General features: G+C 44.1%; 4 protein-coding genes across 6 annotated transcripts in view; 2 read left to right on the top strand and 2 right to left on the bottom strand.

The window, feature by feature from the left end:
• prdm15 (PR domain containing 15) overlaps positions 1 to 3,222 on the top strand; it is a gene marked incomplete at both ends in the record, with an annotated part of 35,083 nt that extends 31,861 nt beyond the window's left edge. The window contains 2 exons of the mRNA XM_083644909.1: positions 1 to 14; positions 2,689 to 3,222. The exon at positions 1 to 14 is cut by the window's left edge and continues 208 nt beyond it. Coding sequence (XP_083501035.1) covers positions 1 to 14; positions 2,689 to 3,222 — 548 coding nt within the window. The remainder of the gene's footprint in view (positions 15 to 2,688) is intronic.
• Positions 3,223 to 6,242: 3,020 nt separating this feature from the next.
• ghdc (GH3 domain containing) lies at positions 6,243 to 23,397 on the bottom strand. 2 transcript variants are annotated; one of them, XM_083634712.1, is made up of 11 exons: positions 23,175 to 23,397; positions 20,841 to 21,134; positions 19,845 to 20,041; positions 15,815 to 16,024; positions 15,520 to 15,639; positions 13,652 to 13,949; positions 11,044 to 11,233; positions 8,388 to 8,459; positions 8,172 to 8,305; positions 7,760 to 7,848; positions 6,243 to 7,593 (listed from the first exon to the last, which is right to left on the bottom strand). In XM_083634712.1, exons 1-11 carry the CDS (start codon positions 23,257 to 23,259, stop codon positions 7,372 to 7,374), a joined length of 1,911 nt encoding a protein of 636 aa, XP_083490838.1. In that variant the 5' UTR covers positions 23,260 to 23,397; the 3' UTR covers positions 6,243 to 7,371. The 2 variants fall into 2 exon arrangements, with proteins under 2 accessions (XP_083490838.1, XP_083490839.1); XM_083634713.1 differs by lacking the exon at positions 20,841 to 21,134.
• An 11,855-nt stretch (positions 23,398 to 35,252) lies between these two features.
• ripk4 (receptor-interacting serine-threonine kinase 4) lies at positions 35,253 to 57,633 on the top strand. The gene is made up of 8 exons (XM_083640280.1): positions 35,253 to 35,531; positions 39,582 to 39,873; positions 43,246 to 43,394; positions 44,240 to 44,289; positions 45,154 to 45,312; positions 47,095 to 47,198; positions 47,845 to 48,085; positions 53,325 to 57,633. The coding sequence occupies exons 1-8, from the start codon at positions 35,350 to 35,352 to the stop codon at positions 54,578 to 54,580; spliced, it is 2,433 nt and encodes an 810-aa protein (XP_083496406.1). The 5' UTR covers positions 35,253 to 35,349; the 3' UTR covers positions 54,581 to 57,633.
• Positions 57,634 to 67,126: 9,493 nt separating this feature from the next.
• The window catches only part of ncor1 (nuclear receptor corepressor 1), an 82,808-nt gene continuing 78,217 nt past the window's right edge, over positions 67,127 to 71,717 (bottom strand). For both annotated transcript variants that reach the window (XM_083645340.1, XM_083645341.1), the window contains exons 31-33: positions 70,690 to 70,884; positions 70,426 to 70,596; positions 67,127 to 69,507 (exon numbers count right to left, since the gene is read on the bottom strand). In XM_083645340.1, the coding sequence (XP_083501466.1) occupies positions 69,323 to 69,507; positions 70,426 to 70,596; positions 70,690 to 70,884 (551 nt within the window). In that variant the 3' untranslated portion in view covers positions 67,127 to 69,322. The remainder of the gene's footprint in view (positions 69,508 to 70,425; positions 70,597 to 70,689; positions 70,885 to 71,717) is intronic.

Here is a 71,717-nt window from a genome sequence, read left to right as displayed (position 1 = left end):
AGAGTATTCAGCAGGTACACGTGCACATTTGTCTTGTAGGGGTTGCATGAACTAGTCCATTGGTTCCAAAACTGTGGTCTGGTGGTCCACGGGGCTCCGCCTGGTGGTCCACCAGAGATTTTTTTTTTTTTTTTAACAAACAGTTTTTACATTATACACATTAACCCTGAGGAGTAGCTGGATTGGGCCAATTTTCGGAAATATCGTGATATTTGGGAAATATCACAATTTTGAACATTTACTTTCAGAGGCTGCAGCAGGCTCAGTTTTAAAGCCAGAGTGAAGTTTCTGGTATCATATGAAACTAGAAGACCAAGACCTAAGGAATTGATTTCTAACCATGTCATGCTAGTTTGTCAGGAAGGTAGCTAAATAACACTCCAAAGTTAGGCAAAAGTTTGGCGAGGATTTTTTTTTTCATGTTTCATGTGTGTGTGTGTGTGTGTCCGTTTTGAACCACCTTGTAGCCTTATATTGTAATTTAGCCTTTCTGCTGCTATTGCATGGTTAAATCAGCAAAAAAAAAATGGGGGGGGGGGGGTGTATACGCAGTGGAAGTGGTCCCTGGGAACTTTCATTTGGTACGTAGTGGTGCTTGGATGGAAAATTTTGGGAACCCCTGAACTAGTCGATGAATCGACGCATCGACAACACTACCACAAGTCAACGCCTCCCATCGATGAGTCGTCTCGTCACGGTTTGTGGCAAGCAGCCTGTTAAGAGCTTTATTTATTTATTTATTTTACCCACACTGCACCATGTGACGTCTGGTCGATGTAACGTTGACTTTATTGATAGGAACGTCATGCAGCCCTCGTCATGCTAACATGTCCGATATGTTTCATTTGAGGACCCCATGAAATGGAAGCACAGTACATGACAAGTGGCACTGAGTTAATAAGGGAAATATAGGCAGAAGCGTTGCGAACTGAAGAGTGGGATACGTATCATGTTGATGACAGTGCTCAACAGTAATTCAATTTTCGATTAAACTAAAATAAATAAAAATCCACAGAAGCGGTGATGAAATACAGTTGTAGTAAAATCATTTGATCACCAAACTGGCTCTCTCTTACTCAGAGCAGCATTTCCTTTTTGTTGTTGGTTTGTTATCTGTGTAACATGGAGCAATTATCTAACAGCTGCCAGATATTGTAATTACTTGTCAAAATGTAATAAAATTACCCACTCTAAAACGTAATAAAACCTGTCAATGTACTAAACCAGACCGGGCAGTATACGGCCCGGGGGCAGAACCGGCCCTCATGATGGTTCTGTCTAAGACAAACCACACTATTTTACTTAAAAAAAAGATTATTACCTAAATTGGCTGTTTAGATGGTTTTCAAAGTGTGAGACGTGCCTCCTGTTGGGGGGTGCGAGCCAACTTCAGGGGAGGCGCGATCTGATGCAGAAAAATCAGAGAGAAGAAATGACACAATGGCTGCGCAGCGTCCACCGCGCGAATCAGCCGGAGGCGGAGCGCCCACAGTCTGGCTGCCTCTGTTGAGGTGAGCTCAGGCTGTCAGAGGAGAAACCAGGGAGAAGGAAATTGCAATTTCTTTTAAATGCGTGTTTCACAAATCCGATCGCGGCAGTTCTTTGTATGTATGTACATCAAACACATTATGCTCATGTTTTTGTATCTGTTGGGGAGCTATTTCCAACAAATTGTATACGAATTATGGGGCTGGGGAACTGTCAATACTCAATACACTGCACGGGGCAGGTATCCCGCTAGTTATAATAAAGGTGTTAAAGGAAAACGATTAAAATTCCTTTTGAGTGGATAAAGATGTTTAAAATGTTTAAAAGAAGATATTTGAAAAAAGGATAAAGAAGTTTTAAAATCTTATAGGATAAAGCTGTTTACAACATTTTTGGAACTCGTTGTTATGCCCGAGTGGGTCTCTTCTCTGAGGGGAGGCTCAGTCTCCCACACTTTGAAAATCCCTGCTAGACTTTATTCTAGTGATCAAAATAGAGGTTGCGGCATGACACCATTTTCTTGGCCCCCGGGGACAATCTGGGTTTCTCATGTGGCTCCCCAGGATAAATAATTGTACTAAACTGATAATGTCATAAAATTGCATTATTACATTAACCTGGAATTATGACTTCATTAGGGATATTAAACAGATGATTTTCAGTTATTTTCAACCAATTATGTAATAATAATGATCATGATGAACATGTTTTGCAGTGCACTGAAAAAGTAAACTTCACTGGGAATTTAATCATTATTTTAACTAGAAATACAAAAATACAAATAGAACAATATAACTTGAGTTAAGAAAAAGGATCAAATATACACAACATGCTGTATAACTTAAAAATAATAATAATCCGATACTGATATATATCAGTGCTAGGCCAATATCGGCCGACACATATATCGGCTGGGCTCCAATTATGATAATATTGAATAATGTAATCTTTTAATTATAAGATATAATATATAAGATAATAACTCAAGTTATTCCCTCATTGGTCTGGTCAGTATTATTACATCATCAGTAAAAATGTACCCTTATGAGGTTCATAATCTCCGGGTAATAATGTGATATGAATTACATTGGCATGTTTTTTTTAACCTATATAGAGGGAAACTTTATTTCATTTTGACAAGCTATTACATTATTCATCAGTTATACATAATCAGAGAGCAAATTTACGTTGTCGTTTCAGGTGGTGGTCTTGGCCGACCCCAGCGCTCCCTCGTCGTCCTCCCCGAACAGCTCCGTGGGGCTGACCAACATCACGGTGACGCCCATCAGCAGCCACGGCTCGGCACAGTTCACCAGCCTGCAGCCCGTGGCCGTAGGCCAGCTAACGGCCGGCGAGCGGCCGCTCACCCTGGACAACTCCATCCTCACCGTCACCTTCGACGCCGTCAGCGGCTCGGCCATGCTGCACAACCGGCCGGCCGACCTGGTCCCGGAGACGGTGGGGTCCGGCGGAGGGGTGGGACCGCAGTCGGTGGCCCACTTCATCAACCTCACCACCTTCGTCAACCCCATGGGCCACCAGCTGGAGGCCCCCACCCTGGCCTGGAGGCCTGTCCCGCCGGCCGAGAGTGCCCAGGCGGCCCCCGTGGTGGAGGGCATTCAGGGGGAGAGCCAGGAGGGCCAGAGCCAGGGGGCCGAGCCGGGACATCAGAACCAGCCACCAGCCCCGCAGCAGCAGCAGACCACCTCTGCACAGCAGATGTTCAGCTACTAGAAGCACAGACTGGAGGTGCTGGTCACCTCACCACTACAGACGCTGTTAGATAGTACAGTAGATTTTTATCAAAGTTTATACAACTTTGAACACTGTCACCCAGATGCCTATCCAGCTTCATGGAAGTGAATGGAATTGAAATTAAATTTTTTTTTTGTTTTCCATCATCACAACATTTTTATGCTTACTGTATATAAAAATTAAATACTAAAGTTAAAACAGAAAGGGTACATTGGTACTAATACTATTGAAGATTTACATCTGAAACCAAAGCAAAATGTTAAATATTTTATCAGTTTTTCAGTCAAATTTGGTTGTTGTCATCAATTTAGACAGCAGAAATGTGTGTCAGGATATGAAAGACAATAAACGATCATGTTGAATTATCGCCCAGTCCTATTACCAGCCTTTTTAAAACATGTATATTTTCAAGGTGAATATAGATTTGCTGCGTGAGAAATTAAATACAAAAATGACAAATCTGAAAAAAGATTTTTGCTTCAGTCGACAAAGAATTAATTTATGTTCTAGTAAGTTGTTTCCAAGAATTTAGCTGTCATCAAGCCTGTTATGCCCAGACCCTTTGCTGGGAGAGTCTGGCAAGCGAGACTATGTAATAAGTGATGGTTTCAACATTGAAAAAGTGATGTGCCTTCTGAGTTAGGAGCATTTTTTTTGTGATGATTCATCCTATACCAAAGAACATACATTGGAACAGTTTATGATGTTGTATATGGTGTCATTGTCATTTCTTTTTTTTTCAGATTTCCCCCATTTTCTTTCCAATTGTACTTTGCCAATTTCCTCCTGCTGCCCCGGTCGCTGCACCCCCTCTGCTGGACTGGGGAGAGTCGTAGACTAGCATCATGCTTCCTCCGACACATGCGAAGTTGCCAGCCGCTTCTTTTCGACAGCGGGGAGCTTCACCGGCAGGACGTAGCACGTGGGAGGATCACGCTATTCCCACCAGTTCCCTTCTGCCCCGACCGACCAGAGGAGGCGCTAGTGCAGCGACCAGGACACATACCCCTAATCCGGCTTCCCACCCGCAAACACAGCCAATTGTGCCTGTATGGACGCCTAACCAAGCCAGAGGTAACCCAGGGGTAGGGCTGCACGATTAATCGTATTTTCATCGTCATCGTGATATGAAAATGCGCGATGAACACATCGCAAAAGTCACGTGTTATTGCAATAAAACGTTTTTTTTTTTTTTTTTTTTTTTACAGTGCACCTGAACGCAACATGCAAGATACCGGCTGAATAAGTGTCCAAATGTTCATGTCATTCTGGCCAATACTCCACTTCTGTTATAACATTTCAGTCTGGAATATGGAATATCTTTCAATAATCGTTATGAGTTATCTCATGTGTAAGAAATGACTGTTCTACATTGAAGTAAAAATGTAAATAATTAACTTGTTGGTTTTGGATTTTTTTTTTTGCTTCAAGAGTGCATTTTTGTTCGTACAACCCTCAACACAGGCTTTGAGAATCCCGTGCCACTTACTGATACGTATGCTTAAATTTTTTTTTTTTTCCCCCCCCCGATTTTTTTATCCCATTTTTCATCCCCCATTAGTGCTCATTTGATTTCTCAATCCTGGTTGCTACTCCATCCTATGCCGATCTGGGGAGAGCCGAAACTGTCTCCATGCTTCCTCCGAGACATGGGCAGTCGGTCAGCCGCTTCTTTTCACCTGAGAGAGGAAGCTTCACCGGTAGGACATAGCACGCTATTCCAACCAGTTCCCCTCCCTCTGAACAGGCGCCCTTAACGACCAGAGGAGGAACCACACTAGCAACCAGGATATTGCATGTTTTTGTGAAGGGGATTCCTATATGAAGGAAACCCCCGGGAGGCACGGGGAGAACATGCAAACTCCACACAGAAAGGTCCTTTTGCCGACCCCACCTGGGCGGTGGGCACTCGAGGACATGCGGACGGGCACGCATTCCTTCAGCGTTCACCTCGTCCCCAGGTGGGAATCAAACCCACGACCTTCGAGCTGTGAGGCGATGGTGCTTACCACTGCACCACCGTACCTCCCCACGTATGCTTAAATTAACACACTCATATTGCAAAATGAATTTAGGCCCTCACCGTAATACTTCAGAAGTTGAATTTGAAATTCAGCATTAATACATTTGTCATTTTTTGTCTTAGATTTACCTTTGTGTGTTATTGCAATATAAAACTACATAAATGAGAATCGATTCTAGATTCGATTCTGGAATAGGATCGTGACCCCAGGAATCGGATCTGATCGTGGCTTAGCCGGATCGGAGCACCCCTACCCATTAATATTTTTGTTTATAGCATTTTTTAATTTATCGCAGGTCATATCGTCATCGCAATATTGAACAGTGTTATCGCACATCGCAGCTTTTCCTCATATCGTGCAGCCCTACTCAGGGGCGCGAACCTGTGACCCTCATGTTGATAGGCAGGGAATCTACCGCTACACTACCCAGACGCCAATACTTTGGATTGCTTCAAAATCATCTTGTTGAGCCCATTTGTCTCTGGGTCACTCACAATGTAGTTGAAGAGCGTGGTGCAGGTAATTTTTTTTTTTACAGTTAGGACTCAAGATTCTTATGAAAATACCCCCAAAAAACAAAATTAAAACATGACCCCAGGGCAGAAATACGATAATTATTGTATTTGTACGATAATTTACCACCAAAACCAATAGCATTAGTTTCAGTAGTCAAACGTAACTAAGTAGTAAAACTAGTTGACTCCCAATATGCAATCGGTTTTTTACAAAATAACGCCTATTTGGAAATATAATTTGGGGATCAACCATCTCAGCTCGTGTAACCCGCCTGCAGAATGGTTTCAGGCGGATACGTTTATCATCAGAGACGGATGCAAGTGTCTCTCGCTGGAGCTCATGAGAAGAGGATTTTTAGCTCCAGAGGGGAGGAGTTTTAGCTGCAGAGTGGAGGTGATGGACTGCAGTGAGCGGTCTCTCGACGGACGGACAGACCAGGACAGACAGTCGGTGTACGGAGGTAATGATCCGAGGGAAGGTTTATTGATTATTGTGTATTAAAATCATCACAGGTGTTATTGCTAGATTTGTGGGTTTTTATGTGCGCGTGCCAGATGCTTAACAAAAAACAGTCTAGATGCAGCTATGTGTGGGGGGAAATAAAAAAAACAAAAGAGAATCCTAATTGCTACATCAAAGTCCCACATATTAATGCAAAGTGGTGTCTAACCTGCATCATGCTCTTTAACACTTGCTTACATGGATGGATTACTGGTTGTGTGTCTCCTCTGACATCGTGTAGCTATGCACAAGTTGCACATTTTTAAAATGTTTATGGGAAATGGTGCCTCATGAATTTGAGAGCAAATAAAACAAAGTAATCCCTTAAAGTAAACTATTTTTAAAGACATAACTGTATTCAGATTATACCACAAATTTAAACTAACTGTAATGGAATACAGTTACTCATATTTTGTATTTCAAATACTGTATTTTAAATACATGTACCGGAATTCTGTTACTCACCAACCCTGATTAACCCTGACAATACGGCGAATGTAAAGAGTAGAACAATATGAAATATGACCGTAGCAGCAACTTCTCTTAAAAGAGAGACACAAAGATTTGCTTCACAGTCTCCTCCACATTGACACAGCTATGCACAGAGCTTTTATGCACTTGGAATGCCTTTCTTGTAGCAACAAGGTTCAAGGATGGACTGGCTTGCCTGTGGAGGAGTTGACCACAATGGACTCCAATCGCTTGGGTCCATCCAACCCCAGTCTGTTGGAGATGGCATATTTGGTGCCACCTCAAGTGTGTGTCCCCAACAGTGTCCTCCTTGGTACAGTACACTTCTCTTTACTAAGCTCTGGTTTGTCATTGCGAACTCAGCCCAAACAAACCAATGTACCATTTTAAGTGTTGCGGTGGTGGCGTTGAAGTGTGTGGGAAAACCCTAGACAACGAGGCCAAATTAATGATAATAGTAGATGAGATAAACACATTCAAACCGCGCTGTAATAGTACCCACGTCATCATGAGTAGCTTGTAAAAAATACTTGGAGTGTGTCTTGTTACAGTCAGTCAGCGCTCATCACAGTGCACAAGCATCATCTCTTTTCCCACAAAGCCTTTCATCTGGGTTTCAGGAAACGGTTTTTCCCAATAGGAAGTCAGCGTATTCTCTCCTGCGCAGCACGCGGTGCATCTTGAAGGTGTTGGCTGAGGTGCCGGAGAAAGCCATCATTTGTTTGCAAAGTTCCTTGAAGGCACCCTCCGCCACCAGCTGCACCCTCATCGGTCCGATGCTGCCTTTGACACGGAAAGACTTGTAGACAGCAGAGTCCTGCTGGAGACAAACGTCCAGCTGGAGGGGAGGAAGGGGAGAGGGCAGACAAACAGGTTCAAAACCATTTTCTCATTCATTACACGGCTGCAAATGGTCACTTTCTACAAGACACAATCCCAGCCTTTGTGGAGTGATCGAGTATGTACTGTATAAAGTATGTTGGTGCTTGCTAGGTTTCTCTTACCTTATATCGTTGCTCCTCTGTGAGGTTCCTCACTCCTTTCAGCTCCACAAACACCTGGTAGTGAGGGTCGGAGCCCCCTATCGAATCGCCTGCAATACCACGGTAAGTTAAGATTCATTATGGCACAAAATGAACCCTACCAACCATTCAGACATGAGTCACGCAGCATCCGAGTGAAAATATTTTCTCACTCGGCTCTGCGAGGTCAATCTGTCACAGGCAAAAATTCCAAAAATCTGCCGTGAGTGACTAAGGACTTATGAGAGAAACAAAGAGGATTCCCGCACACTGCCAATTACTTGCAACAAACTTTAATCAACGTTTCGGTCTATCGACCTTCATCAGGTTAAAAGTGACTAAGGACTATAAGCTGTAAACCTCGGACAAATTGAAGTTAAGAGAGAGCCCGTACCCAGGACGCCGCTCTCGGCACAGCAGTAGTCTACCAGGTGAGCTCCGGGCCACTGGGCAACGGCTTTCCTCAGAGCCTCGAGGAACAGCATCTCAGACACTTTCTCCCCTCGAACACTCAAAATCTGGCCCCGCCTGGGAGGAGAGATGGCTTTGACATTCACATGGGCGGACAGGAACGCAAGCAGATATAGATGAGGTGTGTGTCATACTGTACCTGTACTGAAACTCTACAATTGGACACTGATTGTGGAAGCCGACTACTTTCACAATATCTCCAATTCGGTATCTGCAACACAATAAACACAAGTTGTCATTTATGCAATTGTCCAATATAACTGACAAAGTACCTGGAGTTTGAAAAGCGATGTCTGCTGTGCACCACTCTCTGCTTAAACCCCCTGCAGGCTGTGCAGTTCTGATTGTCTTTTATGTTTTGTCATTGGCTGTGTGTTTTGATGACACTCTAACCATGCCCCACCAATGAGAGACTGGTTTTATCCTGGTGGGAGTATTTAACCAGTCATCTACACCATGTCTCTGTTTGACTCTGAAGAAGACACTTTGTGTGTCGAAACGTTAGTCTGCTTGCACTTATTAAATTGCCTTAACTTTGACCGTGTGATCCAGATTGTTTCTTTCTCATGTGTCTTTTATGTTTATTGCATATCAGATAGCGTGAAGGAACCCAAGCGCAAATCTTGATGTGAGTGTTGTCAAACTGTTCCGCTCGTTCTGTCTCGACAGTGTGGAACTTGAAGAAGAGGCACTAAATCAAATAAGATTGTGACCATCATTGCCACAAGCAAAGAATTTGCCTCTGCTACCATGCTTTTTTTTTTTTTATTGAAGTTTTCAAGTTGAAAATAAAAAGACAAAAACAAAAGCAAACAGACAAGACATTAGGTGGTGTACAGCGGTTGTTTTAGTCAACATCATTGCACTCGTTGTGGGTTACTTGTTACTCAAACAAGGGAACACTTCCCATTGTGTATACAACCCACTTTGTCCATTTTGTTATATACTGTTCATATCTCATTCGCAAAAAGGTCAGTCTCTCCATAGAGTGGACCTCGCCGACAACCGAGATCCAGTCATCCGTTGATGGCCGAGTCGGCTGGAGCCATTTTCGAGTGATAGCCTTCTTGGCTGCAACCAGAAGTATTTTGAACATGTATTCGTCCTGTGCCCGAATACCCTCCGGAATTCTGCCAAGGTATAATGAGAGAAACAAGCATTCCAACTCAGTCCCAAAGATGACCCCCAGTTCTCTGGCAATCTCTTCCCAGAAGCTTTGGATCACAGGGCATCCCCAGAATATATGAAAGTGGCCCGCCATAGATTTACCACACTTCCTCCAACATACATCTTGTCCCCGAGAGCCCCCCCATTTAAATTTAAATTTAGGAGTCACAAAGTAACATATTATATTCTTCCAGGAAAATTCCCGCCAGATTCCTGAACTAGTAGTCCTGGCCTGATCCTCCTAAATGCCATTCCAATCCTCAGTAGATATCTCCAGGCCTGACTCCATTTCCCACCTCTGTTTGACCTTAATTGTAGAGATGTTATTAGCATTTTGCAGTCTGTTATATATTTGTGAAATAAGATGTTTGTTGTTATTGAATCTATATGCATCAGTAAATATATTAATCAGATTCGGCTCATTGGTTTCTTGTTTGATTTCTTTGTTATAGTAGTCTCTAACCTGGAGATATCTGAAAAAATCTTTTTTCTCAAGACTGTAGGCATTTGCAAGATGTTCAAATGAATCCAGACCACCAGCCTTAGTTATGGTGCAATATGCTGTTACCCCATTCTCTGCCCAATGCTTAAATTGTTTATCTAGTCTCAAAGGTCGTATGCCACCCATCTAAGTATTCTTGTATACTTTTCCAGATGTAACTTTCTACAGGTCTTATGCCATACATCAAGGGCTACTTTGGTCCACTGGTTTGCTTTATCTAGATAGGCAACCTGATGTTTACAATTACCTAGTATAGATTGTGCAGGAGTTTTGAATTGTTTCAATTCCAAGTCTTTCCACTTGGCTGAATAATTTGAGTTGCACCAGCAAACCAGTGGCCTGCTACCATGCTTTTGTAATAACTCAATGTGATTTCCACCTTGTAATTGTTGTCTATTTGTGTTTGTCTGATGTAGGGTCGAGCCCTGAACATCACACCATCGTGATGGCACCTCCACGTCCAAATCGCCATTCGAATGTTTTGTTCTCTCTCTCTCTCTCATGGCGCAGCTGAGGGCAGAGGTCATGTATTGATCATGCACAGTGTAGCTTCATCAGATAGAGACTGTAGTTTCTTGGCTGGGCGATGCTTGGACCTTTGGGCCAATCACGTGATTTAACACAGCACAGTAACTCCACACTACCGGGGTGCACCGGGTGAGAAACAAACGCACCTTCAAACGAAACACACAGTTTACTCTGAGCCTCACCGAGCTGCAGTGCTGAGAGGTTGTTGTGAAAAAGAAAGAAAGAAAGAAACTACACATTCTTTCCTATTTTCAACCCAATGTGAGTGCAGGTTTGTTTCTATGAAGTAGCTTTGTATGAGTGAATGCCGCTAGGCTGCTGTGGTTGCCTGCTGCAGCAGCCTGTCTGTCCACTGCTTGATGATGTCCAAGCCACACACAGCCTGGGCCGCCCCCGCCACAGTACACCTTCCCCAAGACCCTCCCACCCCCCATGATGCCATCGTCACATCATCCATACGACGATGAAACAGGATGACATTTAACTGTGGAAACATGGCGATGCCTATTTGGTTGACATCGCCCAACCCTAGATGGTTATGTTACTGCTGGCTGTACAGTACTACAAAATAAATATAACCTTGAAGTTTGAGTCAGACCTGCAGAGTCCTGAGGCGTTGGTGATGACCAGCTCATAGCTGTGTCCCTCCTTCACCTCCCCCATGAGCAGAGTGTGTGGCTGCTCCTCATCCAGGCTGCTTTCAGGCACGAACTCACAGAACATGGAGCGGGGACACAGCAGGTAGCGTCTGGAAGGCTCCTCAGGCCACAGGTTCACCCCAATCAGACCTGCAGGGGCCCGTACGCACTGTTCAATCAAATGTTGCCAAGAATTATAGCACAGTGGTTCCAGGAACCTCCAGGGGGCCTTGAGGGGGTCCCCAGAAACATCAAATCTAGTTTGATGGAACTCCGGCCCGGTACAACACACACACACACACACAACAACCGGTTGTTGTGTTTTGTGTAATGTCAGTGTGTGTTTTGGGATTTTATTTTGAAGGCCTGTGTGAGTTTTGGGCTTTTATGTTGAAGGTCTGTGTGTATTTTGGGATTTTATTTAGAAGGTTTTGGGATCTTATTTCAAAGCTTCTGGGTTTTTATTTTGAAGGTTTCTGGCTTTTATTTTGAAGGTTCTGGGCTTTTATTTTTAAGGTCTGTGTTTTGGGCTTTTATTTTGAAGGGCTGTGTATGCGTTGTGGTGTGTGTGTTGTGTTGTGTGGTATGGTATGGTATGGTATGGTTGGCGCGGCCGTCACGTGACTCACATCACATGCGTGACTCACACACAGACGCTGTCCACCTAGCCAATTTGATTATAAATTAGACGACTATCCTAATAGTGGAAGAGATGCTCTCGGTCTCCCTTCCTTTTTCTTTTTTCTTTTTTTTTTGTGTGTTTTTTGTGTTAGCATAACAGTATGGATTTTTTTTTTTTTTTTTATACATTTTTTAATGATCGGTCTCCCTTCAGTAACTACTTTCAAGACAGGCTTGTGCAAAGCATTGTGCAAAAAAATTATTATTATTATTAAAGCAATTCACTTCATCAGGCCACAAATACAGATCTGATATGGATGGAGAATGGAGATTGTACAGATATGCATCCACATGAAATAAGAGGGCTTCCTATTTATAGAGCACCCTACTGGTCCATCTGATGGATATTTCTTACATTCGTGTGGCTGCCGTTTCGACATTTCTGACCCAAATGGTCTGAAATTGAGGCCAGGTATTTTTTGGGGGGGTGTTTTACAAAAGTCATCACTAGAGGGAGACATCCTACCATCCAAAAACCCTGTGGTGAAATTCATCCTCTTGTTACCGTTAAGTCCATCAGATGGACCGCAAATTTTACATTAACTTACATTATAACACACTTTATTGTTACTTTAAGTGATGCATTTTTTTTCTGCTCTCATCCTGGATGAAATACCTTGAAATCTGACCTTGAAAAGAGATTTTGGTTACATGGCCTCAAAGTCCATTGCATAGTTTTCCCAATGTTCATTTTGCACAAAAACAACATTTTCTTTTGACTCCCAGCTAATTTTCCAAAAAAATCATTATTTCACTGATGTTACACATCTCACCTTGACTCAAGGGGTCAAAGTTGTAGTTTCTACTGTGTTTGGCTATTTCCTCCTATTCCCCCAGTTTTGGCATAGCAATCAATTCCATGCAGTTTACATGAAATATACAGGAAATTGATCCCAATGCCAAACATAGGAAAATTTGAAAACTGAATTTTACGGTGTACACTACTGATTTGAAGCCTTTAGAGCAGGATGGATGCTGGACTAAAGCTAATTTGTGTTTTGGGGGGAAATGGCTGGTAGTCGAAAAGCGCTTTTTTGCTTTTTGGCTCAAAATATGAAAAATCCTGATGTCACAATGTCTATGACATCATCAGTGATGTCATCAGTGACATCATTATTGACCAAAATCCTCTTATGACATCACTGATTATGTCATAGGCTAGTGATGTCATAGGTATTGTGACATCATTCTAAGATGGATCCTGCCAATCTTTGACACTAGGCATCTTGCGCACTAGTGGGAACTTTCGTAAAACACCCCAAAAAATGACCTGCCCATAATATCAGACCCAAATCCAGTTTGCCTTTATGGGAAGGAAAATAATAAACTTTTTGTGTTTTTTACTATACAGTACTGTACTGTACACTGGCATTTGAGGGGTGTACATTTCTCGAAAAACTTAAGATGGATCAGAATCAATGTTGACAATCTTTGACATATCCCAAGCTATGATAATCCCCCCAGGAGAAATCCAGATTGACTTTATGGGAAGGTAAATAATTCACTTTTTGTGTTTTTACTGAACTTTTTTATTTTTTTCCTGTACTTACTGTACACTGGCATTTAATAACTCAAGCAATGTTTTTTTTTGTTTTTTTTTACTATCTTTCTGATAGTCTGGTGCACTCAATTTTCACATTAAAATGCTGATTCAGACCCAAATGTTTCCAAAGCAAATCTTCATCTGTATTTTGTATCCACATTTGGGCATACACACACACACACACACACACACACACACACACACACACACACACACACAGATACACAACCCGCTTTTATTTTCCCCACATCCTGTTTGAACATTTTTCATTTTATCAAAAATATTTTGAAATAGTTCCATTTAAGCCGAGGAAACTAAAGCCGATGTGACACGCAGGCTCCTACCTTCAGTAGCAGCGTACAAGGCAGAGTAGAAAGGCACTCCTTTGCAGTAGTTCTCCCTCAGCATTTCCCCATAGATCTGATTGGAGCCCGAGTCGATGGCCAGCACCAGGTGCAGGCAGGGCCACAGCCGCTTGGCGATGCCCCGGAAGCCCTCCTGGAAGTGGGTCCGGAGCTGGGCGGCCCTCCCCGGGTCTGGCTTCATCAGAGCCTCCAGCCTGACCCTCACCTCCCGCTCTAGATCCAGAGTGTCGCTTATCTTCCCTTGTTCGATATCCTCCACGAGCTCCTGCCAGCGCTCCTACAGGAGGGACAGCACATCAGATAGAGGGCGACAGGGTGGAAGACTTACTTTTCACATTCTTTGCTCACCGAGCAAGTTGACAAAGAAAGCACTCCTCTTCAGGGCTTTGTACAGTCAGGTCAGTCACTCAGTCATGGACGTTTTTAGTGAGTTTAGTGGTTACATGGCTCTAGCTAGGGATTGGAAGGTGGTAGAGAGTCAGGATTCGAGGGGTGGGTAGGATTAGTGGCTAGGGGGATATGGGTGGTGTTGGGGGGAGGGCCCATAGGGATAGGAAGGTGCTAGAGAGTTGGGATTTGAGGGGTGGGTAGAATTGGGGGGGGGTGCATTTCCCCCCCTGTCTTTCCTGATCACATACTTCATAAATGCATAATGCAAATATTTCAAGAGACTAGAAAAAAATAATTAATTCAAACCACCAAAATTCTACCAGATGAGATGCAGTCAATGTTTATTAGTATCTCCGGCCAGGAGATCATGCGTTCGGTTGTTTGTATGTGAGTGTGTCCGTGTGCGACTGTGTGTGTTCCCCTGACTCCTTGCTTGGTTGCTCACTTGGTTGCATTGTTGCCAGATTGCCAGAAATGTGTGTTTCAACAATCCGATCCAGCGGTTCTTTGTATCTTTGTAACTGTTATTGAAATGTGACCAGTGACCACCACATTTGTCTGGTAAAACAAATTATTTCTCGACATCGGACCAGGGTGGGAATTTCGTCATTTTAGGGGCGTGGCCATCTGGCTTTCGGCATCACAATTTTTTTAGGGCACAAGGTCGCATGCCAGCGCACAAAGGCCATTGCCCTATTGACATGAAGAGTGATTTTTCTGAAATGTGTGTTAAAATGAGCCAATGACACATCCTTTGCATAGAGCAGACTACATTAAACTGAGACCACTGATGCTTTTAAAGCAACTAACAGTAGCAGGCTGGTAGCAGGGCACTGCCAAGGTGGCCTTAGGGATCTCAGGGCATCACGGCCAGAAGGAGGGGCAACACAGGCCATGGCCTGATGGCCTCCGTGTAATTCCCACCCTGCATTGGACCCAGCAAAAACCCTGTGACGTTAACGGTACATCTCCCCATTATAAAGCAACCCAATTGCCAGAATAAAATGTTGGCATTTCACACTAATGAAAACCAGGATATATCAACGTAAATTTGAATATCGTACCTATAGCCTACAATGTTATTATTAGGTATTGCCTACAATGTTATTATTAGGTATTGCCTATAATGTTATTGAATCTTTTGGGGGGCTGCAGTCTGTTGCTTTTTTCCCACCCTTTCTCCAACGTTAACTGAATCGAACAAGCTTTTAAATCTTTATTGCATACGATATATAGGCTACTGTAAGACAGGATATAAGCACGATGTGTGCCGTTCACTCTTGGGCATAGGCCAAACTCAATTAAACAATGTGGCAGTTTAATGTTGCGTTGTTATTAACAAGCGGTTCCCTTTGCAGTTGGGTTTCGGTTTGGCCATGGCTAGGTGTAGCGGTGCCTGTCTACTGAGTGCACGTTTCTAGTTTTATATTCTAATTAAGAAGTAAGCTGTGTTGTACCTGTAAGGTGCTGAAGGCATAGAAGACCATGGAGGCAAAGTTGCCCCACAGCATTCCCACACTGGGATCTTTCAGAGCAAAGAGGAGATGCAGGTAGAGTGTGTCCTTCTCACTGGGAACCTGAAGGGACACGAGACATTAAAATCACTTGCAAATCATTTGGAAATGGAAAAATAAATATTTTTTAAATGCATGGGGCGGAACAGTTAACACATCGCAGTGGGCTTATATTCAGACGTTCAAAGATACAAAGTGGTGAGTGACACACACTCACCAATCACCTTGTTAGCTGTACCTGGAAGGCGGGTGCTGGGGTGGTGTAGAGGTTGGTGTAGAGGTTGAGTATGTGCTGGCCGGTGGAGGCTGGTGTATGGGCGTTTGTCCCGATGGAAATGCCAGCCTCTGACTGGCGGAAAGTAGGTGTGTAGAAGAACTTGGTGGCCCGCTGGAGACACTCGCTGGCAGGGAACGCCTGCCACATGGCATCGAAACACACAGCTACACCCTGAGGGAAACACACACACACACACACACACACAAAAGCTGCCATTTGTACATCTTACTCTCACCACTGCCTCTACACCCCCCCCCCCCCCCCCAAAACGAGTCCACTCATTAATGTTGAACTGTTGAGTGTCTGTTGTAGAATGGAATGTCACCACTCCTCATCCATATTTGTACCATAAGTGAGTACAGCAGACTTCGTGTTGAGATATTGGTGAGTAAATACTCACTTGTTTACTTTATAATTGTTGCAATGACACTTTAAGACAAGATGACTCGGGCACGGTGGCTCAGTGGTAGAGCTGTCGCCTCACAGTCAGAAGGTCCTGAGTTCGATTCTCGCCTGGGACACTGTGGGCGCTGTGGTTGTGTGTTCCCCCCATATCCGCAGTGCCTACTGCCCAGGTGGGGTATCTTGTCGTAAGGGCCCTTCTCTCTGTGTGGAGTTTGCATGTTCTCCCCGTGCTCCCCCAGGGGGTTCCTCCGTATATAACCCCCCCACTAAAAACATGCAGAAGATCAGATCGTCATCGTCATCCGACCAGTGACGACAACATCCGAAGTTGGTCCCCGGGCGCTGTACGAGAAAGCGACCACTGCTCCTGGCCTGCCCCCTGGAGGAAAGGACATGCCTGGATGGGTTAAATGCAGAGGACACTTTTCACCGGCCACCGTCAGCATGGGTGTGTTGTAGCCGCATGCATGTGTTGTGGTGTTCGTGTGACAATAAAAAACGGAGCTTGTCCCGTTACGAGAGTTTACGAGAGAGAGACTCCTGGTGGCTGTTTTATCTTTGGCCAAAATGGATGCTGCCGTTCATCCTATGACCTCTGCGGCCTGGGCAGAAGTGCCAGGAGGCAGTGGCCTTGCTGCTAGTACAGAGCAGTCAGTGCACACTGCATATACCCCGCGTACCTTTCGTTGTCATTGGGCCTGGAGGAGGAGCCATCTGTATAGAGGATTAAATCACAATTTTCAATTGGTGTTTGCATCAAATGTGGGCGTGGTGAAGTGCAAGTATCTACCACCAGTCATGTGTTACCAATTCATCTGTGTCATCACATAACGGCACAAATGTAGCTGGACTCACTGGTGGGACTCTCTTTATTTTCACATTTCTGCTTGCAAATATTTTTGCTTCACAACCCGACCGACGTGTAACCGACAGGTGTTGTGTTGCTGATGGAGGTTGCAGGTGGACGACTGGCATGCGGGGCTATACACTATACATACTATGCATTCATGGCCTAAAACAATTAGGGAGGATTTATCAATCATTGTGGCTACTAGACCAAATCAGCGGGGATGTTTACATTTACTTCCGGTTACCCCTGCAGGCCACACATCATAATGGCAGTGAACGGCACAAACTGACGTGTTTCGTCAGTTTGTGCCGTTCATTCGTGTTGTGTTGTTGTTTAATATCATTCATAACAACACTTTCACTAACATGATTTGGTCTTATAGACCAAATCATCAATCAATTATGTGTTTCTGATCTTAAACAAGAGGGCAGACCGCCTGCTACAGGACACAGTTTCACCGAGCTGTTAAGAGACATAGATCAGTCAGATACAGTAGCGCTGTTAGTACTAGTTTACAGTTAGTACTAGTTAGCACTGCTGAGATGTCCCAGTGTGATGTGAATGTGAAGCCTGTGCAGCAGATAGCACAGCACACCTGTGAGTGCTGCAAAGTAGAGGGGGAGGCATTGGTTTTTTCTCAACCGCGAGGAAGCGGTATTCTCAATTAAAAGTGATGTACACATGGTAAAATGGACACATTTCTTATATTTAAAAAAAGAATCCAACAGTGGGTTACTTTTTAAGATGTAGGCCTAGTGGAATGCTGAAAGGTGATCAGGGACAGACTTGATAAGCAGATATACTGAAACTCGCACAGACTGTAACCTGCCGCTAGAAAGCTCATTTTCATCATATCTGCGGTCGGCAAGCAACACCGAACCATGCCGCTGTACTGAACTGGTCAAATAAGCTGTTTCCAAATTGAGCCTGGATATAATGGCAGATTCCACGTGCTGCCCTGGGGTTTCCTCCATATACTGTATACCCCCCTGGAAAACAGATTCCACGTGCTGCCCTGGGGTTTCCTCCATATATACCCCCCTGGAAAACAGATTCCACGTGCTGCCCTGGGGTTTCCTCCATATATACCCCCCTGGAAAACAGATTCCACGTGCTGCCCTGGGGTTTCCTCCATATATACCCCCCTGGAAAACAGATTCCACGTGCTGCCCTGGGGTTTCCTCCATATATACCCCCCTGGAAAACAGATTCCACGTGCTGCCCTGGGGTTTCCTCCATATATACCCCCCTGGAAAACAGATTCCACGTGCTGCCCTGGGGTTTCCTCCATATATACCCCCCTGGAAAACAGATTCCACGTGCTGCCCTGGGGTTTCCTCCATATATACCCCCCTGGAAAACAGATTCCACGTGCTGCCCTGGGGTTTCCTCCATATATACCCCCCTGGAAAACAGATTCCACGTGCTGCCCTGGGGTTTCCTCCATATATACCCCCCTGGAAAACAGATTCCACGTGCTGCCCTGGGGTTTCCTCCATATATACCCCCCTGGAAAACAGATTCCACGTGCTGCCCTGGGGTTTCCTCCATATATACCCCCCTGGAAAACAGATTCCACGTGCTGCCCTGGGGTTTCCTCCATATATACCCCCCTGGAAAACAGATTCCACGTGCTGCCCTGGGCTTTCCTCCATATATACCCCCCTGGAAAACAGATTCCACGTGCTGCCCTGGGGTTTCTTCCATATATACCCCCCTGGAAAACAGATTCCACGTGCTGCCCTGGGGTTTCCTCCATATATACCCCCCTGGAAAACAGATTCCACGTGCTGCCCTGGGGTTTCCTCCATATATACCCCCCTGGAAAAAAGATTCCACGTGCTGCCCTGGGGTTTCCTCCATATATACCCCCCTGGAAAACAGATTCCACGTGCTGCCCTGGGGTTTCCTCCATATATACCCCCCTGGAAAACAGATTCCACGTGCTGCCCTGGGGTTTCCTCCATATATACCCCCCTGGAAAACAAGATTGTCTGACCTGCCAGCAGTTGGAAGAAGTCGGTCACCGGGCGCTCCACTGCAGCTGCCCACCACTCCTGTCCTGACCATTGAGGACGAGCCAGGGTGGGATAAATGCGACAAATTTCACTGCGCCTCTGCATTGACTTGACTGTCCAATTGTATAAAATATTGATGATTTCACACTAAAAGGTAACCTTGTCTTGCCCCTTGGCACACTTGGCCCTCTCCAATTTACCATTTATGTTAATAATTTAGGCCAAAGTATGTCTACTACAAATATTGACCTGTATGCTAATGACATCTTATAATATGTAGCCTACTACTGATTAGATGCAACCTGCCATCCCTTCAGGACCTCCACACCGCCAGGACACTGAAGCGGTCTGGAAAAGTCATGGCCGACTCCTCTCTCCCCCCTAAGAAATAAACTCTTTAAAATGCTCCCCCTCGGCAAGAGGCTGAGAGCAAAACCTCTCGCCACAAGAAGAGCTTCTTCCCAACTGAGATCGGCCTCATCAACAAGACTCGAAAGACCCCAGTCCATATCCCTGACCACAGCCGGCCTCAACAACAGGCCAGAAACCTCCCACTGACATGGAACCAAGTGCCCCCAGAAAGCACTTGCATCCTCCACCTCAAACTTTGTGGTCTGGTCAAAACAATTAAAACTGGCAAACATCCAGTCACTCACAAATCTGTGTTTCTACCCTAGAGGCTACAACCAGGCAGCCTGGCCAACACATCATTCTTTACCTGTAGAAATAACTCGTTCTTGACATCCTTGGTGCTGAGCAGCATGACGCTCGCCCCCGACGTCCCAGAGGTCAAGACTAAGAACAAGGGCTTCTCTGCGATGATCACCTTCTCCTCTCCAGCTGCAATGCGTGTGACGAGCTCACGGTAGTGCTCGTATGTAGTGACAGGGTGACGCGTCCGGAATCCGGCGCTGTCTGAAACAGTTTCAATGTGGAAGTTTACACCTGCTTTTCAGGTTTATGTATTGAAGCAGTCTTTATGGTGTTTTAACTACTTCTGAGTCCAGATATAATCCTCCTGACCAATCTCAAGTACAGGATGAAGACCAAATCTGCCTCTTTAAAATCACATCTTTAAATCACATTTCTACAGCCTTTTATACAAATTGTTTTTACATATTTTATTCCAGTCCCCCCCCCCCTTATTCTTCTGTTTTAACCCAGGTTTTAATTGTCTTGTATTTTTGTTTTTGTTTATCCAAATGTTTTACTTTAACAATTGATTTGTTCTCTGTGAAACAATTAATAACAATTTGAATAGTAAGACAAAGTTTATACTGCTAATATTCAACAGATGATTTTAAGTGTTTTCTTTCTTCCTGTTGTCCTAATGAGTATTCATGAGTTCCCACCACCTGATGGCTGCCACTATTGTTCTAGTATACTATCTAGTATAGAACAAACGAGCATTGCCCACATTGTCCTTATTATAGATAGATAGATAGATATATAGATAGATAGATAGATAGATAGATAGATAGATAGATAGATAGCAAAAGTACCATAAGGAAACTGCAAACTCACTAACGTTACCGAGTACCACAAAAACAAGTCCTAATAACCAGAACTAATATTACTAAGGTTACATCATTTTTGGGGGTCACATGAATGCTGATTTTAAAATACACAAGGGTCATTTCACTGCAGTAGAGTTCAACTTGGGGCTAACGTTAGAAAAATAATTTATCATGGTTTGATGATTTCTTCGCCTTACCTTTGATTGAACTGAAGTCATACTGTCTTCCATAACATGTGTTTGCGTTTTTGCGCAGGCGCCCCATCAGAGTCTCCTCTTGCACCTGCTTTACATTGAGCGTGTCGGCTTCAAGTTTCGCTCTCAGCCGTCTGCCCAACCAGCCGACCACCTTAAGCACTAAATAGTGGCTTAGCAAGCTGATCAGTGTCCGCTTTTCTCTTTTCACCCTCAAGCTTATTTTCCACCAAATGAGAGCCACCCCGGCCACAGAAACCACACCGAGGGCGGTCAAGAAAGGTGGCAGCGGTATCCCTGTCAGAAAGAAAGACAGTTACACTGCTGCTGAGCCAGTAGAGGGCGCTGTTGGTCAACATGCAAACCAATTGTGCATTTTATGAGGGTTGTCAAACTCAATTTCATCCCGGGCCACATCAGCATTATGGTTGCCACAATATAAATGTATCTAGCCTAATTGTTATCATATTACATAATTGCCTCTGATTTTATTGGTTTTTAGTAGCTCTAAAAGCAGAATTATAGGAAAAATAGCCTACAACTATTAGAACAAATTATTGCGCAAATTGTATTCTTTGCTAGCTCTTGCGGGCCACATTAAGTGAGGTGCCGGGCCGGATTTGGCACCCAGGCCTTGAGTTTGACACGTGGAGTAAAGCATAAAGGTTTCAGCATATCATCTAAATACCTACCCCAAGTTTCAATTTCAGATGTGGAGGCACGTTGTATCTGACCTCCGGCAACCTTGAGAGGTCATTGACCTCAGCATTGCATTTTTCCAGTTTTTACCCCATTACTCTGCATTATAATCATGTATGTCTTTGCCAAAAGGGCATTTTTGTTCTAATAAAGATGTGTATTTGCTGCCAGCTGCCTCAGCCATGGCCCCCGTAACACATTGGTTCTCAAAGTGGGGTCCGGGGACCCCCAGGGGTCCTTGAGGGGGGTTCCAGGAGGTCCCCAGCAAAAAAGTGGAATAATTTATTCTTGAGGTACTGTTGGGATGGTACTTTAGATTAGCCTGGGTAAACCCAGCCTCCACGTGACCTGCTCTCAGACCTGCTCTGTAGTGACTGAGAGCAGGTCTGAGAGCAGGTCACGTGGAGGCTGGGTTTACCCAGGCTAACTTTAGATATTGCTAAAGGCATAGATGAGTTCACACAAAATACTTAACTAACAACTACTGTAACTACATGAAGGAATTGTAGGTAGCTGGTAGCATTAATATAAGTGTTTAAAAAATTATATAAAACTATGAACACACTAATCACAACCACAGTGCACTGGTTTTCAAAGTGGGTTCCAGTGGTTTACCCCACAAGGACCCAGGGGTCCTTGAGGGGATTCCAGGGACCCCCCAGCAAAAAGGGGAATATTTTCAATATAATTCCATCCATAACTAAGTAACACAATGACAATGACTATTTTGGTCATGGTTTCATTAACAGGGATGCAAACTCATGGAGAGTGAAAAAGGTGACAGATACCAGGGCAGATACAAAACTAGGCTACTCAAAATCATTCAGTTAAGTGTCCTATTTTGGGATCAAAAAGGTGACTGACTAGTTTGCATCCCTGCATTCGCCTTAACGAAGAATGAAGGCTGAATCTCGCGTTGAGGCTAGAGTTTCATATAACGCTACTTTTCTGGTCATAAAATGCACAATAGGGCGAATCAGCGTGACGTGACGTCACTTGCCACCCAGAAATGCGGAACCCCGCAGCAGTTAATAGTATGAGTTGTGCCAAACAAACGTTCATATCTCAAAAAACTATAGGCTACATCACATCGCTTATATTTTGACATTCTGAGTGAGAGCAGAAGTAGCTCAAGAGTTTGATGTATAATATATGCATGTCGTGTTAAAGTTGTGTGAACTGTCGCAGTTTTTAAAATGTAAACAGAGTTAGACAGCTAAAGTCAGACAGGCTCCATAGGGTTCCATTGCCCGTTGCCACCCAGTGACACGGTTTGTTTACCAAAATGCTGCTCGGCTGATCCCTAGTATAGCTTCCAATACGAGCTTATCTGCTCCACTATAATTTGTTATTCAGTCCAGGCTCGTTCCTTTACGTTACAGATAGAAAAGTCCCGACATCTCCATTCACTCCAATGGACCAGTGTTTTACTCTCAAGAGTTCCAGGAAGTAAGGTCCTGGATTAAGCAGCACTGTCGAGTTGCTGCAAAATAGACAGTTTGTGTTGTACTCTGAAAGGGTGTGTTTCCCCCCTTGAATCAAATTGTACATTATCAGCTTTATTTTAGCATGCAACAGTATTCACGAGACCCTCTAGTTACAGTGTGACGTTTGAGATTGCCTGTTTAGGTCACCTACCATGAAGTTGTCCAATGATGGCAATAGCGATGGATAAAACCGCAAAGCTCAGCGGCAATGCAACTCGAATCCATAAGGAAGTCATCGAACTAGTAGCCTATAACAAACGAGGATGTGCCTAATGATGGGTTTACAGTTATTGTTTACAACTGTTTATATGGATAATAACGCAGTTTAAGCTGTAACGGTGACTTCACTTTGCGCAGTTGATTGTGCTTCTTCCGTGTTGTTGTTGTTGTACCGAATAGAACCAAAGAACTTTTATGGAAAGAACTGAAAGCTCCATATTGCCCCATTGCAACATCAGCGCCCAGCAGCCTCCGCCATTTTTTATTTTTGGAAGCGTGACAGCGCCAAAAGAACCTCGCACAGGCTCGCAGTGGTCAGCTGCGGTAGCACGGGCCCCAATAATCAGCCTCTCTAAACAGTAACTCAACGGGAGAACACTCTAAACTTTGGGGATTCACATCTTTTCCGGGCGTACTGCAAATCTTGATTGAAGTGGTGTAGTGCAGGGATGTAAAACAACAACCATATTGTGGAAACTAAGCAAAATTTTTCGTTTTCTTTGTTTAGTTTTTTCAAGATAAATAGCTAATGCGGCTGTCGTCCACTCCGTCAGAAGTGCGTTGCCGTGGTTTTAACCTCGGGTCCTTTGCATTTACTATTTATCTTGAAAAAACTAAAAGAAAAAAAAGAAAAATTTTGCTTAGTTTCCACAATATGGTTGTTGTTTTACATCCCTGCACTACACCACTTCAATCAAGATTTACAGTACGCCCAGAAAAGATGTGAATCCACGAAATTTAGAGTGTTCTCCCGTTGAGTTACTGTTTAGAGAGGCTGATTATAGGGGCCCGCGCTACCGCAGCTGACCACTGCGAGGCGCATTCTGTTTCCAAAAATGGCCGGAGTTTCGTCTCTTTCCTTCCATGCTCTTTGATAGAACTGCGTCGCGTCTTCAAGTGTCCAGCTCCAAGGCCGCGCCCCTTTTTAGGGGAAACCCACCATAGTAAACGACGGTACAAGAAGCCGAAACCACTTCAAACAAACTATTTAAAACGGTTTAATTTGATAGAGATATGCCGAAGAGTTGCTGTGTTGTTATAGTTTCACTAACAATAAAAAAAACAAAAAACTGGTCTGCGATAGGGTAGGCGTGACACCGTCAATGTGGACGATGCATGTAACCTGGTGGAAACTGGATACAGCATTCATATAAGGCAAGTACCTCGTGTCGATGTATCTTGCGCATTCTATGGCCGGCCGAGTTGAAATATATTGTCATGTCATGGTGTCTTTGGGTCATTTATAAAGGGAATTAATTCTGTTATTTTTCTATAGATGTTTTGGGTACTGCTATTTTACATTGAAGTCAACGCGAGTGGCTTGTGTTATCCCCTAAAAAGGGGCGCGGCCTTCAAGTTTTGCAAATTACCCGGATGTGCTGGTCTGGTCATGCGCGTGTTTGACTTGGACAGACGCCAAAGACGGGCTAGCTGGATAGCTAGAACTGATTCTAGCTGGCAAGAGATACAGATGCTTTCAGAGGTTTAACGCTAATTTACAAACATCATCACGAATCGATTAACGTTATATAAACTGGAACCGGGGCTCCGTTTAACTCCAACTGTGGAAGAAGAAGAAGAAGAAGCTGCTCTCTCAGTCGGGACAGATGGTTTGTTAGCTGTGAAGCTAACGTTAGCGTCTTCAGCTGTGAAGCTTTGTCAGTAGCTAACGCTAAATGGTTTAGGATAAAACGTCCCTGTCACTGTGTGAAAATGTCTAAAGTCCAGAAGCTGAGAGCGTTGGTGAAGCAGCGAGTAACTGCGGCTGTTGAAGAGATATTTTGGCTGTTTGAAAGAACGATAGCAGAGTACGAGGAGGAAGCTACCCGTTCAAAAGAGGATATTGGCCGACAACGAAAACTGCTGGACGCCGTGTGGTTACACAGAGAAGCATTGCCTCCAGACCTCCAGCAGCTGCTGTTGGTCATTAAAGAAGATTCCGCTGAGCAGCAGGAGTGGAGCCCCAGTCTGGACCAGGAGGGCCCAGAGCCCCCACACATCAAAGAGGAACAGGAGGAACTCTGTATCAGTCAGGAGGGAGAGCAGCTTCCAAGGCTGGAGGAGGCTCATATCACCAAGTTCTCGTGCATTGCTGTTCCTTTGAAGAGTGAATATGAGGGAGAGAAACCTCAGTCCTCACAGCTTCATCAAAGCCAAACTGAGGAGAACAGAGAGGCAGAGCCTCTAGCCAGCAGCTCAACTGAACAGATGAAAACGGAAGCTGATGGAGAGGACTGTGGAGTATCAGAAGAACCATCAAGGAACTTATATCTAGCTAGTCATTTACAACCAACTAGTGATGGCAAGACTTCAGACCCTTCTGATCCTGAGACTGAAGACAGTGATGATGAATGGATGGAAACTAGTGAACCTGAGTCAGATTTAGAAACACAACAAAACAGTGAAGTTCTTGGGAAGAAACAATTTAGTTGCTCAGTTTGTGGGAAAATATTTGGTAATAAAGCGAACTTGAAGACACACATGGTAGTCCACACAGGAGAGAAACAATTTAATTGCTCAGTCTGTGGTCAAAGTTTTTGTCTTAAAGAAAACATGAAGAAACACATGGTAGTCCACACAGGAGATAAGCCATTTAAATGCTCAGTCTGTGGCAAAAGTTTCGCTTATAAAAGTGAATTGAAGAGACACATGGTAGTCCACACAGGAGATAAGCCATTTAAATGCTCAGTCTGTGGGAAAGGTTTTACTCGTAAATCAGACTTGAACAAACACATGATAATCCACACAGGTGAGAAACAATTTAATTGTTCAGTCTGTGGCAAATGTTTTAATCAAAAGGGAAGTTTGGACAGACACATGATAGTCCACAGAGGTGAGAAACTATTTAATTGCTCACTCTGTGGTAAAGGTTTTACTCGTAAAGAACACTTGCAGAGACACATGATAATCCACACAGGTGAGAAACATTTGAATAGAATAGTACCACAGGAATGAGTCCGGAAGACCTGACTTCCGGTTCCCTCGTCTAAAAGTCAATGGGAATTTTGTATGGGAATTTCAGTTAAATGCCTGAAATAAGGTCTGTGGTTTAAAGTTTATGAAACAGCAAACTTCATGTTCAGCAAGATACTCTCCAACAAATAAGGACCACTTTTATGGCTTTTCTGAAAATTGTGATTTAAAAAATACATTTATGCTATCAAAGTGGAGTTCAAAGTGCCGTCGTTTCCGTTGAAATAAACTGGTGGCTACATGTTGTTGGTGCTGAACTAAACCCTGTTTTATCACAGCAGATGTAAAAATATGTGGCAGAACACCTTCCCCTCCCACAGGAGCTAGCTATGGTCTTTATGCAAGACACTTAACAACTACTACGGCACAAGGCCTCACAAATTGGCCCTCTGTATTTAAATATGCAAGTTTTAATGATGTCTCTGTTAATCTCAACAATTGACCAGTTTTAGATTGAAATACCTCATATGTGGCATAGTAACTCTCGCATGAGTCCCACCCCCCCAATACTGTCACTCACACACACAAAATATTTTAACACAATATTGTCCAGTGTCTTACCAGGCGGTTGTGTTTTCAAATAATCATACTTTAGAGTGTTCATAGTTACTGTATATGTATATCATAGTTTCATTTAGAGAAACTTGTAGGCATGTATGCAGGGATGTAGTGGAGGAGGGTAAACCTTCCTGAACTCAATTTAACCACACAAACTGAGGATACGTCCCAGTTATGCATCCATGCAATGTTTTTTTTTCTTTATTAGTTAGCCTGGCCTAGCCAGTGACTCATAGGAATAGACTACGTGACAACCAGGAAAGACTAGTGACTTACTGGAGAGCCAGTTGACAGCCGGAACAGGGACGGCACCCGGGTAGCAGTATGGGTTAGCTCCCCAGCCTGCGTCTTCCGTGAGGAAGAATCCCAACAACCCACGAGAGGCCTTTTAGGAGGGCCATTCAAGCCGCAAGTGGAGACTGCAGTGCCACCAAGTACTGGTACTGCATGGTGTCCACTAAGATACCATCACCTCGGAATGAGATGTTTGGAGCGGGGGAGTCTGGTGCAGCGCACAGGTCGTAGACCTGGTGAGACGAGGGAGGAACCCGGCCGGGTGGCAACCCACAGAGCCCGGTCCCTCTACGTACCAGAGCCCTCCCCCGGTCCCGGCAGAGTAGTTCCGGAGCAGCGGATTGAGTGGCCCTGACCGCGTGACCACCTTCGACCCTCCCTATAGGGCTGACCGTGGGTAGCTACTGGGACGTAAGTTGGGGCTTGGCCAGCCCCGGCTGGGTCACCTGGGCGAGGGTGTATGATGTTGCGAGACCCGAAACATCCTATGACCCCAGGGTACATCACTGAGGATACGTCCCAGTTATGCATCCATGCGATGTTTTTTTTTCTTTATTGGCTATAGGCCCTATATATGTATATAGGGTCTCATCAGGAACAAGTAGAAAATTATACTTTTCTGATAATATAATTGATTTTTATTTATATTGGTAGCTGTTTGCTGCATGATCACCAAGTGGAAGCCATAGCGTATTCACCTTATTCACTTCTAACATGTACGATTTTTAAATGTTTTTAAATATCTGCATTTTTATAGCTATATATTAAAATGCTGCATTGCTTATAGATTTCGTCTTGTTTCATTATGAGCACACTGCTGGAGTGGTTGATTGTTTTGCAGCGTTTCCCCGCTAGAGGGACCTCCCGCACTCTGCGTTCACAGTAAATTTTGCAGTGTTAAAGTAACACTGAAAGAGTTAAATTTAGGCAGATGCTATTTGTACCTGGGTGTAAATAGCTCATGTGACTATTTACACCCTGAGGGCCGAAAATTTATTTTGCAAACCCACAGAGGGTTAAGTGTGTTTTTCTGGTATTTTGATTTGTCCTTCTCAGTGAAAATATATAATTTGGTGCACATATATGTTTCTCATAGGATGATTGCGGAATTGGATGTTATCTGGAGGGGAAAATGCAGAGGTGTAGTGCTATCTGGAGGAGTGGGGGAGCGCACCTATGAGGATGGAACCCTCATATACTGTGGTATACGCTAAATATACCACAGCTGTGATCAGATTACTTGATTTGAGAGAGCCGTTTTATATTTAAGCAATAGATCAAATTAGACCACATACCCCCATTTGATAAGAACAAGAGGGACACCTGACTCAGTCTGTTACATCCTGTCACAAGCTGAAACAAGAGGGACACCTGACTCAGTCTGAAGACACAAAACACCACCTGCTGATGTGTTGATTAGTGTATGATTAACTGACTGTCATTGACTATTGCTCATTTAGTCAGTCAATCAAGTTTATTTGTATAGCACATTTCATACACAAAGGCAATTCAAAGTGCTTCACATAAAATGGTTGACACAAGAAAATAAAGAGAATAAAATAGACATTTAAAAGCATCACAACAGAACTTTAAGAAAGAGCATAAAAAGTGCATTAAGCGACAGGTACAGCAGTTACAAAAAGAGCTCAAAACTGACAGAGGACTCATTGGGTTTGCATAATAGAATGAATCCATTTTTCTATATTAAATCCCCCGACGACATGATAAGAAACATGATTACACACACATGATTGGAAAAATGTCCATAACCTTTATAATAGTTGGACTCGAGCCTTTAGAGGCCACATATACAGTATCTCCTAAAACAGCTGTCAGCAGTTAAAAGCGACGGTAAACATAAAAGTCTTTAGTCTATTTTTAAAAGTGAGTAAAGTTGGGGCAGATCTGAGGCTTCAGGCAGTTTGTTCCAGCTAGCAGAAGCATAGTGGGTGAATGCGGCCTTCCCATGATTTGATTTGATCCTAGGGACAGTTAGTAAGCCGGACCCTGCTGACCTGAGAGAGGTCTAGAGGTCTAGACGGTTCGTAACGTGGGAGCAATTCAGCGATGTATTTTGGGCCTAGGCTGTTAAGTGACTTGTAGACTAGTAACAGTATTTTAAAATATATTCTACGACACACTGGCTTTAGCTCATTTAGCTCATTGTTGCTACTCTTCTTTATTGCCAAGTTTGTTTGTCACATATTCACATCAAACAGTTTGAAGCTCATTTGAATTCAAACAAAGCCCCAAATAAAACATGTCTCTCAGAAAGGGAAGTGGACCCCCCCCCCCCCCCCCCCCCCCCCCGTTTTTTAATCATCGGACAGTAGTGTAATACATAAATATAGAGCAGCTGATAATGAACCCGCAGTTGAAAGCTCCTCTTTCATTCTAGTGATCAAGAGGTGTGACATGGCCCCTAGACTAGAGGAAGGGGCCGGGGCCGGGCTCATATGCATGTGTGTGAATACATTTGCACTTGGCATGAGGTGTGGACTCTCACCTCAAAAGGCCCTCGTTCACACACCTGCCCCACCAGCCCACACCTTACACTGCTGTTAATGCGAAATGTGACGAGCGGAGCCTGTGGACCGTAGCCTCGGGGGTATGCCTGGACTGGAGTATGTCCTAAGCGTTACCACACCCCGATTTGGGGCCCTTTGGTGGTGAAAGCCAGTTGCAGAGAGGGAAGTGTGGCTCCTCGACCGATGTCATTGCTATTTCGACAGCCTCCTTGATTGCTATTCATCCAGCCTTTCTGGATGAAATCTGGAGAGCTGGGTGGAGGAGGGAGCATTCGCAGATCGTTTTATTGTCCACACCGGCAATGCAGTGCTCCAAATAAAAACAAGTAGGTAAACTATGGGCCCTATTCTCCCACAGGCCTTCGGCCGCTAAAACGGGCCTTAAACGCAAAAAAACGTGCCTTGCGCCTGCCTCGGGAAGATATCAACATGGCTTTACGCTGCCAAATGCGCTTTAGGCCGAATGGGCGTGGCGCAGTCCCAGAATGGGCCAGAATAGGCGTGTCGGCCTTAAATGATATCTTCCGACCTGGCGTAAATTTAGCGCTTTGCACTTTTGAAAACCAGGCCTATTCAGTGCGCCGGGGACAGGATAGTGAATGGAGAATAGAATATATAGAAAAAAATAGTTTAGAACACAATAGAATATAAGATTGGAAGATTACAGCATGCAGTGGCAACCCTTCTCAGGCTTTGGGTGAAGCTGCAATGCACAGTTTCATTTATTTAGTTTAGGCTATCATAATAATCCCCATTTATGTGCAGCATCCAGACAGCAGCAGAGTTATATCTGTCAGATCTTTTTCAAATGGGATAGCTGTCTAACTACACATATTTGATGTATAAAAAAAATCTTTTTGGAACATTTTGATTAGCAATATTAACGTTGTATTAATATAGCTCAACGTTTTATTACCCCCCCCCCCCCCGAAATTAGCTAGGCTTCTAATATTACTAATATTCCTAATTAATATGTATTATTATTTCATTCAGATAATTGACATTATAGGCATGTATATCGTTTAATGTGAGACAAAGGGAGAGAGAAAGAAAGAGAGAAAGAAACTGGAGAAACTTTTGTGTAGCGCTTCTTCAAACCCCGCTCTTCATTACAGCTATTCATTACAGAATTGTCTGTTGTATTTATATTTTCTGTGTGCAAAGCAGAGTAGTTAGAATTATTTCCAAATGTTTCCCCCGTCTGTGGCAGCGGAGCTGTCCGAGGTGCCGTGTAGCCTACATTAAGTGCAAGAAAGACTGGACACAAAACGATCTCAAGGGAGGGGGATATTTAATTAGGCTACAATTCTAAATAAAATATGAAAAACAATGACAAAGCAAAAGGGACAAAGCAAAATATTAAATTAATAGGGGCATCCTCTACGTTCTCCTCTCCCTGCACGGGGCCGTCCTCTCCTCCTCACAGGACGCCGGGCATCACGCAGGAGATGCGGGGAGCGGAGCCGTGCTGGTGCGCTATGAGGCGCTGGTGGTCGTGCAGGTGGGTCGTGCAACAGTGGAGCTGACTGACAAACAGATTGAGTGCTCATACAATTATTTTATTTACAGCAGTGGAAACCACTAAGCATAGGCCAAATAAATACAAATACTCAATAATAAAATCCAGTAAATAAAATAGAATAAAGTAATCAGATCCAGTAAAAGTGATAGGTGTCATTCAGAGGATGTTGCATCGTGCAGTGGGGAAGAAGAGAGAAAACGATATCATTCTGGCCAAACTTTCATCTAATCTCATGACATCCAGCCGGCTATATTTTTTTCTATCCGATGCGTTTAGAACATTATTTTCACTTTGATCTTGCTATAGTGTAGCGTATTTACATGCTTGCAGTATTTAAACTGCAGTTAGATTGGTTTGAGAAGCATCATAATATGGAATAATAGGCGATATATGGAGACAGACAGACGGATGAAGGGGGGGGGGGGGGGGGGGGGGGGGGGGGTGGGGGGGCGGAGCTGAGGCTTGGGTTTGTCTGGTTTTACTGGACCACTGGAATTGGAGCTTAAAAGGCAAGCTTGTGATTCGTTTATTGCACTATCCAATGAACTGACGGTGCATAATTTTACGCTTAAAAGGCGTGGTTGTAATGCGTTAGGCTGAGTGGAGCGCCAGCACCAATATATCAAGTGCGCTGGTCCACGCCCACTGATCAGCGCTGCGCCAGGCGCTCGGCCTAGAAACTACGCCGATGCAACGATAGGGGCCTATGACTTCAGAAAAAACATTGAGTGCTGTTTGTTTTTCCAATCGAAGACCCTCTCATCATATAACTTACATTATGTTTGATATTACCTAGTATGATGTAAATCAGGGATTCTCAGCTATTTTCAAATAAACGGACCCCTATTTCATGAGATTTTTAATAATTTACCAATTTACCAAAATCTGAGATTAATTTAATTGTCAGCTATAATTTTGTCCAGAGTTCCATATCTTTAATTAGAGAAAACAGTGAAACTGTGACCAATTCTCTCATTGTGTTAACTTCCTGTGTAAAATGGATTAAATTATGCTGAAGTTGAACAATTCATCACTATGCCTGGGACTCCCTGGATCTCCCTCAAGCACCCCTGGTGGTCCCCGGACCCCACGTTGAGAACCATTGATGTGTAGACTATAAAAATGTATGCCAGCCTAAAAGTAGCCTGAGTTTAGGTGGGTTTACCCTCCACTACGTCCTCATTTTATACATAATCATATACAATGAGTGGAATTTAATCCACTCTACGCACCAAGGTTCAAACCCCCTTGTCAGCATGCATCCACCTCTCTCCAACAACTCAACATTCAACTCAACACCTATCTCATTGAGCAAGACACTGAATCTAAACCAGCTCCAGGCTGTTCTGCTCTGTATCTGACCTCTGACCTCCCCGTGCAACCTGAGCTCTGCACATTCGATTTCACTCATCTGAGATGCATGTGTTCATGTGAGATGCATGTGTTCATGTGAGATGCATGTGTTCATGTGAGATGCATGTGTTCATGTGTTCATGTGAGATGCATGTGTTCATGTGTTCATGTGTTCATGTGGGATGCATGTGTTCATGTGAGATTCATGTGTTCATGTGAGATTCATGTGAGATGCATGTGTTCATGTGAGATTCATGTGTTCATGTGAGATTCATGTGTTCATGTGAGATGCATGTGTTCATGTGAGATTCATGTGTTCATGTGAGATGCATGTGTTCATGTGAGATTAATGTGTTCATGTGAGATGCATGTGTTCATGTGAGATGCATGTGTTCATCTGATATGCATGTGTTCATGTGTTCATGTGAGATTAATGTGTTCATGTGAGATGCATGTGTTCATGTGAGATGCATGTGTTCATGTGAGATTCATGTGTTCATCTGAGATGCATGTGTTCATGTGAGATGCATGTGTTCATGTGAGATTCATGTGTTCATGTGAGATGCATGTGTTCATGTGAGATGCATGTGTGCATGTGTTCATGTGAGATTCATGTGTTCATGTGAGATTCATGTGTTCATGTGAGATTCATGTGTTCATGTGAGATGCATGTGTTCATGTGAGATGCATGTGTTCATGTGAGATTCATGTGTTCATGTGAGATGCATGTGTTCATGTGAGATTCATGTGTTCATGTGAGATGCATGTGTTCATCTGAGATGCATGTGTTCATGTGAGATGCATGTGTTCATGTGAGATTCATGTGTTCATGTGAGATGCATGTGTTCATGTGAGATTCATGTGTTCATGTGTGCATGTGTTCATGTGAGATTCATGTGTTCATGTGTGCATGTGTTCATGTGAGATGCATGTGTTCATCTGAGATGCATGTGTTCATGTGTTCATGTGAGATTCATGTGTTCATGTGAGATTCATGTGTTCATCTGAGATGCATGTGTTCATGTGAGATTCATGTGTGCATGTGAGATGCATGTGTTCATGTGAGATTCATGTGTGCATGTGAGATTCATGTGTGCATGTGTTCATGTGAGATTCATGTGTTCATGTGAGATGCATGTGTTCATCTGAGATTCATGTGTTCATCTGAGATTCATGTGTTCATGTGAGATTCATGTGTGCATGTGAGATTCATGTGTGCATGTGAGATGCATGTGTTCATCTGAGATGCATCTGTTCATGTGAGATTCATGTGTGCATGTGAGATGCATGTGTTCATGTGAGATTCATGTGTGCATGTGAGATTCATGTGTGCATGTGAGATGCATGTGTTCATCTGAGATGCATGTGTTCATGTGAGATTCATGTGTGCATGTGAGATGCATGTGTTCATGTGAGATTCATGTGTGCATGTGAGATTCATGTGTGCATGTGTTCATGTGAGATTCATGTGTGCATGTGAGATGCATGTGTTCATGTGAGATTCATGTGTGCATGTGAGATTCATGTGTGCATGTGTTCATGTGAGATTCATGTGTTCATGTGAGATGCATGTGTTCATCTGAGATTCATGTGTTCATCTGAGATTCATGTGTGCATGTGAGATTCATGTGTGCATGTGTTCATGTGAGATGCATGTGTTCATGTGAGATTCATGTGTGCATGTGAGATGCATGTGTTCATCTGAGATTCATGTGTGCATGTGAGATTCATGTGTGCATGTGTTCATGTGTTCATGTGAGATGCATGTGTTCATGTGTTCATGTGAGATTCATGTGTTCATGTGAGATGCATGTGTTCATGTGTTCATGTGAGATTCATGTGTTCATGTGTTCATGTGAGATTCATGTGTTCATGTGAGATTCATGTGTGCATGTGAGATGCATGTGTTCATGTGTTCATGTGAGATGCATGTGTTCATGTGTTCATGTGAGATTCATGTGTTCATGTGAGATTCATGTGTGCATGTGAGATGCATGTGTTCATCTGAGATTCATGTGTTCATCTGAGATTCATGTGTTCATGTGAGATTCATGTGTTCATGTGAGATGCATGTGTTCATGTGAGATTCATGTGTTCATGTGAGATGGCAGTGAACGGCATTGTTTGATTGGAGACAAATGTCAGGAGGGGGTTTGCAAGTCTAAAATCCTTTCGAGCAAAATATTCTCTCTCTCTCTCTCTCCACACGCAGCTTTTGTTCCAACTTGTGTGTGTTGGATGCACCAGTTCTGCAAAGTCACTGACATATTTCACCGTTATGACAATCACCAGCTGCCCTTCCTGATGAATGGGTTTGTGCTAGGGAGATGAATCCACACATTCCCCAGCTCGTCCATCTGGCCAATATCACATAACCCAGCCATTGTTAAGGTATATTCCCCGTTCCTTCCTTAGGGGGCTTTAGCTGGATAATGCTCCACAGTGGGACAAAGGTGCGTTTATGCAATGACACATTCCTGGGTTCTTCAATTCAGCCTCATTACAAAGATGACTCTCTCTTATTCACGGAGGGGAAATGTGAGAAAGCTTGCGACTGGGGGGCTTGTGGTGGAGACGATGCTTTAAGAGCACAGCAGCACTCAGAAGCACCTTGTAAACGACTATGGCATGTCTCTTCCCTGTGTGTGGCAAGCACAGGAAGTGACGTCACGGCCATCAAGCCCATCCCCTCTTTTCACCTGAAGAGAGGGAGGGGCCACACCGAGTTAGGCAAGAGGGGGGAAACAAGGAAGCGCTATCTCAGTTGGGCAGGTTGGTGTGTGCGCTCACTTCCACAGATCTGTGTGTGGGAGACGAGCGAGAGAAGAGGAGTTTGCGCCTGCTGAAAGAAGGGTTTTTGCCCTCCCCAAAACTCGGATATGGACCTGGCAAACTTTCCCCGCGGGAATATGGGGCTATTGAGGACCTTTGACTCCTCTGAGTTTGGCAGCTGGGAAAAGATCGGCTCAGGTGGCTTTGGACAAGTATACAAAGTCCGGCATATACAGTGGAAAACATGGCTGGCTATCAAGTGCCCTCCTTGCCTTCATGTAGATGACAAGTAAGTGTTCCAGCTGTTGATCTGCACTTCAGCCATGGAGCTTATGGCCTTGTGTTTATATAGATAGTATGTCTTGTGTAAAATGGCTATACGATAGATGTGAACTCACTGAGAAAGTCAGGCATATAGTTCAAACACCTCAGTACTTCTGTATTTGGTGTTTTAGAAGTGGCATATATACAGTGATCCTCTCTCTCAGGCGGATCATTTACGTTGATGGTAAAACAGTAGACAGACAGATGTTTAGATTGGAGCATGACGATGCTTGTCAAATTTAATGTCAACTCTTTTGTGTGAAAAGTCATCCGCTGAGTTATTAAAAGGTGAATTACCAGAGAATGTGTGACTGAATCACTCCTCAGACTGAATCGTCAACTGATAAACTCAAGAACAGCCAAATCCACGACTGCAGTGTGGAGTGGGCGTGGGTCTGGAGCCAGGCTATTGCCGTTTTTCACTGTTCGATCCTATTATAGGGAGGACTGAGATGCCCATCCGTGCCACAGTGCACGGAAGGGAGTACATCCACATTGCTTAGGGCCACGACTGTGAACTTTTACATTCCAAAACAAACCCAAACAAGAGAGGTTCAAAGCAGCTTTCTCCAACCCACAGTGAAGTAATTATGCGCATGTCCCCCCCCCCCCCCCCAGGCGGGTCTGATTGGAATAAAGACCCATTTAAATGAAGGTCTTTTCCCCCAGGCACCGACATTACACAGCACTCTGGAATGCTGTGTATGAATCATATTTTGGTCCTGTCTGTATTTGACAAAATGGCGTAAAATAGCTGTGTTGTTGGTATTATGAGAACTGTGTGTGTGTGTGTGTGTGTGTGTGTGTGTGTGTGTGTGTGTGTGTGTGTGTGTGTGTGTGTGTGTGTGTGTGTGTGTGTGTGTGTCAGCTGTCCTGCTTTGCGGGGATAATATGCCAACAAGTGGAGGAAGCCCTGCCTGCCTACCTGCCCCAGCAGTAGTTCGTTCCTACAGCGGGCCTCAACCCTCTCCAGCATGGAAGTTTCCATCATCCTCAGCTGCTGTGTGTAAACACCGGGCCAATGAGGAAGTTCAGAGAGGAATAACACTTCTCATCTCATCAGATCATTTGAGTTTCTGCTTTTTTCATTTGTTTTTGTTTGTTCCAAATTGTAGTTACATGATCCCACCGTCTGATGAGTTGATGGTTCTCATTTTGTCCAACATGTGACTAAATGACGAGATTGTTGCCTAAGAAGGCTGCATTTTGTGGACCTGCGCTGATGAGAGAACTATCATTTTTGGGTGAACTATTCCTTTAATTTGGATGGCTCCTCCTACTGACCATCCTTGACGCTATTCCTTGTGAGTGTCTGACATCATAGCCCTCCTCCAGCTCCCATCAGCAAAACACTCCTAAACAAAGATGGCTGATAAAATACAGATGTTTCAGCGTTGCCCTAACGGAGGCATGGCATGAACCTGTGGCACGACTCCTAGCATCCGCTGAACCTGAACCCTGAAGATATTATCGTCTCCAAACATCTGCAAAGTACATCAACTGTAATTAGGCTGCAAAGCTGCACATGGACCCACACACACATCAACCTGCGGGACTCAAAGCCACCTTTGTCTGCCCGCTGTGTGGCAGAGACAATGAGAGAGGCTGTCAAACCGGTCTTACCGGGCCTCTCTGTTGAAGGAGGGGCATTGTTTGGTCCTGACGGGCTGCTGAGGAGCGCTTTGGGTTAAGCAGGGGCTTTCGCCAACAAGTGCCTGCTTTTATCCACATGTTGTGATGTCAGATTTCTTGACATGACGTGACTCATTAAGGTTGTATTGAAGAAGGAACAATATGTTGTCCCTCCTAAAGAATATGTAAGCTGGTACACTCACTGTTATGCATCTAAAACTACTGGTCTCTAGCTTGTTTTCATCCCTGGTGGACAACGTATACTTTCCAGTCCACTACTAGACTGAATTCTGCACTTGAACTACATTCTTATGATTATAATCATCGCTGATTTATCTTGCCCTCATATGCCCTCATTTGGGCTTTCAAAGCAACCTTTCCTTGAGCTGTCACCGCTGAGGTCATGTGACCCACACAGCTCTGTTGGAGGCACGTCAGCATGCAGGGCAGCAAGCAGACTGATAAGAGAAGTGTGCAAAGGTTGAGCAACAGGCCTGAGAACAAGAGATGTGTTCAGGCCTCATGCATTCTCCTGGCCTCATGCACTCTCCTGGCCTCGTGCACTCTCCTGGCCTCGTGCACTCTCCTGGCCTCGTGCATTCTCCTGGCCTCGTGCATTCTCCTGGCCTCATACACTCTCCTGGCCTCATGCACTCTCCTGGCCTCATACACTCTCCTGGCCTCGTGCACTCTCCTGGCCCCGTGCACTCTCCTGGCCTCGTGCACTCTCCTCACCTCATGCACTCTCCTGGCCTCATGCAATGTCCTGGCCTCATGCACTCTCCTGGCCTCATGCACTCTCCTGGCCTCATACACTCATGGCCTCATACACTCTCCTGGCCTCATGCACTCTCCTGACCTCATGCACTCTCCTGGCCTCATGCACTCTGCTGGTGCATTCCAGTGTTCAGGCCTCATACACTCTCCTGGCCTCATGCACTCTCCTGGCCTCATGCACTCTCCTGGCCTCATACACTCTCCTGGCCTCGTGCACTCTCCTGGCCCCGTGCACTCTCCTGGCCTCGTGCACTCTCCTCACCTCATGCACTCTCCTGGCCTCATGCAATGTCCTGGCCTCATGCACTCTCCTGGCCTCATACACTCATGGCCTCATACACTCTCCTGGCCTCATGCACTCTCCTGACCTCATGCACTCTCCAGGCCTCATGCACTCTGCTGGTGCATTCCAGTGTTCAGGCCTCATACACTCTCCTCACCTCATGCACTCTCCTGGCCTCATGCAATGTCCTGGCCTCATGCACTCTCCTGGCCTCATGCACTCTCCTGGCCTCATACACTCATGGCCTCATACACTCTCCTGGCCTCATGCACTCTCCTGGCCTCATACACTCTCCTGGCCTCATACTCTCCTGGCCTCGTGCACTCTCCTGGCCTCATGCACTATCCTGGCCTCATGCATTCTCCTGGCCTCGTGCACTCTCCTGGCCTCGTGCACTCTCCTGGCCTCGTGCACTGTCCTGGCCTCATGCACTCTCCTGGCCTCATGTATTCTCCTGGCCTCGTGCACTCTCCTGGCCTCGTGCACTCTCCTGGCCTCATGCACTCTCCTGGCCTCATGCACTCTCCTGGCCTCATGCATTCTCCTGGCCTCATGCACTCTCCTGGCCTCGTGCACTCTCCTGGCCTCATGCACTCTCCTGGCCTCATGCACTGTCCTGACCTCATGCACTCTCCTGGTGCATTCCAGGACCAGCTGGAATGCCATTATGGCTATAAGAGCACTGGCAGTTAAGAGCATGGCCCGCATACTTAGACAAACATCAGCCAATGAATTATTGATGTCTGCAGAGGTCACACATTTACTGCCTGTTAGTTAACGCTAGCAAACATTTAGCATAGCCGGCTGCTCGTTAAGGGTGATGTGTAATATGTTGGAATTTGGGTTAGCGCAGAAGTGATGCCAAATATGATTACAGCTCAGCAAACAACAGCACAGCCTCAAAACCAGCAGGTTAATATTTTGCCAGTAAGCAGAGCATCTTGAACTTTCTGTGAACTAACAGAGGCTCAGTGGTTAGCACTGTTGCCTCACAGCAAGAAGGTCCTGGGTTCGAACCCCGGTCTGGCCCAGGTCCTTTCTGTGTGGAGTTTGCATTTTCTCCCCGTGTTCATGTGGGTTTTCTCCAGGTGCTCTGGTTTCCTCCCACCATCAAAGACATGTATGTTAGGGTTAACACTCCTGTTAGTGCCCCTGATCAAGGCACTGGCAATTGAACTGGAGTTGGTCCCCGGGCGCTGCACTGCGGCTGCCCACTGGTCCTAGATCTAGGAAGGTTCCTAGTAGAGGATGGGTCAAATGCAGAGGATGAATTTCCCCACAGGGACGATAAAGGCTAACTTAACTTAACTTTCTCCATCACAGGGAGCGTGCAGAGCTGCTAGAGGAGGCCAAGAAGATGGAAGCGGCCAAGTTCCGCTACATCCTGCCTGTGTACGGGATTTGCGGGGATCCTCAGGGCCTGGTGATGGAGTACATGGAGACAGGCTCCCTGGAGACCCTGCTGGCCACAGAGCCGCTGCCCTGGGAGCTACGTTTCCGCATCATCCACGAGACATCGGTGGGCATGAACTTCCTGCATTGCATGAGCCCGCCGCTGCTCCACCTGGACCTGAAGCCTGCCAACATCCTGCTGGACGCACACTATCACGTTAAGGTAAGAGTGGAGGTCAAAGCACTCGCCTGCTACCACCACGGAGACCCGGGTTCAGTTCCCGGCCGCGGTACTTCCGGTTTGGTCAGACGTTCCTACAGACACAATTGGCCGTGTCTGCGGGTGGGAAGCCAGTGGGGTATGAGTCCTGGTTGCTGCACTAGCACCTCCTCTGGTCGGCCGGGGGCCTGTTTGGGGGGAGGGGAACTGGGAGGAAATAGCGTGATTCTCTCACACGCTATGTCCTGCCGACTGCACATGTATCGGAGGAAGCATGTGCTTGTCTACAACTCTCCCCAGATCGGCAGAGGGGGTGGAGCAACAACCGGGACAGCAGGGAGAATTGGCCGAGTACAATTTGGGAGAAAAATCGGAAAATCAAACAAACAAACAAAAAATGATGGTGAGAGTTTAGTACAGAGTGGTGTGCTTGTCACCTCTCCATGGCCTCTTTTCTACCACCATTGGATCTCAAAGACAGGATCAGAAAGTGATGTGGGGACAAGCAGAGCAGATGATGCAGCCATGACTATTCATTCATGTTGTGAGGGAAGAGTTTACCCAAAAATGAAAATTCTGTCTTCATCCACTCACCCTCATGGCATTTGAAACTGTGACGAAAGGTGACGTTTGTCCTGAAGTCAATGGTGACTGCTTTACTCTCAGGTGATGTTTGTCCTGAAGTCAATGGTGACTGCTTTACTCTCAGGTGATGTTTGTCCTGAAGTCAATGGTGACTGCTTTACTCTCGAGTTTTGCTGGCAAACTTCACCTCTGTTTCAACTGGCATGAGGGCGAGTAGATGATGATTGAACATGATGATGAACATGTCCAAAATGGAAGCCATATCTCCCAAAGGATTTCAGACGTCAGGAGCGAGCCAAAGTAAAAAAAAAAAAAAAAAAGTGCGGGGGACCAATCAGGAGTAGACTATGCATATTATGCATAGGCTACACCTGATTGGTCTATGCTCTGAAGCTGCAAAGGGACACTTCGTGGGTCACATAGAGAAGTAGCTGCAGTTGAGGTATCACGGTGGTTACATATTCAGGAGCATGTGAGCCATAGTCATGCCATCATACTTTAATTTGAAAGGACTTTCCACTCTCTTTTTCCTTGGTTTCAATCATTTTGCTGAGTCCTGCTCTCGTTAGATAGCTATCTAGATAGCTAACACATGATGCCCTCCACATTATGGATTGCCAAGAAATGTCTTGTTAAAAAAAACGTCGAATCTCAGGTTTCCCTATGGCAGTAACAATATGTCAAGGAATTCATTCCAATTGTGTAAGTGAAAGAAAAGCTGCTTACTCATGCCTGGAAAAGCTTGTTCATATCTTGTTCCCAATCAGCAAACTGACAGCCACTTGACATGGCTCAGACAGCACTCATTTGGAGGAAGATCATAAATTGTATTAATGTAACTATAATGAAGAATAATACTGTTTTTTTTTTACGGTTTGAAACAATGATTTGACATGGAGTCACGCCACACGCTTAAAGCAAATTTATACTGACTGCGGAGTGTCCGGTGTCCACGGTGTTCACGGCAAGACCGTTCTCTCCGCAGAGGCACATCTTTTTATGGTAAATACGGTAGCAGTGCAGCGTCTGCAGAGAGCGGAGAATCCCCCTCCAGGCTCCCGTTGTGTTTTTAGCGAGAATGCAAATGTCACATCAGTTCTTCCGTGTGTGATCCTGATTTATATCGGCGAATAATCAATCCTAGTGCAATTGTAGGCTATTTTCAGTTTGTTTTTAGCAAGTAAGTTTGTTGTCTTCTTGTTTTTGTGCTTTGCATTTAATTTTTTCGATCTCAAATTGTTTTTATTGACGTAGTAAATTGTAGGCTATCCACTCTAAAATGGGCTCCCTCATGACTGTGAGAAAAGGATCATGTTGCTCCCTCACTCATGTGGCGATGCTCAAACCCGTTCATTTTGCACTGATTTCGCCGGTCACTTGGTCAGTTTGTGGAGGCTTCTTCCCTATACAAACCATAGCAAACATTAGCCAATCATAGCCTCGGAATTGACTGCACTAGCTCGCGGCGTGCTCTGCGGAGTTACATTTTTTGAGAGGAGCGCGGAGCTCCGTGCAGTCCCTCCGCACAGAGCCTCTGCTCCGCGAACACCGGACACTCCGCAGTTAGTATAAATTAAGCTTTAGGCTCACTGTTTTCGGGTTAGTTCAGAAGGAATTTAAGTTTGTCATCCATTTTTAAATGACAGCCATGTATATGCTCTGGGCAGACAGGTGTCTCTAGCCTCCATCCAACCTCTAAATGGCTAAACTGTAAGAAGAGCGATGGGTGGGAACCGTCTCCTCACTAGTTGAATATGTGGATGTAAACACCCGGGCCTGTTCTGACAGGTCTCTCTCTCTCTCTCTCTCTCTCTCTCTCTCTCTCTCTCTCTCTCTCTCTCTCTCTCTCTCTCTCTCTCTCTCTCTCTCTCTCTCTCTCTCTCTCTCTCTCTCTCTCTCTCTCTCTCTCTCTCTCTCTCTCTCTCTCTCTCTCTCTCTCTCTGGGCATGTCTATGTACGTACACGCAGGAGTGTGGGTGTGCACAAATGCAGAGGGCCTCTCCTACAGGCCAGGACATGGCTGGGTTGCCCTCATCATACCACTGAGTGCACATAATGAGGGCTTAGCTGCTACTCGCACAACTGGGCAAAGTTAGTCATCTTTGTCACAGGGTTCCTATGTAGGTCTGGAAAAGTATGGAAAATGTTCAGGTCTGATACACCTGTTAGCAGCATGCATTACATGTGTATTTACACACCCAAATCCAGTCCAGAACATAGGGTCTGTCTGGAAGAATATGGGATTTAAAAATGGAAAGCATGTAGGAACCCTGCCAATCATCTTATATTTGTCACTTTGGAGAACGGTGATCTCGTTAGCAGGGCCAAGATGTCTATCTGCATAAATCATATTGAACAACATTTTCGAAACAAATCAAGGTCTGGAAAAAAAAGTCTGGAATTTTTCATTTGAAAATGTGTAGGAAACCTATTGTCAGCGCGCTTATGGCGAAAAGTGACTGCCATCCAGGTTCATCTAACCCAGGGGTTCCCAACCTTTTTTCTGCCAAGGACCGGTAGATGCATGGAAAAAAAGTTGAGGACCGGTTGTCAATTTTAATGGTTTTAGTTACATATATATTTACTCACCAGGTGGCGACAAAGGGTAAATAACAGCCTTTTGTGTTGTACTGTATGTAGCCTATACAGTATTTATGTTTTTGTTTTAACTACAAACATAAATAAACGTCAACTTGAAACTATGTTTCAACTACCACATACAGCCTATAATATTATAGCCGGTGCCCGGTGGTTGGGGACCACTGATCTAACCTCTTGCCTCCATCCCAGATATCCGATTTTGGCCTGGCCCGGTGGAACGGCCTGTCGAGGGCCGAAGACATCAGCAGAGACGGCTTTTGTGGCACCATCGCCTACCTGCCGCCCGAGAGCATCATCGAGAAGGACAGGGTGTCCGACACCAAACACGACGTCTACAGGTTCGCTCTCCAAACCAGTCCAGAGGCCAGGCCTGAGTGTGGGCGTGTTTGTATTCGGAGAGGTCCGCCTAAGTGCCTGCTGTGCACTTAGTCATGTGACTCTGTTGTGCTGTGCACTTAGTCATGTGAGTCACAGTATATTCAAATGAACCAGATGGAAATGGAGTGCTATATTGTGCCTGGAAAATGGATTTGCGAATTAGTTACTTTTGTTACACTTTTGTAACACTATAAAGCAGTGGTTCTCAATGGGGAGCCCCAGGGGTCCGTGGCACTTTGCCGCAAAAAGTTTTCAGGAAAATAAAAATATATAATACTTTTTTTTTTTTTTTTTTTTTTGCAAAAGCTTCATAGTTAAACGAAAATATGCTTTAAATCTAAAATGGTTCATGGATTACATTCTAATCTGACAAACCTATCAATTTAAAAGTCAAGCACAAGCTTAGCCCAAAATCACAAATCAGAATGAGGGGGTCCCCGGTATATTTTCTATCTTGTAAGGGGTCCTTAGCTGGAAAACATTTGAGAACCTCTGCTATAAAGGCCTTGGGTGTGTAAGAAAAATCCAGCAAACTGTCAAATAGGGTAAATGTAGTCGGCGCTACTCTTCCTGTGCATGGTTTCTGAAACCAACAACACTATTTGTACAGTAAGTGAGCCTAGAAAAAGGATTGGAGGGGTTATTACATTATTATAATACATGAAAGCTGAGATATTTGAGTTCTAAAAGTTCAAACTGCCATCAGTCGACTGTAGCGTGGCCTCTCTCGTGTTAAATGAAAAATGCAAACCATCGTGGGTTTGTGTGTCTTGTACTGATATCTTTCATTTTCCTGATGTTCCAGCTTCTCCATTGTCATCTGGGGAATTCTCACGCAGAAGAAACCCTACCAAGGTGAGACATGTAGGACCTGCCTGCTTGCAGGCAGCTGGGATTTTCTTTCATGCTGATCACAAGCCATTTCCAGCAGCAAAACCAAGATGCACTGTTAGACACAGATGGTATCACACACACACACACACACACACACACACACACACACACACACACACACACACACACACACACACACACACACAACAGGAATATATCAATTAGAGGCTGGCTGTATGTGCCTTGAATAGCTGTTGGCAATATTAAGTTACGTGTGTGTGATTGTGTGTGTGCGCAGGTGTGTGTGTTTACCTGGTAAATGCCAGGGCAGCAGGTGGATAGCGTTAGACTGGCAGCGGAGTGTTATTTTTCCCAGGCCTATCGGGTAGCACCACAGCTAAAGGAATGTGGCTCCTTTTTGAAGAGCGCTCTACAGATGAGGGTAGCCAAGTAGGCATTGGCACCACCAGATGTCCATCCAGACGTCAAAAGTGAGAAAGGCCTTCATTACCATGCCTCTTGTGAAGGCTGCACAAGGAGGCCTCTGAATCATTGACTTAGCTGATCCCACAGTCAGATACGAAGAGGCCCACGCCAAGGAAGTCTGGAGAGCTTCTCTACTTCCGCTCCTGTGTGAAACAACAGCAGCACACACCCTTATCTGAGCACACATGGCCTAATTGACTGTCAATATTGGCACTGGAGCCTCCCAACACGATAGTTTATGTTGTCATATGTTGTGACGTGTTCAAAGAAGGGAATTCATTTATAGTTGCCCTCATCAGCTGAGGTGTCACAACAGATTCATTGTGTGCCTCCAATATGAATCAAAGGCAAATGTTGAATGTGTCAATCCTGACTCAAGTGTTCCGTGGTTTCTCCTAGGAGAGAATAACATCCTTCAGATCATGGTGAAGGTGGTGAAAGGGGTGCGTCCTGACCTGGGGGCGGTGTCCCGCTGCCGGCCGACGGCCTGCACAGGGTTCCTGGGCCTCATGCAGCGCTGCTGGGCCACCACACCTGAAGCCAGACCCAGCTTCCAGGGTAAGTACCACCTCCACATGATGATCCCAGCCCCCCCCCCCCCCCCCCCCCCCACGCCTCCTCTCCAGCATGAGAAGCTCTCTGTATGCAATGCATAATTATGCAACTTTTTAAGGGCCCTTCAAATGTAAACACGTTTTTTTTTTTTTTTTTTTTTTTTTTACATTTTAAACGATCTTTTCGCTCTGACAGAGCTCTTGATACAATATATCAATATATACAATATCAGTTTGTAAGAGCTCAAATGACTTTTAGATGTACTTGAAAGCCATAAACGGGTTGTTTACATTTGTATTGTTTGTAAACATTGGAATAAAACAGGCTTGTGTTTTGAGTTATGGTGCAATAATAACAATTAAAATGACACATTGTCCATCTGGAAGTCTTCAAGAATATGACTTTAAGATGTAAAAAATAAAAAGTTTGTTTACGTTTGAAGGGCCCTAAAAAACTTGCATAGTATACCTTTAACACACTGAACAATCTGAGTGTGCCTTTAACACTGAACAATCTGGGTGCAGTGCCTTTAACACACTGAACAATCTGAGTGTAGTGCCTTTAACACTGAACAATCTGAGTGTAGTGCCTTTAACACTGAACAATCTGAGTGTAGTGCCTTTAACACTGAACAATCTGAGTGTAGTGCCTTTAACACACTGAACAATCTGAGTGTAGTGCCTTAACACACTGAACAATCTGAGTGTAGTGCCTTTAACACTGAACAATCTGAGTGTAGTGCCTTTAACACTGAACAATCTGAGTGTAGTGCCTTTAACACACTGAACAATCTGAGTGTAGTGCTTTAACACACTGAACAATCTGTAGTGCCTTTAACACACTGAACAATCTGAGTGTAGTGCCTTTAACACACTGAACAATCTGAGTGTAGTGCCTTTAACACACTGAACAATCTGAGTGTAGTGCCTTTAACACACTGAACAATCTGAGTGTAGTGCCTTTAACACTGAACAATCTGAGTGCAGTGCCTTTAACACACTGAACAATCTGAGTGTAGTGCCTTTAACACTGAACAATCTGAGTGTAGTGCCTTAACACACTGAACAATCTGAGTGTAGTGCCTTTAACACTGAACAATCTGAATGTAGTGCCTTTAACACTGAACAATCTGAGTGCAGTGCATTTAACACTGAACAATCTGAGTGTAGTGCCTTTAACACTGAACAATCTGAGTGTAGTGCTTTAACACACTGAACAATCTGAGTGTAGTGCCTTAACACACTGAACAATCTGAGTGTAGTGCCTTTAATACTGAACAATCTGAGTGCAGTGCATTTAACACTGAACAATCTGAGTGTAGTGCCTTTAACACTGAACAATCTGAGTGTAGTGCTTTAACACACTGAACAATCTGAGTGTAGTGCCTTAACACACTGAACAATCTGAGTGTAGTGCCTTTAATACTGAACAATCTGAGTGTAGTGCCTTTAACACTGAACAATCTGAGTGTAGTGCCTTTAACACTGAACAATCTGAGTGCAGTGCCTTTAACACACTGAACAATCTGAGTGTAGTGCCTTTAACACACTGAACAATCTGAGTGTAGTGCCTTTAACACACTGAACAATCTGAGTGTAGTGCCTTTAACACACTGAACAATCTGAGTGTAGTGCCTTTAACACTGAACAATCTGAGTGCAGTGGGGTTTGAACAAGTGAAGGGTTTTACTCTCACATTTATTTATAAAGGGAGAGTAGAGTTTTTCCTCCTTTTTTGTGTTCCTTGATCACTGTGAAACCTGAGCCAGGCCTTTCTTCCTCACAGAGATCACATCTGAGGCGGAGGATCTCTGCTCTAAACCTCAAGAGGAGCCCAAGACTCCAACGCCAGAGACGGAGCCCACACCTTGTAATGGACTCACAGACCAGGTAAACATGACAACACCATGCTGCTGCTTATGATTGTCAATCAAAAGACTGGAATCTCCAAAGTGTTGGCTCTTTCGGAACCGAGAAAAGCGCTCTGGTTTTTGCTAATAGTGATCACCCACATATTTTTCCTCTTTACTTGACTCCGCCTTCCTCTTCATAGCTTTTAAGCAATGTGTTATTATATAAATATGCACCCAGACGATATTTTGGGAGGCCCGACTGCTGAACTTTAAGGTGGCCTAGTCGCGTTCTTGTTTTTATAAGGCATTTGTCAATGTTTGATCCTGACAAACAGTTGCATCAGAAAAGAGGAATGTAGACCAGTGGCATTTGTACTTTGCTTTGTCATTTCCTTGGTGTTTGTTGTGCGTGACTGACTGGAAACAGATGGGCATTATTCATCATCATAAGACATGACGGGTGTCTCCCGGGAAAGAGGAGAAGCCGTCGTTGAACTATAAGTGATTTGGAGTGGATCAAACTTCGCGTTGAGAAATGATTTATCACAATGTCAACATTCATACAATGTCACCTTGGGTGTAAGTGGCTCTGGATAATGGCCTCCCGCTAAATGTCATGGAATGTGCGGTATATCGTAGAACCGCTTGGCCAAATATCCTTATCGAACTTTGTGTTTCTACAGGTTAAAGACAACAGACCGGTGAGGCCGAAGTCGGCCATGTTGCCAGAAAAAGACTACAGTCTGTCAGAGCTGCTGAGCCAGGTGGATTCTGGGATCTCAAGGAGCTTTGACCGCGTGAAGGAGGACTGCTTCCACAGCAAGGACAACACCTGCAAGAGGCTCTCTGGCATCTCCTCTGTAGATTCAGCCTTCTCCTCTCAAGACTCCATCACTCTGTCCTTTGAGAAGGAAAACACATATGGTAAGGGCCGATTGTAGATCTCTAACTGGAATAATCACTGATATCAACCTGGAAATATTACACTGTGTACTGAATCCATCCTTAAAATATTTTGTTGTACATTAAAAAGGAGTTAGAACACGGCTCTCTCGAATACTCGATTCTGATTGGTCAATCAACAATATTCACCGGTCATTATTTCTCGACAACCGACCGCTGCTCTGCCACACCTGGATTAATCAGTTGGTAAGAGCATTTTGTCTGCAGACACTACTAATTAGGCCAACCAGTTGCAGCTGTGGTGTCTTGTGTGCCAATTACGAATGAAACCGCTTTGCCGTTGAAAACGCTATTAAAAAATCTATTTGAATAATTATTTTTGTCAGATTATTGAATGATTTAGTTGTAGGCCGTGTTCTAAGCGGGATAATGTATATTGAGGCGGTGATTACTGGGAAATAATGACCTTCAGGTGAATCATTAAGCCCTCCGCTGCACGTCGGGCTCAATCATCACCTGTCGGTCATTATTTCCCCCGTAATCACCGCCTCAATATACATTATCCCTTACTTATACTATGTAATGATGTACATATCTGTAGTTTTCTTATCTGGTAGATGTCCAAAAAGGAAATGGGGGGACTTAAAGGAATAGTTCACCCAAAACAGTTGGAGAAGGCTGCTATGGAGGTGTGCTGGCAACGTCCCTGTGTGTTATATGGACAAACCTCACCTGTGTTTACACTGGCATGAGGGGGAGTAGATGATGACAGGATTTTTGAGTGAACTATTCTTTTAAAAGGAAGAGTTGAAGACATTTCTTCAGGTCGTCTTCATTCAACTATTCATTTTAGGGTTCCCGCGCCGCGCGGGTCCTTAAAAGGTCTTAAATTAGAATCAGGGAAATTAGTAAGTAAGTAAAAGTTTATTTATATAGCACCTTTCAAGACCAGGGTCACAAAGTGCTGTACAATAGAAATACAACAAGATACAGTACAGTATGAGAAATTACAACAATATTACAACATAACAACAATTTAAAGTGTAGCTCAGTACATAGTGTAATCACACCATAGGCACAGTGTCTAAAAAAGCAGCAGAAGAAAGGTGAGTTTTTAGGTGCCTTTTAAAACTCTCCACTGAGGTGGAATTCCTGACGGCAGCCTGTTCCAGAGATTGCACCGCAGAGAAGGCAAGGTCACCTTTAGTTTTCAATTTTGTCCTAGGGACAGAAAGAAGCCCCAGGTTTGAAGATCTAAGGCAGTGATACCCGGGGGCCAGATGCGGCCCTCGATAGAGTGCAAAGTGGCCCCCCGACCATTTTCTAATTCACAATGAAAACTAACGTTAAATAAAGTCTGACTGGGCTCCAGCTGAATTGACAAATATCGCGGCCTGCTTGCCACCCACGACTTAATGTATATGTACTTAACTAACTTAACCCAACTAATGTAAGTATCCTGTTTGCACAAAGTTGACCTGTTTGGTCAATTTTTCTTTTTGAGAGAGATCGTTTATTGATTTGTTTGGGAAGAAGGTTTACTCTGAACATAATTTGGAACTGAACTGAATTGAATGAAGAGCCTGAATTTCTCACTTTTGTTATTTGTCCTTTTCATTATATACAGGCACCTCCAATACACTGGATATTGTGTTTGCATTCTCACTCTTTATTGCTTTGATTGTTGCTTGTTTACATTCTGCTTGGTGGTTCAGATTTATGCTATGTGGGTTCATTCCGGGTTGGCACCGCAAAAACCTACAATCCACTAAAGAAAAATTTATATTATTACGGTTTGTTTATTAACTGGCCCCTGGCCCCCTGTCATTTTGCAAAAGTGGCCCCCGGGCAAAGCAAGTTGAGTATCCCTGATCTAAGGGATCTTGCTGGTGTGTGTGGGGGGTTTGCAGGTCACTAATATAGCTAGGGGCCAGGCAAATTAAGGTCTTAAATGGTCTTAAATTGACAATAAATTTGCTGTAGGTATTAGATTTGCAGGTGGTGTTTTTAAGGCAGTCTCTATTTGATTACCGTGCTTTGAGAAACTCAATAGGCTTCTGTCCAGCAACAAAGAAAGTTAGTGACCCAGGCGCACAGGCAGAGCATGCAACGTGGGTTTGTTTGATGTTTGTTTGGTGAAAGAACGGTCATGGCGGAAGGCAGCGCTCCGGAGATTTCTCAGCCCAAGCGGACTAAAGTCTGACGTGTGGTTGTATTTTGGTTTTTATGAGTGCGCGGGGAAACTTGATCGAAGATATCACCGTGTCTGCAGAAATAAACTCGCTATGAGCGGGAGTCATCGTCACACTTTGTAGCCAAAGCAAGGTAACGCTCAATGGGGAGGCAGTGTTTCCCCTAGAAAAAATGTCAGGCCTGGAGGGATTATCGAAAGGTACCCTGACCGCAACGGCGGGGGCCCTCGCTGGCGACGCTAAACTTTTAGCTAACCTGTTCGTATCTATGTTGGCAATGGCATCCCAAGTATCATCATACTATTATGGGATGCGATGCGAACAGTTGTATTATGGGATGTGCGTTTCCCAGGCAAGGACACACGTTGACACGTTTTGGAACAGCGCTGCACGCTGGCACAATGCTCCTCAAAGCAAAATGCTTATTGTTTTGAATGATTTGGCATCTTCTATTACTGTCAACACCAGTATTGTTGTATTGTAATAATATGCCATAAAGGTTTATTGAAACTTTGGGGAGAGCAGGGGTATTTTTTTTTTTTTTTTCAATTTCTTTTCTGGCCTGGCGGGCCCGCCAGGCCTGTAGAATGGGAGGGGACTTCGGGGTTCAGAATGGGGGAAACTCTCATGCTTTGTCTGTTTAACTTGCCTGTAATGTAAACTGAGTGTTGGCTAGTCCAATTGTTGAGGACAAGAAACCCTATAGCCAGGTGTTCATCCTGCTACTCTGCTGCAGACTAGGGCATTCACAGACTAGTCGACTAGTAAAACCACTAGTCGACACTGTGCTTAGTAGTCGACTAGTCGTTTTAGCAATTTTTTTTTTTTTTTTTTTTTTAATCTTTAACTCATTGAGTGCCAAGGACGAGTATGTTCGTCAATTGGTTTAGTAACGTAGAGTGCCATGGACGAGTATGTTCGTCAATTGCGTTTTTTGACGGTGGGACGTGGATCAAAGCCAGATCCATCTCCTGTGAAAGTATGGTGGCTGTTGAATGTGTAAAAGCTATTTTAGGGACCCATTAGGTGGCGACAGTGCTCTCCAGATTAGAGAAAGGCGAGGAAAAAAGAGAGAAGAAGTAATGGGGAAACGGAAATCGCATCGATATGCATGAAGCATAACGTTAGCTGTGCCTGTGAACAGCAGTCATCTGCTGCCACAATTGAGCCCCTCCGTGTCCGCTGCGATAGCCCCTCCATATGATTTAGTTGCCGACACCAGCGTCTTTCTGAAAAGTTACATTATTCTCAGCTGGGAGCCGGCGACAGGCTGTGAAAAAGCGGGGTGCAGCGCACTTTTCAGTGCAGAGCAAACGCAGAGCAAACGCACTAGCAGCAGAGCCCCAGAGACACTCCCACGGAGGAGGAGGAGGAGGGGGGTGGGGCACGCAGGGCACTACAGCATACAACCATTGACAGTAAACACAGACCCAGGCAGCAGCAGGCTCGATGCACAGAGACAGGCAAACAAGCTAGAATAGGCTATCTGATGCCCACCAGCAGTAAATCAAGACCAGCAAGAAGGTGTAGGGTCTGCGCACGCAGGGGCCAGCGCTGCTGGTTGCAGCTAAAAAATATTATTTGGCCAAACAAAATTCCTTTGTTTTCACTCTTTTATTGAAGGAAATTATTTTTGAGGTGTCACTACATCAGAAAATATTAGCTTCAGAGTCAATGATGTGCTTGAAATGCTTCCTTTCACAAAAGGCTGAATATCTCAGATTCTAAATTGAAACGTGTCTTTTTGCTCAAAACAACCTATCTTCTCCGGCTCATAACTAAAGAACGGAAAATGGTATCAATAAACTTTTTTTTGCAGATGATAGAAGAGAGTCTCATCGTTCTTTGTGCGTGTTCGGTGTTTACATAGTAATATCACACAATATTCTGTGGGCCTCGAGAAATCACTGAAAACGCTCTGAAACTCTGGCACTGGGAGCGTCTGTTCTCCAAAAGTGGCTGGCACTCAATGAGTTAAGAAAGAACATGAGGTATTTACACGACATACATGGACTATCATATCCCATATCCCCCACAAAGAACATCAAAACACAACAAAACAAAACAAGAAAACTGCAAAAGATACACAATAATTCAAGAACAAACAAGACTATTGGACAAACAACCAAACAAAAACAATGCATTCAAAGTAAATACATAGATCTTGCCCTGTTGGCAACTAGGAAATGCATAGCTTTAAATTGGAAAGCATCCAATCCCCCAGCTGTAGTTCACTGGTGGAATGAACTCTCAAGCTACCATACGTTGGATAACATTTACTACAAGAGCAAAGGCAGATTCTTAGACATCCCCAAAATATGGCAACCACATACAGATTTTGACTTTAAGAACTTTTTACCCCAGTGTCATTAGGCTTATCAGGATAGGAGCTGAATGCATTGTTTTTGTTTGGTTGTTTGTCCAATAGTCTTGTTTGTTCTTGGATTATTGTGTATCTTATGCAGTTTTCTTGTTTTGTTTTGTTGTGTTTTGATGTTCTTTGTGGGGATATGGGATATGGGATATGATAGTCCATGTATGTCGTGTAAATACCTCATGTTCTTTCTTAAAGATTAAAAAAAAAAAAAAAAAAAAAAACTAGTCGACTAGTCGACTACCTTTAGGGACGACTAGTCGACTAGTAAAATTCACTAGTCGTGAATGCCCTACTGCAGACTGGTCGCTTGTTTAGTCATATAAAGTATGACGTCACGTGAATGTACCAGCGAACTCAAAAGGGCTAATAAAGTATTACGTAATATTAAACGGGTGCCCAAAATGCACCAAATCACGTCCTTGTCCCCAGCAACACACTCGTCAAGTGTGAACTCGATCGGACTTGGACACGGTTCTCAGTCGAAATATGCACGTACAGACAAACAGTACAGCTTTATGGTTTTCAGTGGTACGCATACCCCTAGGGTACGTGTAGGTACTACAGGGGGTACTTGAGAGAAATGGGGTGGATTTTTTGTTCTTACTACGTGGATGACTTAAATGAATCTACTATCTTGTAGATGGCTACTTGTGGTTTATGCCTCAAGCCTGTCCTTTTCCTCCACATCTAGACTCTGCCGAGGTCCAGAAGCGGAAGTTGTGCGAGGCCATCAGGACCAAGGACATCGCTAAGCTGATGAAGATCCTCCAGCCTCAGGACGTGGACCTTCTCCTGGAGGGAGGGGGCAGCCTGCTCCACCATGCTGTCACCTTGGCCAATGAGGAAGCTGTCAAATTCCTCCTCCTGAACAACGCCAACCCCAACCTGGCCAACGCCCGCGGCTCCACACCACTCCACCTGGCCACAGAGAAGCACCTGAAGCCCCTGGCCGAACTTCTGCTGGGTCGCCGCAGCACCAACGTCAACGCCAAGGACGAAGACCAGTACACGGCCTTACACTGGGCCGGCCAGAACGGAGACGAGGCCATCACGCGCCTGCTGCTGGACCGGGGCGCCGGCATCAACGAGACCGACGGCCAGGGACGCACGCCGGCCCACGTCTCCTGCCAGCACGGCCAGGAGAACGTCTTCCGCGTGCTGCTGAGCCGCGGCGCCGACATCCGGGTCAAGGGCAAGGACAACTGGACAGCGCTCCACCTGGCCGCCTGGCAGGGGCACCTGGGCATCGTCAAGCTGCTGGTCAAGCAGGCCAGTGCCGACGTGGATGGGCAGACGACAGACGGGCGCACACCGCTGCACCTGGCCTCCCAGAGAGGGCAGTATCGGGTGGCGCGCATCCTGATCGAGCTGGGGGCCGACGTCCACATGACGTCCGCCGGGGCCAACACGCCACTGCACGTGGCGGCCGAGACGGGCCACACCAGCACCTCCCGTCTCTTGGTCAAACACCGGGCGGACATCCAGGCCCGGAACGCCCAGGGGCTCACCGCGCTCCACCTGGCCTCCCAGCGGGGCCACCTGCCCACAGTCAAGATGCTGATCGAAGAGGGGGCCGACCCGTACGGCACCACCCGTGCCCTGCGTACGCCCTGCCACCTGGCCGCAGAGGGCGGACACTGTGAGGTCCTCAAAGAGCTCCTCCTCCGCTGCCCGGACGGCGGGGCTCTAGCTGACGAGCAGGGCCTCAGTCCCTTACACCTGGCAGTGCAGGGCGGCTACACAGACATCGTTACCATGCTGCTGCCGCCGCCGGACTACGAGGACTCGGTTGCCGAGAGCGTTCCGCAACTGTTCACCGACGAGCCCAAGCCGCCGGTGGCCCGGCAGCTCCAGAGGAAAGTGGTCATTCTCAAACTGACAGAGCGCGACACCCGCAGGGACTATCCGGAGTGTAGCGGCTCACAGTGCGCCTCGGCACCCTGCTAACGATGGCACAGACTGGTACAGAACTGTCCCTCAACACCCTTTTTTCTATGTCCCGTTTGGTGCCTGGGAAAGGGAGGGGAGGGGTTCATCCAACCTTAAGAGACCCAGCTGTTGTTTAGCCTCTTGTGAATATTTTTTATTGTGCTACTACATCAGCCACCAGTCATTGATGAGCGGATGGTAGGATTCTATGTTTTTTTTTATGGACCTCTAAAAGCCCTTTCAGCACTGTAGTTATTTTCCAAGGGTTGGAAGAGCTTTGATGTAAATATGTACACTGTGAATAGAAAGTATCAATACAGAACAATATCCTCCCTTTTGTTTCAATTTAGACACGTTATCAGAGCTATATTAGACTTTTCCACGACCCATTGGGACCTCTCTACTTTTCTGCGTCATGCTGCAGCTGATATGCCTTTAAGTTGTACTTAATAGAACACATTTGGTCACAAGCATAGGTCAGTGCGGTAGATCATCAGAGCCATTAAATTCAGCGTAACCTTTTGACCTTCAGTGTTCTGTTACATATCAGTGCTACATCACCCATAAAACATTTATGAAACATTTGATTTTGTTTATGTGTGTGTGTGTGTGTGTGTGTGTGTGTGTGTGTGTGTGTGTGTGTGTGTGTGTGTGCGTGTGCGTGTGTGTGTGGGGTTTAAACTAAAACATGAATACTGTAGGCTACATAAATGGAAATGTTTGATCATTAATATCTACTTTTAGAACTTATATAGGCTGAAATCAAATCACTGTGCATAATTGTGAAGGTGTCTTTATTGACAGATGAAAATGCTGTTATTTACCCTTTGTCACCACCTGGTGACAAAGGGTCACCTGGGCGAGTGTGTATGATGTTGTGAGACCCGAAACACCCAACGACCCCAGGTTACATCACTGATGATGTATCCCAGTTGCATTTAGAAGGTGTAGTGTGTAATATGTCAGGTTAGGGCATATTGCACAGTGAAGCCTGGCCTCCCCCTTGCCAGGTGCATCAATCAGATGTATGTATGTACTACGGTGAGTAAATATATGTGTAACTAAACATTTCATATGTGTCCACAACTTTTTTTCCCCCATGTATCTACCGGTCCTTGGCGCAAAAAAGGTTGGGATTCTTCCAATTTGAACCAATACCCAGCCCTACTTATTATACCACACCTAAGGGTACGGCGTTGGGCGAAAACACCCTTAGGTATGGTAAAACAGCTACAAAGTATGGCAATATGAAAATAATTATTATTATTATTTAAATGTCTTAAATCACTGTTTAAAAAATTTGAAGAGCAAACATTTGGTGACCTGTCATGTTCTATAAAGCCCCTCATTACAGGTGTTCAGGGCAGTGAGTGGCTCTAACTGTGGTACAGTGCATCCAGAAAGTATTCATAGCGCTTCACTTTTTCCACATTTTGTTGTTACAGCCTTATTCCAAAATGGATTTAATTATTTTTTTGTATCTCAAAACTACACACAATACCCCATAATGACAAAGTGAAAAAAGTTTTCTTGACATTTTTGCAAATTTATTAAAAATAAACAAAAAAATCACATGTACATAAGTATTCACAGCCTTTGCTATGACACTCAAAATTGAGCTCAGCTGCATCCCGTTTCCAGTGGTCATTCTTGAGATGTTTCTACAACTTGATTGGTGTCCATCTGTGGTAAATTCAAATGATTGGACATGATTTGGAAAGGCACACACCTGTCTATATAAGGTCCCACATTTGACAGTGCATGTCAGAACACAAACCAAGCCATGAAGTCAAAGGAATTGTCTGTAGACCTCCGAGACAGGCTTTTATTGAGGCACAGATCTGGGGACGGATACAGAAAAATGTCTGCAGCATTGAAGGTCCCAATGAGCACAGTGGTTTCCATCATTTGTAAATGGAAGAAGTTTGGAACCACCAGGACTCTTCCTAGAGCTGGCCGCCCGACCAAACTGAGCAATCAGGGGAGAAGGGCCTTGGTCAGGGAGGTGACCAAGAACCCGATGGTCACTCTGACAGAGCTCCAGCGTTCCTCTGTGGAGATGGAAGAACCTTCCAGAACGACAACCATCTCTACAGCACTCCACCAATCAGGCCTTTATGGTAGACTGGCCAGACGGAAGCCACTCCTCAGTAAAAGGCACATGACAGCCCACTTGGAGTTTGCCAAAAGGCACCTAAAGGAGACTCAGACCAAGAGAAACAAAATTCTCTGGTCTGATGAAACCAAGATTGATCTCTTTGGCCTGAAGGCCAAGCGTCATGTCTGGAGGAAACCAGGCACCGCTCATCACCTGGCCAATACCATCCCTACAGTGAAGCATGGTGGTGGCAGCATTCTGCTGTGGGGATGTTTTTCAGCGGCAGGAACTGGGAGACGAGTCAGAATCGAGGGAAAGATGAATGCAGCAATGTACAGAGAGATCCTTGATGAAAAGCTGCTCCAGAATGCTCTGGACCTCAAACTAGGGTGAAGGTTCACCTTCAAACAGGACAATGACCCTAAGCACAGCAAAGATAACAAAGGAGTGGCTTCGGGACTCGTCTGTGAATGTTCTTGAGTGGCCCAGCTAGAGCCCAGACTTGAACCCGATTGAACATCTCTGGAGAGATCTGAAAATGCCTGTGAACCGATGCTCCCCGTCCAACCTGATGGAGCTTGAGAGGATCTGCAAAGAAGAATGTGAGAAACTGCCCAAAAATAGGTGTGCTTATAGCATCATACTCAAGAAGACTTGAGGCTGAAATTGCTGCCAAAGGTGCTTCAACAAGATATTGAGCAAAGGCTGTGAATACTTATGTACATGTTATATTTTCGTTTTTTATTTTTAATAAATTTTCAAAAATAAAAACTTTTTTCACTTTGTCATTATGGGCTATTGTGTGTAGAATTTTCAGATAAAAAATGAATTTAATCCATTTTGGAATAACAAAATAATGTGGGAAAAGTTAAGCGCTATGAATACTTTCCAGATGCTGGTATATGCTCAGCTGTGAGCCAATCAGATTGCTTGATTTGAGAGAGCCGTTTTATAAATATATATATAGGTGGTTTGATGAACTGGAGGTCATATACAACCAAACCTGCAAGATATATCACAGTGGATAGATAAACATGGCTTTGATCAAGAATGGCCAAAGAGGCTTGCTTAGATATTTGTAGAGCCTCATGATCAAATTGTCTTGTGTGTTTCCCCCTCTGTCGGCTATGCTAATTTTGATATATAAACACAGATCCTCAAAGCTTATGACCTGCAGTCTTTTTTATATAGTCTGTTTAATTGACATTCATTCAGTGTTACTAAAGTTTAGATTTTTGTTTTTTTTACCTAAACCAACAGAAGGAACTGTGATTCAGTTTTTTCCACTATCATCTGTTCCATGTATCCCCCACAGGCCCCCTTTTACCACAGATTTTAATTATATAATTAAAAATGACAGTGACCACAGTTTTTTTTGCCTGGTTAAAACCATCCGGAGTTTTTAACCGGGCATCACGATAATACCTCAGTAGGCACTAGCTGCAGTAATTGCCAGAGTCATAATAACTGCAAGTGTTAGTTCTTTTTCTGAAAATGGGAACAGAAAATGACACATTTTCACCCTAGACACCAAAAACATCTCCTCTAAAATGTTCCCAGAAAGAAATAGGCTATCTAAAAGCCTTTTTTTTTTTTACTTTCTCTCTGAGGCGGCATGCCTCAGGTTCAGTGTTGGGCAAGTTACTTTGAAAATGTAATATACCATACAGTATATTACTAGTTACTTTTATTTGAAAGTAATAAGTTACTTTGTAATATGACTGTCTGTGTAGAGTAACTCGTTACATATTACACTACTTTTGCATTACTTTCACCAAAATAACCATCCTGAAAAATAATTTCAACCGTCTTGAAGTCAGTGTAAAGTTTAAACCGTCCAAAATTCTAAATGTTATCCTTTTCCTTTGTTATTGTCATCTGTAGTGGTCATTTGCATAAAAACACACAATTTGATTAGTAAATTAGGATTACGATTCTATCTTTATTTAAATATGTGCTTTGATTTTTTTTTAAAGTAACTCAATAACTTGTGTTACTTGACAAAGTAACTGGTATAATATTACTGAAATCCTATTTGGTAATAAGTGATATTACCGAGTTACTGCAAAAAAAAATCATATATTACATGTAATATGTTACTTTTGTAATGAGTTACCCCCAACACTGCTCAGGTTACTCCCAGCCTCCTGGAGAAAGTGCCTCCGCCTGGCTCGCAGTGCTCCTGCTCCTCTGCCTGGCTCGCAGAGAGGGAGTGTGCTGCTCCTGCTCCTGCCAGCCACAGAGCCACTGCACCTGCATGTGTTTAGGAATTACGAGGCCCAGGCAGCATGTCTGCATCTGCAGCCGCAATGTTATTATTATGACTCCAGACCCCACAGAGCACACTCATATTGGCACAGGCCATGGGAACTGCCCCCGAGGGGGATCGCAGGGTGCAGGATGATGGGTGTGTGAGAGGGGGGGGGGGAGGGGGGACTGATCTACCTGCAATACCAGCCTGTTGGCTAATTCCTCAGACCACTTCAAGTTCTCATCACTCATTCAACTAAAGATGCCATCCCTGACGCCTGAAGGGCTCGTCTTTTCGTAACCCGAGACACCTGAGTGCCTCTGAGTGCTGGTGGTTGCTGCTTGTAATTGTCCTTGTTTTTATAGCTCGTGTTTGCGGTGAGCGCCCGCAAAATGACTGGTAGGACGTGTGTAATCGGAGGCCTTTGTGTGCAGAGCGCACCTATAGCTCACTTGTTGCTTAGTGATCCGTCCCTCATGTGCTGTTGTTGCCCAATCCCAGCATTCTGTTATCAACAATCCCAGCTCTCTGTTAGTCACGGCTGTTGTAAAGCTTGATAGATTTGGCAGGTTAGCTTTGCTTTATACAGTCACTGTGGGCTGTGGGCTACACTTCTCTTTTTACTTTCTGCAGCAAGACCCAGAACCTTCATTCCTATGCAATTTAAAGCATCTATCAGATTAGATTTTGGTTTAAATTACCAATGCTGATCAGTTTGGGGTAGATTATTGATTAATTGGGGTTAACACAATTCAGGTTACTACATAGACTCCACTACTCCAAGGTAAAAAAAAAATACACAACATATATCCAAATGTATCACCCATAATGTGATAAATGTGGTAGGCCTACTAGAGATAGTACCTCAGAGGCAACTCTTTTTCATAGCTTCATGCACTAAAGTTGCATCTTTTTGGACGGATGTCTTCAGTAACATCTCAGTGATTATTAGAACCAGAACTTTCCTGATCATCTTTGGTGTGTCTGAAATCTTAAGAAAACTCACCACGGCCCAACAACGACTCCTCTCTTACTGCCTCATCTTGAGACCTGAGACTTAATTGACTTGGACTCTAGCTCAAACAAAGACTTGAGACTTGACTTGGAGTTGCAAAAAAATGACTTGTGAGCATCTCTGAATGGTAGCCCACCATGCTCCAGTGCTGTTGGGCCATGCTGTATCCCTCAGGCCAGTGCCAAGGGTGTATTGAAGGTAACCATTGAGGGTAATGCTGGGTCTCTAGGGTAAGGTGGGAGGGAGGCATGAGTGGAATTTGAATGTGTGTACTGGATATAATATGGGCTCCCTGGGGCCACTGCCAGGTCTTCATTGATTTCATTGATCTTCCTGTCTCTCCCATGGATCTGTTGTCTTCCTGCAAAGCGGAGCAGAGCATCAAATTTGCCTTAAACATCCACTTAGACTCAAGGATGATCTGATTAGATTTTGGTGGTCAAAGGTCAAAGGTCAAGGTCACTGTGATCTCTCGAACACCATTTTCAAGCTTGTTAACGCGATATCTCAGGAATGCCTTGACCGAATTTCATCAAATTTGCCTCAAACATTGACTTGGACTCAAGGATGAACTGATTAGATTTTGGTGGTCAAAGGTCAAGGTCACTGTGACCTCTCGAACGCCATTTTCAAGCTTGTTAACGCGATATCTCAGGAATGCCTTGACGGAATTTCTTCCAATTTGTCTCAACCATCGACTTGGACTCAAGGATGAACTGATTAGATTTTGGTGGTCAAACTTCAAGGTCACTATGACCTCATGAACGCCATTCCCAAGTTCGTTAACGCAATATCTCAAGAATGGCTTGATAGAATTTCTTCTGATTTGGCTCAAACATCAACTTGGACGCAAGGATGAACTGATTCCATTTTGGTTATCAAAGGTCAAAGGTCAAGGTCACTGTGACCTCTCGAATGCCATTTTTAAGCTTGTTAACGCGATATCTCAGGAATATGATAGAATTTCTTCGAATTTGCCTCAAACGTCCACTTGGACTCAAGGACATTTTGGTGGTCAAAGTTCAAGGTCACTGTGACCTCACACACCCAATTTTCAAGCTCTGTAACGGAACATCTGAGGAGCGCCTTGACAGAATTTCTTCCAATTTGCCTCAAATGGCGATTTGGACTGTAGAATTAACTAATGGCGGAGGCATAAGTCCACGTTGCGGTCGTTCTAGTTGGTTTTGTTTTATGGAAGATGAGGCAGAGGCAGAGCAGTTGGTTTGAAAAACAATATTGACATTTGATTCAAATCAGGCCAGGAATTCTGTTTCTGTGGCAACTGCATCTAGCAACATCTACAGCAGCGGTTCTCAGCGTGGGGTCCTGGGGGGTTCCAGGGGGTCCCCTGAAAATTGATGAATCGTAAGCTTCAGCATTATTTAATTTACAAGAAGTTAACACAATTAGAGAATGTAGAAGAATGACTTTTTTTGGGCATAGTTTCAGTGTTATCTGTCTACCTACAATACAGATATTTATGGAATTCTGTAAACTCATATCTGGCAATAAAAATATTCTCAAATTTGGGTTGGAGAGACAAAATCTAATGGGGCTCTGTGGTGCTGATGTGGACTAAATATGGGCTCCTTCAGAAAAAGGTTGAGAATCACTGATCTACAGAACACAGTGAACTATGCTATTATGTATGGGGGAACTCAATTAAAAAAAGTTTTGCTTCCATATATTCCTGGGGCAATATTTGAGTCAGCTATATCAGTGATATCCCTACCTTGACCTTTGACCCCTGGGGTCCTTGAGGGGGTTCCAGGAAGTGGTGACCAGCAAAAAAGGGTAATCATCTATTTTCACTATAATTCCAACTATAAGTAACACAATGACAGAATATATGACTATGTTGGTCATGGATTTCATACACTTTCTGTAATATCGATTGTGACGACCCTCCCACTCTCCTGTCTCGGAGCTTGGTGTTGGGGTTGTTCGGCTGATTGGGTGCACCTGGACTCGGTACACTCACTGGCCTTAAGAAGACTTTCAGATCATTCAGTCACTCTCCCTCCTCACCGATGCACCTTTTTTCTGTTTGTTTAATGTAGTTTATTTGTATTTGTAGTTATTTTCCATTAATTTTAGTTATTAAATTATTGTTGTAACTTTTACTTTGGTGTATGACTCCCCTCATGTTACAACCTGGCTCAAGGAAGTAACAAATGAGGGGAGTCATACACCAAAGTAAAAGTTAAAACAATAATTTAATGTATTAACTAAAACTACAGGAACTAGACAACACAAACTCCAGGTGCATCGACTGGAAGCAGAGAGACTGAATGGTGTGAAGTTCTTCTTAAGCCCAATGAGTATCATGAGTGCACCAGGCCCAGGTGCACCCAATCAGCCTAACGACCCCCAACACCATGCTCCTGCAAGACAGGGCCAGGAGAGGAGGGTCATTCCAAAAGCTAAAATCTTATCAAGGAGGGGGGCGGGGGAGGCCCGGGGAGGCCCTGAGACCACATCTTATCAAATGGGGGTTTGTGGTCTAATTTCAGTCAGTTTAGGGGTTCTTGATGTGATTTTTTTAGAACCACTGAGCATTGCTACTTGGGGGGGGTCTTGTTATTGCTGTTTCTTGTCTTCTCAATCATTATCAGACAGGTTTTCTGGCCAGCTCAGTGCTTATCTGGAATGATCAGTGAGTGGCTCACAGATTGTAAGACTTCCTCCTGGCAGACAGGCAGGTTGTCTGCCAGGTTGCTCCCCTGTGTGCTGGCGAGAGGGACTTTTCAGTCTGCTGAGTCACACCTCAGCGCTCTGACAGACCAGCTTCAAAGCCGTCATGAAACACACAGGTCCATTCACTGAAGTGATGCAAGGCCCTTGTCATCCGTGATGTAGTGGTAGATAAAGATTTGGGTGAACTCTGACCTCCAGTCGGTGATCATCAAACGGGCAAACCACCAAAGGAAACAAAAATCAAAAAAATTCTCTCCAGAAAAGCAATGATTTATATGATACTAGATTCAGGTCATGAAGTGCCTAAAACTGTGAGTCAGCCCTGAGTAAAATGTGTCATTTCCATGGTCATTTCATGTCTTTCAATGATGGATTATCTGCACCAGCGGCCGCAACACTAACAACATCTGTTCTCCACTCTGTGACTGGCTGCTGAGAGAACAGAGATCATATAATCATAGAGAGCTGTGGGCTGTTTTTCCCCTGTCTTTTTCCTCTCCCCTTATTTTAACCTCACAGAACTAGTCGAACAAGATCTAAGCCCTCGCCTCTGAAGACGTGCGACAAGCTGCAACCTGTGGACGTACAGTAGCCTCGAGCTAAAGACGTGGATGTGGGTGCACTCAGGCAGTGATGAATTGATAGATTTATGGCTGAGTATGTGGAGGCTGGATATACCATTTCAGAGAGGTTCATTAAGTTGGGAAATTTATTTTGTATAGGCTATAATTTATTTGATGAATAATTACCTCTCTGTTTAGAATAATAAATAACTAGTTTACCTGGCCATGAATCAGTTCAAAGCATTGTGGAATTATTCATAATTATCGTCTTTATTTATACTAGTAGCATTCATATGTACATACTGTACTATACTATACTTATATACAATAGATCATGACAGGCCGTAGTATATGCTCATTATACCACATTTAAGGGTTGTGCTACAGAGGAGGGTGAAAACACCCTTAGGTTTGCTATAATGAGCATATATCACGGTCTGAAGTGAACTATTGCTTTTATAAAACGATTACCAAGTACAGCAATATGAAAATTATTATTATTAGGGGTTCAAGCCCCGAAGGGGCTAACCCCTAATAATGAGTCAGGGGCCGAAGCGGATCTGAGCCCCGAAGCGAATCTGTTTTTGCTCAGATTTTTATTATGTTTCTTTTTCCTCATCAGCTGCGATGCAAATTCGCGTGAGTCCTGAAATTTGGCCCAATGACAGATATTGGTTGTTATTAGATGCTCCAGGAAAAAAAATAAAAAGAATCCGCCCACGGTGGGTACTATAGCGATATTTTCTTTTTGACCTTCGCAGGCCATTTTAGGGCATTGTGACATCATCACCATCACCCTTCCCTGTTTTTCTATTGCTGATTTTGCTCATATGCACCTGGAGGTCACTAGTCGAGCTGGGTGAATCCACCTCGTGTAAAATAGTGTGGTCACCTGGAGGTCAGTAGTTGACCTGGGCTAATGCCCCTTGTGTAAAAGAGTGTAGTCATCTGTGGGTCAGCAGTTGACCTGGACGGATCCATCTTGTGTAAAAAAGTGTAGTCGTCTGTAGGTCAGCAGTTGACCTGGACGAAACCAATTGGTGTAGAAAAGTGTAGTCACCTGTATGTCAGCAGTTGACCTGAGCAAATGTTATGCAATTGTTCCACTGTGATGTCATCAGCCTCCTAGGGACATTAGGGAGCAGTGATGTCATCAGTGATGTGACATATTGATGACATGATTAGTAGTGTCACGATACTGAGTGACATCATTAGGGAGCAATGGCTTCCCAAGCAGCGACATGTCAAACTGTAGCTAGATGTACCCCCGGGGATGTCACAATGTGTATGATGATGTCATATACCTTATGCTAATGAAGTCATAGAGACTGATGATGTCATCAATATGTGATATCACTGATGACATGCCTGCTCCCTAATGATGTAGTGTTCAGGGCAGTGAGTGGCTCTAACTGTGTGGTATATATGTTAAATAAACTACAGCTGTGAGCCAATCAGATTGGTTGATTTGAGAGAGCCGATATACTATTATACTATACTATACTTTTTTATCGGATATCATTGGCTCTAAAATACCCTGTTTACCCAATGTCATGTTGTTAAATGATGATTCCTCCCTCAATATATCAGGTAAAACCAATACAATATTTTTCTCTGGCCTTACAGCTGCAAAAAAGATTCTGGTAATGAGATGGAAACCACCCCATGTCCTTAAAGTAGATCAGTGGATGTCTTTAATTCATAGCACTCTTGTTTTAGAATCATCCATAGCAAGGGTAAATGGTGCAAAAAAGGAAACAATTAAAGCTCTTACATACGCAATTTAATTAGTAAAACGATATAGCCTATGTCGAGTGGTGTAAAGTGTATCATATTGTATAGCGTGCTTGCATGCATGCGCATATCTGCACTGTATATGTGATTGTATGTATGCTCTTTTATATGTTTTGGTGTGTACAGGAGATGGTGAATGGGGAAGGGGAATGGAAGCAGCCAACATGTTAATGTGAATGTTATGTCTATAATGTCATAATAAAAATGTTGTCATCATGAGGCATGTTTCCTCTGTAAACATGGCCATATAAAGTGATTTGGTGTGTTCATGATTATCAAGGCTGACCTGAAAATAACTATAGAAATATTCAATTAAATGAATACTTTCTTATTATCTTTGATATTTTTTGTCATATACAGATATGTAATGATGATTGCTGGATAATATGGTGTCCAATGTCAAGTCTCTAGATTTGATCATGTGATGAGACAATACAATATAATTAGCTAGTTTATGCGCAAAATCTGAACATCAAGACTGACAAGCTGAGCACATCTGCAAGCCGAGCGAGCAGTCATGACTTTCAAACATAAAAGCTGCACTAAATGTCATGATGGCGTGCACTGGGGCCTGTCGTAACTACCTTACGCTACTGCTTGTAATAATTGTTGGCAATCATTGAGAATTGCTCTGGATAAGAGCGTCAGTAAAAATCCTATATAAAATGTTTGTGTATGTGGGCCAGTGTTGCTGGTTTAGTTAATTCTGTTTGTGTGTGTGAGCAGGTATCATGCTCAACGTGGAGACCAAGGTCCTCCTGGTGCAGATCTTCGGGGAGAAGAGCCACCCTATGAGGAAGTACAGTATTTCAATAAAATGTTGTTTCTGTCCTAAATGGCTTTAAGATGATTTCATCCTTGAACGCTGCTTCATTACAGAGAGCATTTGACAGTACGTCTCAAAGGCCGCAGTATTGATAATTTGTGGGGTTATAACATGTAGCATACACCCATGGCATTTTAGTCAAATGTACCTGTCATAGGAAAATGGGGAGGATAAAAAGTATGTACAGTAGCTGAGATTGAGATTGAATATGAATGAAGGCTGAAAAATTAAGTTCCCTAAAAGCCCGAGTGACTCCTGTGAAAATATGTACAGAAGAATACCTGCAAACAATGAACATGATTATATTGTGCTATGGAAGCCAAATGATATGGAAATATAGCTATATATTGATCAAAATCTTCTTAAATTACCTTAAACAAGTAGACGTAAAAATACTAAATACGTAAGCTCCCATCTCCAATCATAAGCTCCCATCATACTCTAGCCAGTGGAATAGTCGGCCCATGACCAATAAAAAAAAAGTCTCTAAAGTTCTGAGACCAATGAGTGAGGCAGGTTTTCATGATTTGATTGCACAGTGAACTATTCTCATCAGTGTATAAGGAGAGCGCTGTTGTAAAAGTGATTCTGAAATCTCCGTGTGTCACTGGCTTCTCTGTGGAGGCAGTATCCTTCTGTTTCCCCCAGTGTTTCCTTTCACATGTATTAACTGTCAGCATTACATGTTCTGCAAACAAATAGGCTGTCAAGGAACTACTTGTACAGTAGCACTTTACATTACAGCTTAGTAACAACATGATAATAGGGGTAATAGTGTGATAATAAAGATGTAATAATATGATATACCATGTATATAGAAATGTAAAAGCTGTGTTTCATCTTAAAAAAGCAACACCTCACCCTATAAGATCAAACATAGACTACATTTTCCTCTCACCTGTAGTGCTATTTATCCATCTAGATCGCTTTGTGAAAAGCTTATGTAAAATATGCCTTTTTTTAAATTATGTCTTTTTTTAAATTATGTAACATTTTCTTCTTTGGGAAGGAGCTCTTTGGACTGTTGTTTCTTTGAGGTGGTCTTTGGATAGAGGGATTCGCCTATGGGCGTGCTCTGTACTTAAGGGGCGTGCTCTGTACTGGCCCCAGCTGGAGCTGGATAATATTGTGAGCAGTGGCTGCCCAAGGGTCCTGTAGACTTTGTTTTTGTAAATAGAATCATTGTTATACTTTTGAAATACTAGTTTATTGGTCTTTATCAAGTTAGAATCAGTAATTCCACCACAACATGGAGGGGGAAATAAAATCAATCAAGTCAATAAGATGAAGAATATTTGCACATTTTCAGAGGTGAACTGATCCACTTTATTTGATTGGTCTGAACTCTTGTAAGAGACTACTAAGAGACATTGTGCGATACAAACATTGCATTTCAACATCATAGGATACATGGGTTTTCAAGTCTCAATTTCAAAAAGACAAAAAAAAAAGTCACCACTGTGTTTAATAGAGAGCTGAAAAGATGCTCCAATTCTTTTTCGGCTTCATCTCGGATTCTTTAAGATTCAAGTTTGTAAACTTTTTTTTGTCATTCCTTTGTAAACACATAACATCCCGTCAAAACAGGATGAATAACATGGATGTTGAAAATGATAGGGAAAAAAAATCTGAACATGAGCGATGACAAATGATTCCAAATCAAAATGAAAAGACGGAAATATCAAGTTCAGAGCAGATTGGATTTGTTACTGAGTGAAGCAAAAGCGGAGAAAGCCAAAGCATGTTATGCTTTCAGATAAATGATTTGAAAACGACTTGCAAAGGAACATTACTGCCGTTATTAATGTTGACCTACTGTAGTATAATTCATACTTGAAAGCTTCATGCCTGTTGATGGAAACAATTTATATAAACTCAGGATATAATGAGAGCAGAGATTAAGAGCATGGAATCGAATAGCCATGACCACAAACTCCTAAACATTTAATGGTACCATACACTAAAATTCAGACTGTGATGCAAGTGTCACGCTACAAAATGATGTACCAGCTACAAGAGAAGACAGGAACTCAAAACGTCCAGATTTCTGTGTGGTGGGAAAAGTTAAAGCACATCTTAGTATACTCCTGTGCTGGAGGCTGAATAAGTTACACAACAGGTAGTATGCTTTTTGTTGTCAAAAGCCACAAAGAAAAAAAAAGTGCAACAATGGTGCAGACCATTCTTTATGTTTGGTTAGTTTTGCCTTTTTGTCTAACGGAAAGACAAATTACACTGAGTTCAGATTTCTGTCAGGACAGTATCAAAAAAAGAAAAAAGGGACTACAGTAACAAACAAATACAAACATCAAACACCAACGTATATCTCTGAGAAAATTAGTTAAAGCTGCCTTCTTTCTCAAGCCACAAGGCATGGCAAAACCTCTGTAAAAAAAAGTTCCTGACGTACTTTATTTACCACGACAAGGTATGCAGAGCAGATCATTCCGTGCAGGTTGGAAACCGTAGAGAGAGAGACAGCTACAGGTGACACACCGTGGTCAGCTTCATCCCAAAAGAATAAAATAAAAATAAAATTGGCTCACTTTAATAATTCAGGTCGACACGGGGGCCCAGAAGTAGTCATAAGAATATTGTCTTCGGCAATATTAAGCTTATAACAGACTCTTCACCTTTCTGCTCTGACGCCAGTGTTCACAACTTGTTCCAAAGACATTTCTCGGTCTCTAGACAGGGGTGACAAAAAGTTTCCTTTACCATCTGATATTGTTACAATCCATGCGTTGCCTCCGCAGTGTGGCGAAGACGAGCATCAAATGACAATGTCATATGAGACGTTAGCTTCTGTTTGTTTCATCCTCTAATGTCCACAATGTTCAGGCTCTGGTGGTGCTTGGATGGCGGGCAGGGGGCCTTCGCTATCTCTGTGCTCCACTCACTGTCAAGTACAAACCACAGGTCTGAGTCTCTCTTAGCTTCACTATGGTAAAAGAGAGAGAGAAGGGGGGGGGGCATCGATTGGGAGAGACCAACTGCGATATTAAAGATTACACCCCTCCTCTTCCCATTTAAAGTGGATCGATTTAAAAGCGACATTAAAATAAGAAATAATCAAGTTAAGAAAAACACTGCAAAAGGTTACTCTATTTACATACAATGATTTTCTTCTAAAGACAAGGTATATCTTTACAGAAATCAAAACAAAATTCAGAAATTGTCATTTCTTTTTACATAAGTTCTTCATCTTTATTACAGCTCATGTCATCCTCTCATCAGTTTTTTTCCCATCCCCCGACAGGCTGGGCCAGTGCTTGCGGACCAAAAATGGGAGTCTTGTTCTGAAGGGCCCAGCCTGTCATAAGCTGCTGCTTTTCCTCTCAGCAAGCAGCCAGGGGGCGCCATAGCACCAAAAAAAGTGACGCCACCCCCTCGACTACCCACACTCACCAGTGAGTGAGGTTAGTTCAGGAGGAGGAGGGGAGGAGGGGGTGAACAGACTAGCTTGGACACAGGCCTCTCTTTCTGGTACGGGGTTGTAGCAGGCGGGGGGGCTCAGTCGTCGCTGTCCGACAGGGTCTCGTACTGCTCCGACAGCAGCGGCTCCCTCTCCCACACCCGCTGCTGCTGCTGCACCCCCGGCTGCTGCTGGCTCTGTATGGAGGGGGAGGCTAGAGATGTGGGCGGTGTGCTGCTCAGCATGCGCATGGTCAGCGGGTTGTAAGGGAACTGCATGGAGCCTGGGGTGAGGGAGAGACCAGAGGAAGTTAGGCCACGTTTAGATGACATCGGTCTCTGCATAACAGCAAACTGTTGTTGAGTTCTGGCCTTTGGTTCTGCGTTTATACACAGCGTTGTGATAATGATCCTCCTTCAGACGGATCGCCAACCCTGCAGTATGCAATGTCAGGCCAGTTAGGTGACGCTGGAACTTTGCAACTTTAACACCACAGAATTAACACCACGCGCCTGCATACAAACGCTTCCTTCTACAATGCGGTGTCGAATAAACAGACAAAACAGTCTGCTGATGGTGATAGCAGATTGTTGGACTACTTGGTTGTATTAAAGAATAAAAACCCAGTAAAGCCCTATAAAATACCTATTTTCTTTACAGCACTTGGTAGAGGAAATTGATGTATCTGGCTGTTAATGTATATTAATATGCCCGAATCTAATAGCGGGCACTTATCGACCATTATGTATTTTTAGTTTGGCTCGTCATCAGACTCTGATGCCATGATAGTTTGTTGAGTCACTTCTGCCATTAAAGCTATATTATTGATAGTTGAATGCCCTTTGCTTTCATTCAGGTCTTTCTTTTCTTCCATGTGCAAATTGGAGCCGTGTCGTTATCATGGTCATCACAAGAATTGTGTTTTGCCAGATTAGACAGTGAAGGTAAGGGTGGACGTTATCAAAGAATTCCACTCTGGAGCTTGGTTTCACTTTTTTGCATTTTCACGACCCAATAACGTCGTTGTCATGTAAATGGGAGGCCAAAACGCAACAAAAGTTTGCCGTTTCATGCAGGGAGCATTGTCATGTAAATTGAGCCTTAGATACATCGGACAACAAAGGGCATCCAGGTGTATATATCCCCTCTTTGATTTTCTTTAGTTTTAGTTTTTGTGACGGAATGGAGTCGGACAACTCACCTGCGGACGAGGGTCGGTCCTCCCAGGCCCAGGCTGGGGTTTGTCTGTGGTAATCTCCCTCGGAGTGGACGGAGGACACTGAGGAGGGCCGCTCCCCCCCCGCGTACGCTTGACCCAGGTTAGGCGACTTGGATTTCCGGCTGTTGGCTTTGCTCTGCAGTTTCTGCTTCCCTGTTGGCAGAATGTGAAGATCAGCAACATGTTGAATATGCGATCCCTCTGAACTTGTGTGAGGCCGAGGGCTTGTGTTGATGAACCCCTCACCCATACTAGGCGATGGGTTGGCCTCCTGGCGGGCGTCGCTGCCTGTGCTGGGTGTGTTGCTGCTTCCATGCATCGGTCCCTGGTGCTCATCCTGTCTGTCCTCCAGGTTGCCCATCAAGGCCTTGCGGATGATGTCCTCCAGGCCCAGGTTACTGGCTGGGTCGCTGAACGAGTGATTCCTGGGGTTGATGCTGCCTGCAGATCACAAGGCCACAAAGCTTTACCATGGGGGAGGTAGGGCACAAAGCTTACCATGGGGGAGGTAGGGCACAAAGCTTACCATGGGGAGGTAGGGCACAAAGCTTACCATGGGGGAGGTAGGGCACAAAGCTTACCATGGGGGAGGTAGGGCACTCACGACTACTGCATTTTACTAGTCATCCATTACTCCCAAAAAGTAGTTGACTAGTCGAATAGTCACAGGAGAGATTTTTTTTTTCACTCAATAAAAATGATCAATTCTCTTCAAAAGGGTCTCAAAAACTAGCAAAAAAGGCAGAGTCCTCGATTGGCTCTGAGAGGCAGGTTTACAAATGAGCCGCTAAACTTGTCTGAGCTGGAGATACCAATTGTTTGACTATAGTAACAACATAGATGCAACTCTTTCAGTAGGGGTGGGAATCACCAGATGCCCCACAAAATGATATTATCACGATACTTAAGTCACGATACAATACAGTATTGCGATATATTACCTTTTTTCAATTCCAAATGATGTCCTCAAAGGATTTTGTTTTGGTCAACTGTTTTACCTAATGAGATTCAAGTTTCCAGTCTGTTCATCTCACTTCAATCATTTCTATTGCAGCAAAATTGGATTGTCAAGCAGACAGACTGACCAACACTGTCATAACAACCTTCCCTAAATGTTGGATGCACTTGATAATTCATATAATAAAATATTGCGATATTTCGCATTCGTGTAATAAGATATATTGCCACACAAAATATTGCGATACTATGCTGTATCGATCCCCCTCCCCACCCCTATCTTTCAGTCTCTAAATACCTTAAATTCTGTTTATTTA

Source organism: Poromitra crassiceps (genome assembly GCF_964638095.1).
Source record: "Poromitra crassiceps genome assembly, chromosome: 1".
Taxonomy (NCBI): Eukaryota; Metazoa; Chordata; class Actinopteri; order Beryciformes; family Melamphaidae; genus Poromitra; species Poromitra crassiceps.
This window is presented reverse-complemented; position numbering and strand designations above follow the sequence as displayed.

What these genes read in the sequence shown, in the direction of transcription:
- ripk4 (XM_083640280.1), top strand. Translation starts at nt 35,350, where the DNA reads ATGGACCTGGCAAACTTTCCCCGCGGGAATATGGGGCTATTGAGGACC. An exon ending in TGCCTTCATGTAGATGACAA is followed by an intron (nt 35,532 to 39,581) that starts GTAAGTGTTCCA and finishes TCTCCATCACAG; the next exon opens with GGAGCGTGCAGAGCTGCTAG. An exon ending in ACCAAACACGACGTCTACAG is followed by an intron (nt 43,395 to 44,239) that starts GTTCGCTCTCCA and finishes CTGATGTTCCAG; the next exon opens with CTTCTCCATTGTCATCTGGG.
- ghdc (XM_083634712.1), bottom strand. Translation starts at nt 23,259, where the DNA reads ATGACTTCCTTATGGATTCGAGTTGCATTGCCGCTGAGCTTTGCGGTT. An exon ending in CCCCAGCACCCGCCTTCCAG is followed by an intron (nt 15,640 to 15,814) that starts GTACAGCTAACA and finishes GTGTCCCTTCAG; the next exon opens with GTTCCCAGTGAGAAGGACAC. An exon ending in CTTGTACGCTGCTACTGAAG is followed by an intron (nt 11,234 to 13,651) that starts GTAGGAGCCTGC and finishes GGGCCCCTGCAG; the next exon opens with GTCTGATTGGGGTGAACCTG.